Below are 72089 nucleotides of genomic sequence, written 5' to 3' on the forward strand. Positions count from 1 at the left end.
CATCTATAGGGTATTGAGATCTGATTATGTAAATTGTTGTTTACGCTTAGAAATAATTAAATATGTTATTGTATATTAGTCGGTGTAAACCTCAAGTGAAGTTTTGTTGACATCAATAACATGTGTTTAATGGTTCTGTTCGAATTGGCGTAACGACAAATCAGAGAAACACATTGCGTTATTCAAATTAAAGCTAGCAGTTATGAGATGGCTAGTATACTACGTTAAAAAAAACAAACAATTTTCTTCTTCTTCTAGACGACATCTTTTTCTACAAATGTTGTCCACATACTGCAGACATTTTACCTCTTAAAAAACAAACTGCACCTAAATACTGCATGAATTGTTGAAACTTGGTTTAAAACGAGTAAAAAGTATGATTTAAAATTTATTAAAAAATTAAGTTAAACGACAATTATCTTAGATATTTCCTCCAAAATTTGTCATGTGACTCATTTCCTACAAATGAACTTAAAAATCAATGAATCTTGAATCTCAATCAAGTCTTCTCAACAAGTAGTCCACCTGCACTTCCTTAGTCAACGGCATGATCCACTCCCCGTAAACATCCGCAACCAAGCTCGGGTTTATTTTGTACACCGGTTCTGTCGCGTCTTCCCCAAACCCGACCCTCACCACTTGCCCGAAAGTCATGGTTTTAGTTTTCACTCTATTCTTAATTGCATCTTCCACAGCCGGGTACGTTAACAAATTCATTAGCTTTTCTCTGTCCTGCAAATATAATTACTGTATGAAACTGAAATGTAAGTACTTTGGTTGTGCATAAGAGATTAATTCTTACTTGTGCTTTAATGGCAGCTTCATAATCAGCAGGTGAAGCTCGGAATTTGGCTTCGGCTACAAACTTACCATAGTGAATTCTTTTAGAGAGAGCCTGTAAAAAATATATACCTTGCCTTACACTTTTTTGAACATAAACGTAATCTAACTTGTTTAGTAGCTAAATATATTAAAGTGTTTTGAATTATTCCGACCCATTCATTATACGGGTTCATCTGGATCCGCTCAAATTAAACAACGGTCAATTTGGGTCTACTCAAATTAAACAATGGGTCAAAACAGACCATTCTAATAAAACTTGCTAATTTAAAACGGGTCAGCACCACCCACGACCAAAGTTTGTCGCCACCACCAACTCCTCATTTTAGAGAATGGATTTCTATAGTGTAGGTATGCTGACAATCCGCCTCGCTTGCGGTATGCGCATATAATGTATATATGTGTGGGCCATCGGGGGGCAAAAGTGAAAGTGCACTAATTTTAACGTTATTTTACTAATTTCGTGAAAATATCGTTAAAAGCTAAGGACGGTTAATCATGCATCATGTGGTGGCGTTGATAGCTGAAAGACAAAAGGGTAATGCGCTAATCGGTCTTTGCCCCGATTGCAGAGTGTTATGTGTCTTGTTTCCAAGGCTTGATGCAAAACTACTATCGAGCTGGGGGTCTCACTGGAAGCAGTCTCTCTATTTCTACGGGGTAGAGGCAAGACTGTCTACATCTTACCCTCCTCAGACCCTACCTTTGCTTTGCTGTTGGTGGGATTTACTGAGTATGATGATGAGGTATGCTGACAATAATATATAATTGACCCACTTACGAAGAAAAAGATAATTCTTAGTTCTTACGGCATCCTTTAAACGTGTACCTGCAAGCAGTTGGAGTCACATGTGGCTGCTGATCCGCAATTACCATCATTTCCTTCTTTGACTAGCCTAGGGAGAAGGTCTTTAAAGTATATATCCCATACTTTGTTGTTAATATTAATATCATTAGCACAAGAATGCAACACCTACATATCATGATATAAAGAAAACTGATTTAAGTACATATCTAAACATAAATAAACAGTAAACCGATTACGTAACCCTCGTTACCTGAGGGTACTGCAAAGGTGGTAACAACGGGTCAGGTAAGTCATTTGGGAAGAATGGATGCTCATCAGGACTCATGTATCTTCCAACCTGTTAAAAAACGGCAGTTATGTTTATACAATGACTTGATATAATGATAATCTATATGTAATGACAATGTCAGTTTGTGGTTTGAATTACCTGAGCATAGACCTTTTCGGTTTCTTTGACCATAAACTCGACCAAAGAACCCTGGAAGCCATCCATGAAGAAAGCATTAGGGTCATATGCGTCCTCGTTGTAACAATATTGTGCTCTTTCCAAAAGACTAAATATAATGCTATCTTCCTGTCGAATTAAAGAACTTCTAATACCATCAAGAGTATAGACCTCGCTCTCATCCACCCTAGTCTCGCTCTTTGACCTACAAGAAAAGATGTTAATTTTTTATAAAATGATGCGACGCATGCGCAGCATTGGGAAAAGACTTTGGGCTAATTTAAACTTGTTTGACTCGTTCTCTTTTTCTTTAGCTAATATGTTAACTTTGACCCGTTCGGAACAAAACAAAAACCCAAATCAACATTAAACGAGGCAAATCTGTCTCTACTTGTGGGGAATGCCAAATGGCACGCCTTGATCGTCGCATTTAGACACACACGATATAGGCCTAAGACTGTCTGTAGGGGGTTGGCGCCCATGTCCACATCAACACCAGGGGCGCCAAACACCATGCCAAGTTGGCGTTAAGGGGGGCCTTGAAAAAGAGAGAGAAAAATAGTTGTGTTTTTAGTTAAACCATTACAAAGTTTTTGACGGAAAAGTTAGTGAGAGCCCCATGCCTACCTACTTGGCACTCACTTTTTCACTTTTTTAACTTTCAAGGGGGCCTTGAAAAAGAGATAGAAAAGTAGTTGTGTTTTTACTTAAACCATTACACAGTTTTGACGGAAAATTTAGTGAGAGCCGCATGCCTACCTACTTGGCCCTCACTTTTTCACTTTTTTTTTTTTTTTGAACGGCTAACGAATCCTTAAAATGAGCTACTGGCGAAATTCACCACATCGGGATACACTTTTTTCACTTTTAAGGGGCCTTGAAAAAGAGAGAAAAATAGTTGTGTTTTCAGTTAAATCATTACACAGTTTTGACGGGAAAGTTAATGAGATCCCCATACCTACCTATGTGGCACTCACTTTTTCACTTTTTAATAAAGACACAACACATAAGTATAATGGGATGGAAGATAATCCACTTTTCATGCAAACATATTTAGTTTCTTTCTTTTTTTTTCTATTCCGAATAGCAAACTAATCTACTCCTTAATTCTACTTACAAACCCATATTGAAAAGTCAAAGTTTGACTTTGATGGTCAGAATTTATCCATTATCCACTCGAAAATTGATGGTCAGAAAAGTCTTTTAAATACGATTTACCCATCCAAATAGTGTACTATCATCATGTGAACATTTCAGGATTAAACTGAAAATAACCCTCAAATATTTATGTCAATTTGAAAAATACACTACTTATAAAACCCCAAAATCAAATCAAGAATTAATTCCTATAAAAAAGATTGATGAATAACTACCCGAATGAAGTAGCAGATGCCTGAACAGATTGAAGACCGGTCTTCAAAAACCCTAAATTGGGGGTCTGCAGGTTCCAATTCTTCCACATTGGAGGCCGAAATGTAGCGAATGGTTTGGGGAAATGGGCTTTGGAGATGAAGGGAGAAAAGGGGGATCTTAGTAGGGTAGCTTCCATTGAAATTGAACAACAAACAAGTGAATCACGTACAGAGAAGACAATCAACAGATCTTTAAGGATTTTCAGCTGTGGGTGGGATCACGGAATCTTGGTGGGGTTATGTAGAAACTAACGGTCGGGTTTGGAAACACCGGACTCAAATTCTTTTTTTTTTTCAGAAAATTTGGATCACCGACGGACCACTCGAATATCATCGTGTCACGAGTGAAACCACCCAATCATATCCATCTCCACTATACAACAATTCAAGAGGAAATCCAGTAAACCCAGAAAAGCCCCCTTAGAAGAATCGAACCCAGGACCTATTTAGAGCGTTCATTTGTGGTTTGATAATGTCCTCAACACCACAATGCCCCCAACACCACTTTTGTGGGTTTTATAGGGACATGAAAAGGGATGAGCACTTCTAGTATAATGTCCGATGAGAAAAAAAATTGGAAAATAATGATAGAATGAGTGCATTAATGGGCGTTAGCCATTACATAAATTTTTTAAGGGAATTATGATGTTGATGCGGCAGAAAATGCCTATTATGGGGCATTAACCGTTACGAATGGCCTAAGGCTGGATGGTGTGGTATAAAGCCCCTAGAGGCTTTATAATGCCAAGTCAGCGACACCTCATATGGGGAGGCTTTAAAGCATCTTCATTTAACATCTTTGCAATAGTTTAAAGCTCTCATCATCATTACTTAATGATTTTTTTAATTAAATTTAAATAACATGAATAAAATACAAGAACATAATTTAAATAAAAAAGTACAGTGTCACTTAAAAAAATAAAAATACAAACCTAGAAAAATACACACCTAAATCTTCACTAGCCATCGTCTCTCTGTCCACGATCAAACCATATGTGCTTGGTCAGATCAGTTCGAAGATTAAGGTGTGTGTCACTGTCACGTATTTTCGCTCAGACAACTTCTTTCTGAGCGTAGGTTAGTAGTAGGTTCGTCGGTTGGTTACCTTCATCATAACTCTCGGCACAAAAGGCTATGTCTGGTTCCTCCAATATCATGTTATGCAAGATGATGCACGTATACATGATGTTTCTCATTTTACGTTTTTCAAGTATCCTCGACGGTTGGACAATGATAAACCATCTCTTTATTAATACACCGAAAGCCCACTCGACATCTTTTCTTGTCGTCTCATGTTTTTTCTTGTAATGCAATTGTTTCTCGTCGTCTGGACGCGAAAAAGTTTTCACCAACGTAGCCCACTCCGGATAAATACCGTTGACAAGATAATACTTATACTGATACTCCACATCATTTGCATAGAATGAAGTATTTGGTGCAACATCATCTATGACATCGTCGAAAAGACCCGACGAATGTAAAACAACGATATCATTATTTGCACCGGCCATGCAAAAGAACGCATGCCAAATCCATAAATCTTGAGACGCAACCGCTTGTAGTATTAGGTATGGACCATCGTGGCCACCACGATGGTGTTATCCTTTCCAAACGGTTGGACATGCCGCCCACTCCCAATGTGTGCAATCAAGACTTCCCAACATCCTGGGAAACCCGTGTATTTGTTGATGGGCCTCGTATAAAAGTGGAACGTCAGTAGCGATCGGCATCCTCAGATATTTTCTCGAGTTTAACCGTCATGATCCAATATTCCAACTTTGAATACCCCCACTTTTTCCCAGGTTTGGATCATTACTGTGACAACCCGTATTTCGAACCTACTTTTGTGTAACGTTACGTGATTATGTGAACTCTATTTGAATAACATGTTATACGTGCCTTGTGTGAAATTGTGAATGTTTGTTTATATGCTTGCGTGACCCACTCGACTACACAAGCCCATTCGGGCCACACACATCCGACTCGAGACCATGGGGCAGCCCAAGGGAGGGTTCGGCCCATCCCCTAATCGCATAAACTTTGAGATGTGGTAACTATCTCACACTTTTACAAAACATCCTCACACACATAAACCCTAGAACACACTCTCTCTCGACTCGGAACCAAGGCAGCCGAACACCCCCTTTCCAACGAAGCTTTTGGGATTCGGATCACTCTTTTCTCATCTCGGTTAGTAGTATGTTTACCGATTACGTGTTTTATATGAATACTTATGTGATGATATTATTGATCGGGTCACATGATCGGTTAGGGTTTATACTAGTGACTCGAATCATATATTGTATAATATTATGAATGCATGATAACCGGATCGGAGGCTATTGTTATTGTTATTGTTATTGTTTTTGTTGTAAAGTGGTCCGATTATATGCTTGTTAACCGACGGTGATGATTTTGTTTTGCAAATATGAATTTGGTTGCATGATAATTATAACTTGGCTAATCACATGAATCCGACCATATGTTCTGCATGTTGGTAAATGGTTGTTCTTGAATATGATATGAACGTATATGAACATGTTTGAAGATGCTATGAAACTGTGAATGTTGTTGATTTGATCTGATTGTGAAACTGCCAAATCTGTTTGCTAACATTACGAAATTGATAAACTGGAATTATGGAAAGCTGTTACAAATTGCTTGTCTCGACCAGGGTTGCGAGTCGAGAACCCTTAGTCTCGACTCGAGACCACAACACTCGTACACAAACAGCACAACTCGAGACCAGCGTTACGAGTCCGGTTGCGACTCGAGACCGTGAAGTCTCGTCCAGACCATGACAACTCGAGACCTCCCTTGTTGCGACTCGAGACCTCGAAACCAGTACAACTCGAGACCGCTTAGTCTCGACTCGGGATCGTTAGTCTCGACTCGAGACCGTGAACACTTGCACATTATTATTGGACTTGCACTGTCACGAGCCCAATTGATTTGGGCCGGATACTTGGACTTGTTTACGTGACTGCTATTGGACTGCTATGAATACTTGTGTATGCCATGATTACATTTTCCACAATACGTGTAGAACCTATGTGCTATATTCGAATACGAACCTGACTTGTATGATAACCATGCTAGGACGTGGTTGATCACCCTATAGCTTACTCGAACTTTCTGTGTATCTGCCGAGCAAACCAAGGTGAGTTCACACAACCAAGGCATGGGTTCCCGGGTGGGAATGGGATTGGATGACTTATTGTATATACTCGGATGATAGAACCTAACGACAAGATACGACTAGACTAGTAACACTTATTGAACTGATCTTCGCACACCTGCCAAGGGTTGGCCGCGATATTATGACTGACTTCGCAAACCTGCCTTAGGAAGGCCGCGAACTAAATTTACTAATCTTCGCACACCTGCCTGGGGGGCCGCGATACGAATAAACCTAGTCTAGAATACTTGGGAGGAACATCCCCTAATATCTTCGCATACCTGCCTGGGAGGCCGCGATGGAAACTGATACGATATATGACATAACGAACGAACATACTACTACTCACACTATACTATTACTGAACTGTTAACTGTGAACTCGCTCAACTAGTTGTTGACTCTCTGCTGCATGCCTTGCAGGACCTTAGGTACTTATGGAGCTTGCACAAGGAGGAGCACGTCGTTGTGGGCATGGAACGTGAATGCTTATTAAACGTTTATGACAATACACACTTAATACTTATGTTTGGATTTTTACATTTATGCTTCCGCTACACTTGATTATGTTGGTTTTGATAAACACCTTTCGTATTGATGGATAACTATTACTACTTATTTACATGTTCAATATGATTGGTGGCTTGATCCTGGTCATGTTACGCCTCCAAGCGGTGGTACTCCGCGGGTGGATTTTGGGGGTGTGACATATTGGTATCAGAGCCAGGTTATAGAGAACTTGGTTTTAATATGGGAAAACATTTTATTAAAACCAGACTATAACCAGAACAGTGCTCTCAACGATCCACAACGACGCTTCGCTCCACGTGCAAGACTCGACATCCTAGGTAACATGGTTTATGTTTATTGCCTACATGCTAGAACTATATAGAACTTTGCTCGTAGTATGCCTGGATACACATGACACTATTGCATGAGAATACCTATGTGCTTACACTCTTCTGTCATCGCACTTTACGCGAACCTCTCTCTTACCGATGTTATCTTCGCTATGAAGATCATGTCTGGACGAATTAACATGACTCAAGCCCAGTTGACGGCTCTCATTAACGAACAAGTTGCTGCGGCATTTGCAGCCGCACAAGCAGGAGGTCAGCACGCACCGCAACCAGGTTGCACTTTCAAGAACTTCATGGACTGTCGTCCAAGTACGTTTAGTGGCACGGAAGGAGCAGTGGGACTACTCCATTGGTTTGAGAAGCTCGAGTCAGTGTTCGAGATGTGTGAATGCCCTGAGGCTCGCAGGGTCAAGTACGCCACTAGTACGTTGGAAGGAATCGCGCTAACCTGGTGGAACGCGCAAGTTCAGATTCTAGGGTTGGCAGCTGCTAACGCCACACCTTGGAACGATTTTAAGGAACTCATCAAACGAGAATACTGCACGCGTGATGACATCCACAAGTTGGAGGATGAGTTTTACCACCTGAAAATGACGGGGTCAGAAATTGAAGCCTACACGAAACGGTCGAACGAACTGGCCATCTTGTGTCCAACCATGGTGGACCCTCCAATCAAGCGTATCGAATTGTACCTCAAGGGTCTAGCCTCAGAGATTCAGAGCCATGTTACATCGGCAAACCTCGACAACATCCAAGACATTCAGCGTCTTACGGATCAGGCGGTGGAACAGAACAAGCTGCCCAAACGCATCAGTGCTACCACTACTGCTGTCACTACTTCTGCTACTCCCAGTGACAACAAGAGAAAATGGGAGGGGAATTCCAGCAAGGGATCAGTCTCTGTTCAGTCTCAAGCACAGCAGCGCAAGACAAATGACTACCAGAGTCCGAATCCGCAATCATCAGGCAGTCAGGGACAGGGTGGATATCGGGGAAATCACCCATGGTGTAGTAGGTGTAACAAACACCACAGTGGAAGATGTCGCAGGGAACGTTATCAAAGATGCCTCAAGATGGGTCATGAGGCCAAGGATTGTAGAAGTGCGCGACCAGCAAATCAGAACCAGCAACTCCCACCGCCAGCTCCACAGAACCAGCAGCAGCAGCCACAGCGTGGAAACCGGGGATGTTTCCAGTGTGGTGCTGAAGGCCACTACAAACATGATTGCCCTCAATTGAACCAGAACCAAAATCGCAACAACAATAACCAGGGCAACGGAAACAACAACAACGGGGGAAACAACAACAACGGCAACGAAGCTAGGGGTCGTGCTTTCGTGCTGGGTCAGGGTGACGCAAGGAATGATCCCAATGTGGTTATGGGTAAGTTTCTTCTCGACGATATTTATGTTACTGTCTTATTTGATTCGGGTGCGGATACAAGTTATATATCGTTAAAAGTGAGTAAATTGTTAAAACGTACACCCACACTTCTAAACGCCAAACATGTAGTAGAGTTAGCTAATGGTAAGAGTCTAGAAGCCACGCATGTAGTCAGGGGTTGTAATATTGTCTTAGCCGGTCAAGCGTTCTCCATCGACCTTATTCCCATAGTCTTGGGAAGCTTCGATATCGTTATAGGGATGGATTGGTTATCCCAACATCAGGCAGAGATCTTATGCAGCGAGAAGATCGTACGTATTCCTCGTTCTGGTCAAGAACCCCTTGAAGTTCAAGGCGACAAGAGTGGTGCTGTGGTTGGCATCATCTCTTTCCTAAAGGCTCAGAAGTGTTTGCGAAAGGGTCACACTGCCATTCTGGCACTTGTTACTGACACATCAGCGAAAGAAAAGAAGTTGGAGGATATTCCAGTTGTACGCGATTTTCCTCAGGTGTTCCCTGAAGATTTACCTGGCTTACCGCCTCATCGTCAGGTCGAATTTCAGATCGAGCTCGCACCAGGAGCAGCACCTATAGCTCGAGCACCGTATCGTTTAGCTCCAACTGAACTGGAAGAACTGTCGAAGCAGCTACAAGAGCTCTTGGAAAAGGGCTTTATTCGTCCAAGCTCATCGCCTTGGGGAGCTCCAGTGTTATTCGTGAAAAAGAAGGACGGTACCTTCAGGATGTGCATAGACTACCGAGAACTCAACAAGGTGACGGTGAAGAACCGTTATCCTCTTCCCCGCATAGACGACTTATTCGACCAGTTGCAAGGGTCGTGCTACTACTCCAAGATAGACTTAAGGTCGGGTTACCATCAGTTGAGAGTCCGAGAGGAGGACGTCTCCAAAACCGCATTCAGAACTCGCTACAGTCACTACGAGTTTCTTGTCATGCCATTCGGGTTAACAAACGCGCCTGCCGTATTTATGGACCTTATGAACAGGGTGTGCAAACCCTACTTAGACAAATTTGTGATAGTGTTTATTGACGACATTCTGATCTACTCCAAGAGTCAGGAGGAACACGAGCAACACTTACGTCTTATCTTGGAACTCCTTCGAAAGGAACAACTGTACGCTAAGTTCTCGAAATGTGACTTCTGGCTTCGTGAAGTCCATTTCCTAGGCCACGTAGTAAACAAGGATGGGATTCGTGTTGATCCATCCAAGGTGGATTCGATCAGGAACTGGCCTGCACCGCGTACACCAACGGAAATACGCCAATTCTTGGGTTTGGCGGGATACTACAGACGGTTCATCAAGGATTTCTCAAAGATTGCTCAGCCGCTTACACTACTGACACAGAAGGGTGTCACCTACCGTTGGGGTAATACTCAGGAAACTGCTTTTCAGCACTTAAAGGATAGACTTTGCAGTGCACCTATCCTCTCATTGCCAGAGGGCACAGACGACTTCGTGGTTTACTGTGATGCATCCATTCAGGGTCTTGGATGTGTATTGATGCAACGGGATAAAGTTATTGCCTACGCTTCGCGGCAACTCAAGGTTCATGAACGGAACTACACGACGCACGATTTAGAGCTGGGAGCTGTTGTTTTCGCGCTTAAGATATGGCGACACTACCTGTACGGTACCAAGTGCACTATTTACACCGACCACAGGAGTCTCGAGCATATCCTTAAGCAAAAGGATTTGAACATGCGTCAACGTCGATGGGTTGAACTACTTAATGATTACGAATGCGCTATCAAGTACCATCCAGGCAAAGCCAATGTTGTGGCTGACGCTCTCAGTCGAAAAGATACTGCACCTAGGCGTGTACGAGCCTTACAGCTCACCATTCAGTCTAGTCTTCCTGCACAGATACGAGATGCTCAGGTAGAAACATTGAAACCAGAAAACGTCAAGGCTGAAGCCCTACGTGGCTCGAGGCAACGATTAGAACAGAAGGAAGACGGTGCCTACTACGTAACGGGGCGTATTTGGGTCCCACTTTATGGCGGTTTACGAGAGCTTGTGATGGATGAAGCACACAAGTCTCGCTACTCTATACATCCAGGTTTGGATAAGATGTACCACGACATCAGAACTACGTATTGGTGGCCTGGCATGAAGGCCCACATTGCCACTTATGTCGGCAAATGCTTGACCTGTGCAAGAGTCAAGGCAGAATATCAGAAACCAGCAGGCTTACTTCAGCAACCAAAGATACCACAGTGGAAATGGGAGGAAATTTCCATGGATTTTGTTACAGGCCTGCCTAGATCTCAGCGTGGGAACGATACTATTTGGGTGATCGTGGATCGACTCACCAAGTCTGCTCACTTCTTGGCAATCAAAGAAACGGACAAGTTTTCCACACTTGCAGACATATACTTGAAAGAAGTAGTCTCAAGGCATGGGGTGCCCACCTCTATCATTTCGGATCGCGATGCACGATTCACTTCAGAGCTATGGCAAGCAATGCACAAAGCTTTTGGCTCACAGCTAGACATGAGCACAGCATATCACCCTCAGACGGATGGACAGTCTGAATGCACGATTCAAACTCTAGAAGACATGCTTCGGGCATGTGTTATCGATTTCGGCAACGGCTGGGAAAAGCATCTCCCTTTAGTGGAGTTTTCGTACAATAACAGCTATCACACCAGCATCCAAGCCGCTCCATTCGAGGCATTGTACGGGCGTAAATGCCGGTCACCTCTCTGTTGGGCAGAGGTGGGGGATAGTCAGATCACGGGTCCAGAACTTCTAGTGGACACCACGGAAAAGATTGCACAGATAAGGCAACGCATGGCGGCAGCACGCGACCGTCAGAAAAGCTACGCGGATAAGCGTAGGAAGCCATTGGAATTTCAGGTCAGGGACCGGGTATTACTTAAAGTCTCACCCTGGAAGGGTGTGGTTCGTTTTGGCAAACGAGGCAAGCTCAATCCACGGTATGTCGGACCATTCGAAATCATTGAGAAAATAGGCAAAGTAGCCTACAGACTAAACCTACCAGCAGAACTCGGGGCAGTTCACAACGTTTTTCACGTGTCGAATCTGAAGAAATGCTTGTCAGACGAGACCCTCGTAATTCCTTTGAAAGAACTCACTATCGACGAACAGCTGCACTTCGTCGAGGAACCAGTTGAAATCACGGACCGGGATGTTAAGGTCCTCAAAAACAAGAGAATCCCTCTTGTTCGAGTTCGTTGGAACTCCCGACGTGGCCCAGAGTACACCTGGGAACGCGAAGACCAGATGACAGAAAAGTATCCCCAGTTATTCGGAACCAATGCAACCACTACTGAGGCTGAAGCTACTACTGCGGAATTTCGGGACGAAATTCCAGATCAACGGGGGGAGGATGTGACACCCAAGGAAAACCAGTGAACGATACAACTTACCTATACAACTTACCTAGCTTCCTCAGTGAGTGCGTACCAAATTTCGGGACGAAATTTCTTTTAAGTGGGGGATAATGTGACAACCCGTATTTCGAACCTACTTTTGTGTAACGTTACGTGATTATGTGAACTCTATTTGAATAACATGTTATACGTGCCTTGTGTGAAATTGTGAATGTTTATTTATATGCTTGCGTGACCCACTCGACTACACAAGCCCATTCGGGCCACACACATCCGACTCGAGACCATGGGGCAGCCCAAGGGAGGGTTCGGCCCATCCCCTAATCGCATAAACTTTGAGATGTGGTAACTATCTCACACTTTTACAAAACATCCTCACACACACAAACCCTAGAACACACTCTCTCTCTCGACTCGGAACCAAGGCAGCCGAACACCCCCTTTCCAACGAAGCTTTTGGGATTCGGATCACTCTTTTCTCATCTCGGTTAGTAGTATGTTTACCGATTACGTGTTTTATATGAATACTTATGTGATGATATTATTGATCGGGTCACATGATCGGTTAGGGTTTATACTAGTGACTCGAATCATATATTGTATAATATTATGAATGCATGATAACCGGATCGGAGGCTATTGTTATTGTTATTGTTATTGTTTTTGTTGTAAAGTGGTCCGATTATATGCTTGCTAACCGACGGTGATGATTTTGTTTTGCAAATATGAATTTGGTTGCATGATAATTATAACTTGGTTAATCACATGAATCCGACCATATGTTCTGCATGTTGGTAAATGGTTGTTCTTGAATATGATATGAACGTATATGAACATGTTTGAAGATGCTATGAAACTGTGAATGTTGTTGATTTGATCTGATTGTGAAACTGCCAAATCTGTTTGCTAACATTACGGAATTGATAAACTGGAATTATGGAAAGCTGTTACAAATTGCTTGTCTCGACCAGGGTTGCGAGTCGAGAACCCTTAGTCTCGACTCGAGACCACAACACTCGTACACAAACAGCACAACTCGAGACCAGCGTTACGAGTCCGGTTGCGACTCGAGACCGTGAAGTCTCGACCAGACCATGACAACTCGAGACCTCCCTTGTTGCGACTCGAGACCTCGAAACCAGTACAACTCGAGACCGCTTAGTCTCGACTCGGGATCGTTAGTCTCGACTCGAGACCGTGAACACTTGCACATTATTATTGGACTTGCACTGTCACGAGCCCAATTGATTTGGGCCGGATACTTGGACTTGTTTACGTGACTGCTATTGGACTGCTATGAATACTTGTGTATGCCATGATTACATTTGCCACAATACGTGTAGAACCTATGTGCTATATTCGAATACGAACCTGACTTGTATGATAACCATGCTAGGACGTGGTTGATCACCCTATAGCTTACTCGAACTTTCTGTGTATCTGCCGAGCAAACCAAGGTGAGTTCACACAGCCAAGGCATGGGTTCCCGGGTGGGAATGGGATTGGATGACTTATTGTATATACTCGGATGATAGAACCTGACGACAAGATACGACTAGACTAGTAACACTTATTGAACTGATCTTCGCACACCTGCCAAGGGTTGGCCGCGATATTATGACTGACTTCGCAAACCTGCCTTAGGAAGGCCGCGAACTAAATTTACTAATCTTCGCACACCTGCCTGGGGGGCCGCGATACGAATAAACCTAGTCTAGAATACTTGGGAGGAACATCCCCTAATATCTTCGCATACCTGCCTGGGAGGCCGCGATGGAAACTGATACGATATATGACATAACGAACGAACATACTACTACTCACACTATACTATTACTGAACTGTTAACTGTGAACTCGCTCAACTAGTTGTTGACTCTCTGCTGCATGCCTTGCAGGACCTTAGGTACTTATGGATCTTGCACAAGGAGGAGCAGGTCGTTGTGGGCATGGAACGTGAATGCTTATTAAACGTTTATGACAATACACACTTAATACTTATGTTTGGGTTTTTACATTTATGCTTCCGCTACACTTGATTATGTTGGTTTTGATAAACACCTTTCGTATTGATGGATAACTATTACTACTTATTTACATGTTCAATATGATTGGTGGCTTGATCCTGGTCATGTCACGCCTCCAAGCGGTGGTACTCCGCGGGTGGATTTTGGGGGTGTGACAATTACACTCAATAAAGGGATGTTCACGAGTTAAACCAAACCGATCAGACCTTTACTCGTGCTCGGTTCGTTTACAAACCGAACCGAACCGAGAGTTTTTTCAACCGAGTCGAAGTCGAGCGAGCATGTCACACCCCAAACGATGGCGAAAACATCGGAGTGAGACGAACGAGATTGCTCATTGCAACATAACACTAAAAGCGATAATAATTTAAGCAAACTGATTTCATTTCATAACAACTTGTCACATTACAATACTTGGAAATTTCAAATACAACATAAGTTCAAATACAACAACGAAACAAAATACAACATAGTACAAGATTTGATACAACAACATAATCTAATTAACTTTAGATATGTATCTAAAGCATCGTTGCTACGCCCATTATAATATCATCATCATCCTGCAATATGTTAAAAATACATGGTTAAATACAAAGGTATTGGCGAGTATACAAGTTTTGATACATAGCATAAGTAATAAAGTTTAAACAAATCCACATAGCAAACTAGTTATCAAGATTAACATTAAACTGGCATGTGAATAACGAGTCAACCCAAGGTTTAACGCAAATAATTACAGACTTAACATGACCTTACGTTCACGGGCGGTGCGTTACTCCTTTAGCGCTATACATGTTAAGGATAGGCTCGTTCGAAGTTAATGACAAGTTTATTGTCACACCCCAACCGATGGCGGAATCATCGGGGCATGGCACTGAGCGAAACAGATTGTCCAGAAGTTTCCATAACAATTATCATTACTATTCAATTTATATAATACGTCCCATACCGTACCTCAAATAGCAAACAAATTATTACAGATAAGATCCAGGCAAATATTCTGTTCCGACAACTCAGATTGAAATATAAATATTGTTTATCTATGTCTAGAGACTCAAGCTGCAAGGTCTACAGACAACTATGCTCTAGACTTTTATTCTAACTTCGCCTTCCTAGCAGATAAGCATCTTAAACACCTGTCACATACGTTAAAATAAAGTCAATACATAAAATGTAAAGGTGAGCATACAAGTTTGATAATAGCATAATAGAGTTCGAAATAGTTTACGCATAACCAGGACGTACACAGGGGAAAACGAAGCATGTTAATTATTGACATGGGTCTATCAATACCAATGACTGCGGGTTGACTGCCCGAGGCAGTTCGCAATACACGATTACCACCGTAATCCATGCAAGTAATTGTCCTTAACAACCCCCGTGTGAATGGGTGCCGAGTCCAAACTATAGTACTATCGTCGTTAAGGCAGGTAGACAGTATTCCACGTGTAAACATAACAACAAACATTCATTTAGTCACGTAATACATGTGATAACGGTTAGCGTTTAAAGTAATTGAGTAGTGTGTTCGAGTGTGATTTAGAATAAGTAACGTATGTAACACCCAAAAGTGCTAAAAGCAAAAAGGGATCGAGTATACTCACAGTGATTGATGGATTGAAGGAAGCACTTGAGAGTAGGGTTAGCCTGAATAGTTGGATAGCATAACGATAAGCAACGCGTAAAACGGAAAACAAGTGTCGGAGGGTCAGACAACTGGTCGATCGGACGGTAGTCCGATCGGACGGCTGACCGTTCGGTTGGCAGTCCGTTCGGACAGCTGTCCGGTCGGTCGATAGGCCGATCGGATGGCTGTTCGAGTGGATTGTTTCTTCCTTTGAGGAGGATGTGTTTGTGTATGCTGGTTTGACCTTTGAAGTTTTCGTTGTAGTATTTGAAAATATTGAAGTATCTTTACCTTTCAGGTCGGTCGATCGGACGGTCGTTCGATCGGCCGGCAGCCCGATCGGTTAATACTTCAAGGGAGAACATGTTCTCAGCAAAAGGTCACTCGATCGGACAGTAGTTCGATCGGGTGGCAATCCTAGTGCATTGAACATGTTGAAAATCGATTAAGTGTTGAAGTATAGTATCTCATGATCCGAAGAGTAATCCGATCGGATGGTAGTCCGATCGAACAGCTGTTCGTTCAATACTAGTTCTTCAAAAATTGATTAAGTGTGGGGCCATGTGTTAGCCGATCGGCTGGCCAGTCGATCGACTGATTGTCTGATCCGCTGGCTGTCTGTTCGGACAGCAGTCCGATCGGTCAGCATCCTGACCTGGTCGGCCTGTTCATCTAACACTTGGCTGTTCTGATTTATTTGTCGTTATATCGAGGTGTTTTGACAACGAGTCAAACCATAGAACCCTCGTTCTTACTTGCTTCTCCTGATCAGATAGGAACCACCCAAATCCGGCCGGTGAACTATTCGGAACGGAGTTTAACGTTTAACCCGAAATCGGTTAACCTCGTGGATAGAATCCCGAACTTGAGCCATGCAACCACCGGAGTGATTTGTAAGTCGGCACAAATCCGTTTCTATCGGTTTTGAAGGCATTGAGTGTAAAAGAGTTGAAAGAAAGTTGGGAAAACCATCTTTTAATCCTTTTCACCGTGTAAATGTTTAGATCTATGAAAGATCCTTGTTTTTTTATGTGGAAATCGGCTAGATCCAAGTGATTCTTGGTGGATTGAAGCCAAAACATGAAGTTCTTCAAGAACACCATGGTGACATCATCCTAGAACACTTGAATCTTGAGGATTTCACTGTTAGAAATCAAGATTTGCAAGGTAGAAAGGTGTAGGAGTGCGTGTAGATCAAGAAAGTACAAGATTTAGGACGAAATCTTACCGGAATTAAGAGGAATCTGAGAAAAAGAGGGGAGCACGAGCTGGTCGGACAGAGGTTTCCAAAAGTAGAAAGTTTGAGAGTGACAAGGGGTATTTATAGGATGCCATAAGAAGAAAGTGTTGGCCGATCGGCCAGGCAGCTCGATCGGACAGCCTGTTCGATCGGACAGCAATCCGATCGGCTGGCTGTTCGATCGGCTGGTAGCCTGATCGTTCAGCTGCACGATTCGAGCGTTCGATGCGACGATTTTTGATATTTCGATTTCGATTGAGGACGATGCGAGTATGATAGAGTTTCGATAGAGTTTCCTATTCAAATTACTTATAATCCCAACCACTATATCTAACATACAATCATCTATATCTCGCGCTATCTCTTCTCCACCAATTATCATGATTCGATTTCGATTGAGTTCGATTGGGTTTCGATTTCGAGTCGAGTTTCGATTGATTACCACACATAACATAAAGTAGACATGCACAAGTAACACATAAGGCACACACACACGTATAACAATACTACCAAAGTTGCACAATTCGAGTTTCGAGTTCGATGATGGTTAGATTAGTTTGATTACTGATTAATTGACTTTATCGCATTCTTACTTCCTATTATTCACAGTCGTAAAGCGGTTCGCATCGATAAATAAACTTCGATTAATTCGATTGTAATTAATTACTCCACATAATACAACTAACGTAAAACATAAATAGACTAACTACAGTCAAAGAAGTCAGCAGGGATTGAGCAAGGAAAGACAGATCGCAATTAGTGATCTTTTCTTCCTTTGACTTCAATCTTGACTTTGACTTTGACTTTCTAAAAACACGGGGTGTTACATTTATCACAAAACGAACAAACCCAGATTAAAGTATCAAGTATAACGTATGCATGCATGTATTGGATTGTGTGACTTTTGATAAAGTCTAAGTGTAACTGTGTAGGTTTGATAATGAACATATTGCACCCAAAGTATAAAACGGGAAAAGGGGTTTGAGTATACTCATTGTCCGTGCACTTGTCCCGACACTGATTTTCTGTGGTTTTACGGGTCCTAGTTTGCAAGACAGAATCAATGATAAGGAACACGGAAAGCAGAATAACGGGAAAACCGAAATACGAATTGTTCGGACGAGAGGCAGTCTGGAACGAACGGGGCTGACTGGTGAACTGAGTCTCGTTTGAACGTTTTAACTATCAAACAGTTATGTTCGTGATTTCTGTTTAGGTTTATTAGTTATTATATCAGTATATTAATAGTCCAGAATAATCAGAAGGTTCATAGGAGTCATGCATGGAGGTTTTAACCTCATTATAGTTCACCAAAGCACAAATCAGTTAACTGACCGGTTGGTCATGAATACGGAAAGGACAAACAGGATGTAAAAATAAACCAAACAACCAAACAATGTACCACCCAGGTGTGCCAACACGACATACAAAGAATTAACTAAGTGTCGGAGGCTGGACGGGGTTCACTTGTTCTAGGTCTAGGAGATTGTTTGGGTGTTTGATGTTCGTGAAGTGTGTTATATTTTAGATGTATATTTTAAGCCCTTTTTACACTTTTAGCCAAGTTTTAAATTTATAAAACACGATATTCACTAACACTAAACACACATATGGGCAAGTGCACCCATCGTGGACGTAGTATAGTGTTGGTAAGATACCGAGGTCGTCCAAGGACACAAGAGCTTTTAGTACCGGTTTATCCTCAACGTCTAACCAAATCAAAATGTTAGAAAAGATTTTTAAACTAAGAAAATAAAAACTAACTAAATGCTGAAAAATAAAATAAAAATAAAAACAGATAGACAAGATGAATCACTTGGATCCGACTCGTGTATTAGTATAACCTTTGATTATTTTCGCACTTTTGCACTTGTTTAAGAGATTATCTTAGTTATTATAGTAGGCCCCTCTTTTGAAGGCGACGTTACCCTCAACCCAGTAGTTTGAGTCAGCAAGGATACAATCCTAAAGGGTCGGATTATTGAAAGATAATGAATTAAGTTATTAATGCAAATTATGGTAGGCCCCTCTTTTGGAGGTGACGTTACCCTCGACTAAGTAGTCTGAGTCAGCAGGGATACAGTCCTAAATAGCCGGGTTATAGTATTAATAGTAGTTAACTTATGAGGGGGTCAAAGAGTTTGGATCCCCGCCATCCAATACATATGGGTATTGAAGGAGATCCTACTAAATTTGACCCAGGTCCCTTGCAGGACCTCTAAACGCTGAACAAGGGCAAGACCCTTACCAAACCGTTCCCTTAACCCCCGACCAGGTAGCCAACATACCTCCATATAGACCGTGGAGATATGAATGGTGAAAATCTTTTATTTTATATAGACAGTAAAATAATGCCAAGACACCACGGACAAACGATAAGGAAAGATCACCTTCAACATAAGCAACTAGTTATTAAAGTCATTAATACAAAACCAAATAAAAAGTGAAAAAGATTAAAAATAAAAAGTATTATACTAAACACTTGTCTTCACAAAGTGATGTAAGAGACTTAGGCAAACATGGCCTTGATTGTCAAGAACTCTTACGATCAATCTTGGATCCCGAGACGACTCACACACTCTATGATGGACAATGGATGATGGTGGTGGATGATGGTGTTGTGATGGTGGTGGGTGGTGGATGAAGTGTGAGAGAGGTGGTGTGCCAAGGGATGGGTTGCAATGAAACCAAGCACTCCTATTTATAGGCTGAACAGAAGGCTGGGCACGGCCCCGTGTCCGCTCCCGTGCCTGTCTGACACTCTCTCTCTCTCTTTATTATTTGTAATTCGCAATTACAATTAATGCGCCTGTTGTACTTTCGCCACGCCCACGTGTTCACTGGGCACGGCCCCGTGGTGGGCAATAGAAGCTTCTATAGGTTTGTCTTTTCTGCTGCTTCTTGGGCACGGCCCCGTGCTGGCTGAGCACGGGGCGTGTTCAGCCTTCTGCCTTCTCTATTTTGCTTGGGAGGATGCTGTTGAGGGGTCGGGCAATCCACTTATGTTCCTTTTCTTGTATTTATGTTAGATTTAGCTGTCTTTTTGCTTCTTTTGTGAATTTGAGCTCATTTAATCCAGAAAATACAAAAGGAAGACAAAAACACTCTTTTTCCAACATTAGTGCTTAAAAAGGGTTAGTTTTATGCCTTATTTGATGTAATTTATATGTTGCATTTTACACACATCAAATACCCCCACACTTGAATTTTTGCTTGTCCTCAAGCAAAACTCTTTAATACGTGGCTTACACTCCCAAATGGAATGGGTAGAAGAGAAGATTTTGGCTTGTCATAGAGTGTCGGGAATCCAAGATCTTTTTGGTTTTATTTTTATTTATTTACAATCCTATTCGTTATGGTTTATTTAGAACGTTTCATAGGATAAATTACTTATTTGGGCATAGCATGCCTTTTTAAAATTCCATTTATATACAAGTTCACATACCTCACGGGAGAAATCACTCACACTCGGCCGAATGTGTATTTTTAGTGAATCACTCGACAGCGGCGTGGAACTTATCCCTACCATAGGCTTGCCAAGCAATCAATCCTCCTCCTTTTTAACTTGTTAACTTTGTAAATATCAAGAGGACTTTTTTGGGTAAAGGCTTGGGCTAAAGGTGGGTAGTTGGGTTAGTGGTTAGTAGAAAATGGCGAAAAGCGTAAAAAGCGTCAGTTTTCGTAAAACATTTTGTTTTAGTGACTTTTTATTCTTAATGAAGTATTTCTTCAAACAAGCTTTTGTTTCAAGAGCTTTGTTTGTTTATTTCTAACTTCATCATTTTTTATTATTATTATTTTTTTTTTAGTCACACGAAAACCGAGCTTGTTACTAAAATAAAGGGTAAAAATAAAAAGGGTTTTGGTGGGTAAAAGGGTTTTAAGGTAAAGAAATGAAAGGTTTAGGCTCAAAGGGGTTAACTAGGGGGAGTTTTTTTTGGGTAGGTGAAAAAAATGAAAATAATGGTTTTGAAATAAAAAGGGTTAGTCCTAATGCCTCCATCATTTACTTACTTGGGTTTAAGTTGGTAAGGACCGGGAATGAATCGTCGTGGCAAGTTCTAGAGTCGTAAGAACCAAGCGGCTATTCACACAAGAAACGAAAAGTGAGCATTTAATCTAAAGATGTGTATTTGTATGCTCAATAAAGGCTCAAAACTCACTTTTTGTGGGAATGGGTTTTTCTATGTGATCAAGTATATATAATCGAATTTTAACTAAGCTTGTCATGCTGTTTCATAATTTTCTTATGTTAGTTCTTTTTATCACGACGCTATCGGTTGTAAACTTGCAAAAATATAACCTTATTAATCTTAGAATTCCCAACTTAAACTTTAGACAAGTAAAATTTTTTTTTTTTTTTTTGGGTGATTAGCGGTTCCAATAGAGTTTTGTGTAAGGCTTGTTATTAGGACTTGCAAAATTTCAAGGTTTTAGCATCCCCCCACACTTAAATTACACATTGTCCTCAATGTGTCCCAAAAATAAATTTTTAGGTTGATTGAATGTGTAAAATGGTGTTTAAAAGCAAAAAATTAATGTTACTGGCAGTCTGGACACGGCTCCGTGGGGACCGGACACGGCCCCGTGGTCAGGTGCCAGTAACGATAATTAAGAAAAAGAAACAGAAGCCTGGACACGGGGGCGTGTCTGGTGAACACGGCCCGTGTCCAGTTACCTGAACTGGGCATTTTTCTGCAGGGGGTTCAGCACGGGGTCGTGTTGGCTGGGCACGGCCCGTGTTGAACCTACTGTAACGGAGAAATTGTTGACGTGTGGCCTTGTTCTTGTGCATGGGTCCATGTTTCTCATTTCCCTTATCATCCTTTACCACCATGAGTGTTTTATTTCTGCAAATTAAAACTAAAAGATTAAACTAAGCTAAGGATAGTTCCGCGGAGTGCCTCCGTGGTGTGCCACGTTTATAAGGGTCCTTGGCTAGACCCAAAGTGAGGTTATATATTTTCTGAGTGGGATGTTTTGCATCCCATGTTGCACCGTCGGAGAGCGGCATCTAAACTCGAATCAATAACCTTCATGTAGTTGACCGGGTCATCGTCCTCTATTTTCCTCCCAACCCCGAACTTTACTTCATCATCTCCGTACTTTAAGGTGAGCGTTCCGTCATTCATGTCTACCACGGCTTGTGCGGTGGCTAGAAATGGTCTCCCTAGTATGAGGGGGACTTTGGTGTCTTCTTCCATATCAAGTATAACAAAGTCGGTCGGGTAGACAAATTTGTTTACCTTTACTAGGACATTTTCGATGACACCTTGTGGGAATTTGACGGATCGATCAGCAAGTTGTATGCTCATTTTTGTAGGACTCGTTGTTCCTAGGCCGAGTCTTTTGAACATTGATGAGGGCATGAGGTTAATGCTAGCCCCAAGGTCGGCTAGTGCATTACGAACGGGGGAGTCCCCGATCGAGCAAGGAATTGTGAAGCTTCCGGGATCGATTTTCTTTTAGGGGAGTTTCTTGAGTACAAGGGCAGAGCATTCTTCGCCTAAGTTAACTAATTGCAACGTTTCAATTTTCTTTTTATGAGTGAGGAAGTCCCTCATGAACTTAGAATATTTAGGCATTTGGGTTAGGACATCAATAAAAGGAATGTTGACATGCAATTGTTTTAGTAGACTTTCGAATTTTACGAATTGCTCATTGGTCTTTTGACGAATTAACCTACCGGGGTACGGAACTCGAGGAGCTTTTATAGGCTCTGATGATGGAGGGGAGTCCTTTTCTTGCAGAGGTGGTGGTGTAGTCTCCTCGGTTGGCGGTGGCGCTTCCGCAGGCCCCACGGTACGGTTTCGTAACGTGATGAGATGAACTTGCGCTTTTGGGTTTGTTTCGGTATTGCTTGGTAATGCGCCTAGTGGTCTCTCGGAAAAATTTTGGGCTAGTTGACTTAATTGTTTTTCTATGTTTTGAATACTAGCTTGTTGATTTCTAAAATTTGATTCTAATTGTAGAAACCTTTCCGAGTTTTTCTTTTCAGTGTCGGAGATGAGGCGAGATACAATATCTTCAAGCCTTTCTCATCCACCTTGTTGTTGAGTGAAATTTTGTGACTCATTTCTTGGTTGTTGAAAGTTTGTTCGTTGGTTTTGTTGGTTACTACTATTGCCGGGTTCTCTCCAACCAAGGTTAGGATGATTCTGCCATCCTTGGTTGTAAATGCCTGTTGGAGGACCCGACGGTCTAGGTCTATTGTCAATGTAGCTTACCGACTCTTGTTGATCGTCCGTTTCTTTCATACAACTCCAATTTTCATGTGGCCCGCCACACCCTTCACAAGCTATAACCGAGACCATTTTTGTCATTTCCAATTTTTTTTATTTTTGAAGAAAGGGCCTCGATTTGGGCTTGTAAGGAAGTGTTTTCATCAACCTTATGGGCGCCCGGGGCAATAGATTTATTGCCTCGGGGAGTGTGCCACTGGAAATTGGTTTGAGCAATTTCCTCAACTTGGTTATATATTTCATGTGGACGGCGATTACCTAAAAGTCCCCCGGAGCTAGAGTCAAGTGTCTGCCTTGTGTGTGGCAACAACCCATTATAGAAAGTGGATACTTGTTGCCATATCGCAAGGCCGTGATGTGGACACTTTCGCAATAGCTCCTTGAACCTTTCCCAAGTTTCATATAAGGATTTCCCGTCCTCTTGTGAGTATGTACTAATTTCAGTCATTAATTTAGCCGTTTTAGCGGGAGGGAAATACTTATATAGAAATTTTTGGGCTAGTTCATCCCAGGTGTTTACCGATCCAGCTGGGAGGGCGTTAAGCCAAGCTTTTGCTCGGTCTTTTAGTGAGAAAGGAAACATTCGAAGGCGGATGGCGTCATTTGATGCTCCATTGATCCGAAAGGTATCACATATTTCTAAGAAATTAGTAATATGTAGATGGGGATCCTCGTCCGCAAGCCCATGGAAGGTTGCGGAGTTTTGGAGCATTTGTATCAAATGCGGCCAAAGTTCGAAGTTATTGGCTTCAACATTCGGTGCATTGATAGCGGCGCCGAGGTTACCTACGGTGGGTCGTAGATAATCCATGAGAGTACGTTGATCCGCCATTGGGGGTGGATTTCCCGAAACTTTCTCTTGGTTTTTGGCTTTTAGTATTTTTCTGAGAAAGCGTTCGGGTTCTTCTAGAGGTTCTTTTATGCCCTTATTAGAACTGGATCTCATACACTACGTAGGGGTGGCGTCTGGTTCCAAGTCCTGCAATAAAAACAAAAAAGAATGCTGGTCAGAAGGTTCACCACGGCCCTGTGCTCAGTGAACACGGCCCGTGGTCGGAGTTACAGTGATTGTTTTCCAGATCCCAGTTACTGGAGAGTTGGACACGGCCCCGTGTTGCACCGACACGGCCCCGTGGTCAGCCTTCTGTAACTTGGAAAACTAAAAACTGCCAGTAACAACGCTGGGCACGGCCCGTGTCCGACCAGGCACGGCCCGTGCTGAGCTCTGCAGAAGCTGAAAATCTAAGAAAATCCTAAAAAAATTAAAAAGAAAAATAAAAATATGATTAGGCCGTTGATTCCTAACTTTCTTAAAATCCTTGTGTCCCCGGCAGCGGCGCCAAAAACTTGATGTGCGTGAAGTGTGTTATATTTTAGATGTATATTTTAAGCCCTTTTTACACTTTTAGCCAAGTTTTAAATTTATAAAACACGATATTCACTAACACTAAACACACATATGGGCAAGTGCACCCATCGTGGACGTAGTATAGTGTTGGTAAGATACCGAGGTCGTCCAAGGACACAAGAGCTTTTAGTACCGGTTTATCCTCAACGTCTAACCAAATCAAAATGTTAGAAAAGATTTTTAAACTAAGAAAATAAAAACTAACTAAATGCTGAAAAATAAAATAAAAATAAAAACAGATAGACAAGATGAATCACTTGGATCCGACTCGTGTATTAGTATAACCTTTGATTATTTTCGCACTTTTGCACTTGTTTAAGAGATTATCTTAGTTATTATAGTAGGCCCCTCTTTTGAAGGCGACGTTACCCTCAACCCAGTAGTTTGAGTCAGCAAGGATACAATCCTAAAGGGTCGGATTATTGAAAGATAATGAATTAAGTTATTAATGCAAATTATGGTAGGCCCCTCTTTTGGAGGTGACGTTACCCTCGACTAAGTAGTCTGAGTCAGCAGGGATACAGTCCTAAATAGCCGGGTTATAGTATTAATAGTAGTTAACTTATGAGGGGGTCAAAGAGTTTGGATCCCCGCCATCCAATACATTTGGGTATTGAAGGAGATCCTACTAAATTTGACCCAGGTCCCTTGCAGGACCTCTAAACGTTGAACAAGGGCAAGACCCTTACCAAACCGTTCCCTTAACCCCTGACCAGGTAGCCAACATACCTCCATATAGACCGTGGAGATATGAATGGTGAAAATCTTTTATTTTATATAGACAGTAAAATAATGCCAAGACACCACGGACAAACGATAAGGAAAGATCACCTTCAACATAAGCAACTAGTTATTAAAGTCATTAATACAAAACCAAATAAAAAGTGCAAAAGATTAAAAATAAAAAGTATTATACTAAACACTTGTCTTCACCAAGTGATGTAAGAGACTTAGGCAAACATGGCCTTGATTGTCAAGAACTCTTACGATCAATCTTGGATCCCGAGACGACTCACACACTCTATGATGGACAATGGATGATGGTGGTGGATGATGGTGTTGTGATGGTGGTGGGTGGTGGATGAAGTGTGAGAGAGGTGGTGTGCCAAGGGATGGGTTGCAATGAAACCAAGCACTCCTATTTATAGGCTGAACAGAAGGCTGGGCACGGCCCCGTGTCCGCTCCCGTGCCTGTCTGACACTCTCTCTCTCTCTCTCTTTATTATTTGTAATTCGCAATTACAATTAATGCGCCTGCTGTACTTTCGCCACGCCCACGTGTTCACTGGGCACGGCCCCGTGGTGGGCAATAGAAGCTTCTATAGGTTTGTCTTTTCTGCTGCTTCTTGGGCACGGCCCCGTGCTGGCTGAGCACGGGGCGTGTTCAGCCTTCTGCCTTCTCTATTTTGCTTGGGAGGATGCTGTTGAGGGGTCGGGCAATCCACTTATGTTCCTTTTCTTGTATTTATGTTAGATTTAGCTGTCTTTTTCCTTCTTTTGTGAATTTGAGCTCATTTAATCCTGAAAATACAAAAGGAAGACCAAAAACACTCTTTTTCCAACATTAGTACTTAAAAAGGGTTAGTTTTATGCCTTATTTGATGTAATTTATATGTTACATTTTACACACATCAGTGTTCGTTTCACGAGTTAAGTGAGGTGGTGGATCTAGATTGGAAACCAAAGTTCCCACGGAACACACATTGACAGAATTAGCTATATTGAAAATAGAGATCTGGAAAATCATTCAACACTTAGAATCATCAGAACTTGGAGAAATAGGCACATTTGGACGACTGGAAGTCCCTCTCGTCCGAGAGGGTTACCCTCTCGGACGACTGGGCCTGCACTTTCGGACGAACTGGACTGTCTCTAGGTAAAATCAGTTTGGTTTTGTTTGAACTGATTACCTACTCGGCTGGAATTGGTTCAAACTCGAATCCACAGCTTTGGACTTAGCTTGTGAGCTCAAAGAACCTCAGATCCACCTGAGTTTGAAGTCTGAATGTTTGTTTAAAATGATTTTGTAATATTTACTTCACCTTCAACTTGATCCTCAACTGATTTTGAGAGTTCGTACCAGGTGCCATAGCAGATCTGGAATACCAAGTGAAGGTCCGTGAAGAATCTTGTAAAAAGTTTGATAAAACAGAAGAAAATTAGAAGAATAAGGATGAAATCAGTTGTTTACAAGCTCAGTACTCACTTAGAAGTGACTGAGAGAGGCTCCAAGTGAGATGCCCGAAGTTGGTTTGAGAGAGAATTCGGAAGTTGAAGTTTTGGGATGAAGGGAATGGACTTATATTTATAGGCTGATGTGCACTTTGGGACGAGTGGGCTCTCGGACGACTGGGCCAGGCCCATTCGCATGAGAGTGCCAGGCCCGTAACCCAACTTCCAATTTTGCTTGGTTTTGACGGTTTTAAGCGTATAAGTGCAATGCATAAGTGTTGTGTATAAATAAAGGGACGTATAAATGTATTTTGCATATGTAATAAGTATGAATAAGTATGAATTTGCACGTAAATGGGATCAAGTATTTATGTATCATGAATAATTAACAAGTATTTACGAATAATGAATAACGCAAGTATATAAAAGATAGAATTGTCACTATGATTCAAGTCTCGGGTTACAATGTTTGGAATATAAATTAACTGAGACTTTTTAAGATAATATTATTAATTAAATCTATAATATATTATCCAAGAGTTTGATAAATAGTGAATCACTAAAGGAAAATAATATACCCTTTTTCACAAATAGTCAACAATTTTAAGTTTGACTTATCATTAACAAACTTTCTTGCTAGACTTTGGGGTCTGCTACAATACAATGTATAGCTTACATGTACCGTACAGCCCATCAATGCACAAAGAACACTTTTTCTCATTGATTTTTGGTAAAGTTCTTAACAGATGCTCATCATTTGTAGTTGTGGATAATATTCAACAAATTATCACAGCAGAACTAAATGGCTATGAATATGACACATCCTCCATAAAGTGCTGATCTTTTTGCCAGTTTCTTTTAAGTCCACGTGTAACCCTCATATTGGCTGAATCATCTGACGTGTAAAAGATTATCCACTGGCCCATACTCAGAATATGGAAAAAGGTGAATCCTACTTGTATAGGATAGGGTTGAAATGAACCTTGTGGTGCACATTCATCCTGTTTATTACTTATATAGAACTTAAATCTTGCATTGATCCAATCCAACCATTTCTAGTTTCAAGAATCAAGAACAATGGAGGCTTGTTGTCTTTCTTCAAATTCCTTCACTAAATCACTAGAAGTTGGCATCCCTTCCATCAAATCAAGAATCTTTTTGCAGCCCAAGAGATCATCTTCCAACTTTCACATCAGGAAAGCTACCACATGTAAGTATTCTTATCTAATTATTATAAGAATGATATGTTTTTAGCGAAAAGTTATGAGATATTGATAGTCGAATAATAACGTTTGATGTTAATGTTTATAAATATGGTGGTTGCTGATGGCCTCTTGGCCTAGTAGCGTTAGGTGTTTATTTATCCCCACCAAAGTGATGCTGGTTAAGTCCTACAAAGTGGGCTATAGGTGAATTTTAGGAGTAGATTTTAAGGGTATGTGTTCGACTTTTAAAAAAATAAATATGGTGGTTGAAATTATATTTATGGTTGATTTGCCTATCGTAGGTTGTCAATCTCAGTCAAATTCACCATCACGATCATCCAGAGACGAGGAAAACATGTTTCTAGATGCTGATTGGCGGTCATTCAGAGCAAGACTGGTGGCCGGAGAAAAAGCGTTTAGCTCACAAGAATCTTCTCCAGCCACCGATCCCAACAACATGGTGAACCAGACACCATCTGTTTCAATAAGTGACAAATGGGCTCATGCAATACATGAGCCCGAAAAAGGTTGCTTACTAATAGCAACTGAGAAACTAGATGGGGTCCACATATTTGAAAGGACAGTGGTCCTTATATTATCAATGGGCCCGGTGGGCCCAACAGGCATAATACTCAATCGGCCTTCACTTATGTCAATCAAGGAAACGAGATCAACCGCACTAGATGTGTCGGGGACATTTGCCGACCGACCATTGTTCTTTGGCGGGCCCCTCGAGGAAGGGTTGTTTTTGGTGAGAGGGGGTGAAGGGGTTAGAAATAGTGGGGTGTTTGATGAAGTAATGAATGGATTATATTATGGGACTAAAGAGAGTGTTGGGTGTGGAGTTGAGATGGTGAAGAGAAATGTGGTTGGTGTGGATGAGTTTAGATTCTTTGATGGGTATTGTGGGTGGGAGAAAGAGCAGTTGAGAGATGAGATAAGGGCTGGGTATTGGTCTGTTGCTGCTTGTAGCCCAGATGTAGTTGGGCTGGCAACTGCTGGAAGTGTTGGGCTTTGGGAAGAGGTTCTTGGGCTTATGGGCCAGAATAAAGTTTGGTGATTTCTAGCCCAAGGCAACTCTTAAACTTTGGGTCTTTGTAAATTATTATGTTGCAAAATGAATGTATTGATGCATTATATCGTGCTAATTCCTGACTGAATGAAATACTAAACCTCATTTTACATGTTTCTATTATTTTTCCATCCAATGTATTCTACATTTGTACTATAAATTGTTTAAATCGGGTGACATATGTTTATCATGTAACCCGTATTTTGATAATTTTGCGTCTAAATAGGAAGATGATAAGAAATAAATGTTTTGTATGTAAAGGATATCCGATGTAAAATACTTGGAGAATAAAAGCTGAAAATATACGTATCTAACATTTAGAATGGCAAGCTTAGGAGTGGTCATCTACTATATCCAAACACCTAACAAGGATTGTTTAGTGTGTAACTTTGTATCAAAACTTGCATTTAGCTCTGAGATCAGACTTTAAAAAAAATAAAATGAAGTCTCAAGCTAATCATAGATAATTCCTTTGGAGAAATAATTTTTTTCCAATTTTGCCCCTCCTTCGTTAAAAGTCCCATCCCCCTCTTTTTTGTGGTTTTGAGTGACTTTTCTATAAAAGTTTATCTTCTCCGCTAACATCACAAGCGATATCACTCGACGTCCAATATATTCATCCTTGGTAATAAATCGTACCCTACCCCCCATCAACCTATTTGAGAACCCTCCCTTTCACAACTAGTTTCCCTTTTCTTTTTAAAATGTCCTTTTTGGTTATCTTATATTTGAGTGAGTTTTCTGTAAAAGTTTATCTTCTCCGCTAACATCACAAGCGATATCACTCGACGTCTAATATATTCATCCTTGGTAATAAATCGTACCCCCCATCAACCTATTTGAGACCCCTCCCTTTCACAACTAGTTTCCCTTTTTCTTTTTAAAATGTCCTTTTTGGTTATCTTATATATCAATTTTTTAAATAATCCAAATTTGCCAAACACTACAACCTTTAAAGCTGATAATGTGAGTCTTATACACCGCATCAAGATTGTTTTCCGAATGCTTAACTTTATCCAAGCTTTGATCAAAATATTTGTCGAATTGTACACCGATTCTAGCGTGTTTTAACTTATGATTGCCATCCATGTTTTAGTACCAAAAACTTGATGTACACAAAATTACAGTCTAAAAGTAGTTTCTAATCAATCAAAGGCCCAGTACCATCAGGTGACTGAATTGAAGATTTAAAGCTGCTGCTTTGCATACTCATCTCTTCACCATGTTGCTTCCTTTGTTGTGACTTCACAAATTCTTCAATTTTTTGCTTCAGTTCTGTGTCTGGAATCAGCATATCTGGTGTAAGATGAGAACGATTGAACGGGTCCGTCTGCGATTTAACAAAATCGTTATATAAATGTAATTGTCGATGACAGAATGTTGTGTACAAAAGAGTGGAAAAGGTTGAAGATTTACAGCGTCGCTTAATAGATGCCTCTGAATCACTGGTCGGTCCACTATGATTCTTGAAGATGGTAAGATAACTGGATCTTTCATTAGCGTGTACTGCAGTATCAACATTCATATTGTCCGTGAAATAGAGATTGTTGCATTAAACATGTAAAATAACTCGAAGGGGTCTGCCGGGTTGGACTGGACCGCATCACACAACACCACACACACACACACTCCCCTATATAAATATATATAAACACACACAAATCCAGCAAATTACCTGGATAGGATCAAGGAATTCATCTGGAATGTCTCCCAGAATAGCTTCAGCATCCATGGCTTCAGATGCTGCAGCTTTAGCCTTTCTACCAAGATCATCAAAAGCCTGTATAATTCTGGGATCTTCACCTATTCTTCTAAGAACATTTGCAGCTTCTGTGAATAACTGCAAATGATCCATAATTATCGCATACAGATTACAGACATCTCAAAAATCTTCTTTATAAAAAAGAGTGTGGGCCCATTGTTCCACGACTATGATAAATATCTTAAAGACACACCTGGTCGTTATAGGACCGTCCATCCTTCGTGATGGCAGATGGGAAAATGTTCTCGTGATCCCCCCTTGCCAGATGAACATATATGTTCACAATCTTCAAGATAGGTAATATATAATTAGACATTGTAGAAAGGTATGTTTTGTATAAAACTAACATGTAAAAAAGAGATGAAAAAACATAATATATCAAAATTATATTGATACATACCTGCTTTAGCAACTCTTTTGGGCGAAACTCGTATTTTTCAGGATCCTTCAAGCTTAACGATTTCCTTTGGGGGCCCACAAGTTGTAAGAGGAAGTAATTCAACATGCTGGCGACTCTTTCAACCTGCAAAAAAGAAGCAATCGTTATAGAAAACAAGAATATAATTAATACCGTTACAGACGGGAAACGAAAAGATACCATCTCGGGTAGCAAGAAAGGAGCTGTAATTTGCTCAGTAGAGAAAGCGAGCATGCTCACATCTTCCATGGCCAACTTCATGTCAATCCTAATAATCTATATACAAAACAACCAAATTTCCTTAATATGTATTCTTAAAATAAAACGTATATGTATTTCAATGTGTAGGTGTGAAAAACGAACATTTTCTTGAGAGTGGAAAAGTCTAGTCCTCTCCTGCCTCTCTTGTGCAGGTCTTTGTTCCCATTCGACCGTGTTAGACATCTCAGCTTCCAGTTCTTTGAGTTCAAGAATCTTGTTGAGACTTTCGTCAAGAAGAAAGATACTGTCGTTTATTAAGAAGTTCAAAAAGTTGAGGTAAACACCCTTTTCCTCTTCTTTGGCAATCTGGGACCAAAAAAAGTTCAACGATTTAAGTAAACTGTTAAAAAGTTGTTATAAGCACATATAAGTAGCAACCCGTAATTAAATTACCTGTTTCCAAGCATTTTGGTGTACAGGAACCTGCCAAAGATACTCTAGAAGTTCGGCAATATTATGTCGGATGTTAAATTTGTCATAGAACTGGGTGTGTGAGCCCGTGAATTCGATGTCAATGTAAAGTTTTAGAAGATTTCTCACAAGATACTGGACAGAAAGTTGGTGCCCCTCAAAAAGTGTACTTGTGGCAGATGATGTGTCACTGCAGACACGAAGATGTATAAAACCGTAAGTACCCAAATTCGATCTTCATATTCAAAGCAAAAGATGATAGAATATAAAGTACCTCCTACGAGGCATCCAGCAGTTGAGTACTTCAACCATTTTTGCTCTTAAATAGGGATTCCTAATGTACTCTGGACTTGCCATGAACATGATAATGAAGTTCATAAAATCATCCTACCAAATAAAGAAAGATTAATTAAACTATAAACAAATTGCAGTATTGTGCTCAAGAAGGGACGGTAAAAATGAAAATATTTTTTACCAGCTTTACACCATCTAAAGCTCGTGGTATCCGAGAAGCAAAAATAAGCAATTCCATAGCATCTTCCACAAAGTGTTCAGGCATACATGCAAATTCCATTGGGCAAGATTGTGGTAGAGGCATTTTGAAACCACCTATACGACCTACCAACCAAACCACCATTAACTGATAGAAAGATAGTGCCTGCTGAAGAAGTCCGCCATCCTAAGATACAGCAACAAAGTGTCGATACATTATATTTGTTTGAAAGGAATTCAGCCCATATAAACATATGAAAAGACTGTTTTACCCTCAATATCTGAGCTTCGTAACATAGTTTTTCTTGTGTAAATGATTCGATTTCCTTCTCCAGTCGAGCAATGTCCTGGGCCAGTCGAGGTAAAGGTGATTGCTCTTGCATGGTTTTTAAGGTTGCCAGATTATCCTCGCATCTTGAAATGTCCTACAGATTAGTAGTATATAAACACATACATCAACCAAGGAATTCTGGGAATACGTAGGTAGTAATTTCGACCCATTAAATATAAACCGGCAACGGGTCAAATCAAAAATTTAACTACAAGGGGAAAAGGTTGAAATTCCCCCACATTCTGTTTTTAACACAAACAACCTCCTAAATCATTTGTGCCATCTATAGGCGTAAGAAAAATAAAGAGATACAGGCTATATAGTGTTACCTGCACAAGATGCTTGAAGTCTGAAAAGGCTTTCAACAGCCCTAAATTAAGAACCCGTGCAGTCATAAAGAAGCATTCACAAATAAATGAGTAACTTGACGATTCTCCACTGCTAGAAGTGCTTGGATTATTTTTATTCAGCCATTCAGTAACTTCCTCCGAAGATGCATGAAGGGCGGTTAATTCTCTGTGTCAAGTTCAGACTTACAGTTAAAATAATATTGATGATACAAAACATAATTTGCAGTCAATAAAGTATCTTACTTGAATTCCAAACGAGATCCATAAAATACATATTTAGGATCAATTTTGTCTTTCTTTGTTGAATTTGCGTCCAAGAAAGGCTCACACAGTCGAAGCATAACAGCACTAAGGTTCACAAACATGCCCGAACTAGCAGAAGATAGCGGATCAACCTATCACCAGTTGCAAATTATTCAACGAATATAAAAAATATAATAACAAAGCCCTCAGAAATATGCAATGTCACTCTTATCTTCTTATAAGACAATCACCTGTATATGAGCCCTTGATGCATTTTTGTTAATCACTTCTGCAATATACTGCAGCACATTCTCTCGTGTGCTCGTGTTCTTAAGAAGTGACCTAAGAACCTCTGCCAAACCATCATACAAGTTATTCATAACAGTTTTAATCGTCGTGAACGAAGACAAAAGATCCGCAGGCCGTCGCGTCAACGATTCCGAAAAACACTGTTCACTGCACAATCAAAACAAACCAATTTACACAAACCAAATCCAAACACTCGATACAAAAAACGCCAAATTCACCAACTCACCCAACATCAGGCTGCCCCTTGAAAACACTCTGATCAGGAAGCGCACTAACATGAAAAAACGGCCCCAAGATACTCGTCATCTCAATCACCCTCCCATTCAAATACGCCCCTTTCGGAATCCACCACGGATGATTCACCAACGCCCTAGCACCAACCGGAAAACTTATCAAATACATCAACGCCCTCAACGGCTGCTGAAAGTTCCCAAGCGCAGAACACTTGAGCACAATCCCTCTCAAATCCTCATACAACTGCTTCAATATCGGCTCCACCGACTCGTAATCCGTATCTTTAAACAGCTCATCTATAAAACCAGGACAAGCACCAACACTACCACCACCAAAAGTATCAATTGAGCTACTAACCTCACCGAAAACCAACGGCAACAATGGGGAAACATTAGACCTAGTTCTATCATTATCCGGAAACATATCGGGATTACTTAAATGAATTCTACAATAGGAAACTGATAACTTCTTCGCTTGATTGACAACTGTTTCCATCTGTGCCCTAACTAACTTATCTTTCATATTAACAATTTTCTTTTGTTCTTCACAGGCACGACGATAAATTCCGATTAGGTATTGAAAGGGAGGTTCTGCGGATGCGGAATTACCTGAGAGGCGATCAACGAGGACTCGTTCGATCAAATCTCGTGAGAGTTTGAGGTCGCCGCCTTCGGATAATATCTCGGCTGCCGTGATCTGCAAGTAAACGATCCGTGAGTCGTTGGTCATGGAATCGGTTAGGGAAACGAGGAAGATTTTGCGGAGGATTATGTCTTCGATTTCTTCTGGTGATCGTTGGGGTTTGGGGGTGGTGGTTGTCGCCATTGTTGTTAAAGTTGAAGAATAAGATGAATGAGGAGTTTTGATGTGTCAACAACAAACCTCTCTAAAAACTTGTGGAGTGTCTAGACAAAGTGTAGATCGTTGGAAGAGTAATTCAAGTTTTGGATTGGGATGGGTAGATTATTTAATGATATTCTTTTTATCTTTATATGTCCTTTAAGTTTTTAGAAATTTGCGCACGGTGTTCTTTAGCCATGAAAGTTATATCTGACGTTCTTTATGTTGCTGATCCGGAATTTTTTTTTTCATGCGTTTCTTTTGATAGATTCTTACAAGTTTTTACTAATTTTTTCCAAATCATACAAGGTTTTTACTAATTTTTTCTACCCAAAAACCATCTGGATCTGCCCATGTTTATGTTACTATTTTCTTTCGAGTGGTTTCTTTTAGCTATAACTCGGTTAAATTTTAATGTTGAGTTTGACCTTATGTCTGTCACATCAGGGCATTTTTTTTTTCTTTTTTACTATTTTTTCGTTAAAAAAACTTAATAAATTTCAAAACAAAAATCTTATTAAATTAAAAACGTAAAAAAGTAGAAAAGAAACCAAAAATTTGATCAACCACTAATTAGTTTCGATGAAAAAAAAGCACTTCAAATACAAACTCATCATTCAAATTAACCGAGTTATGGATAAAGGAAACCGCTCGAAAGAAAATAGTAACATAAAGGACATCCAGTGTAATTTCCATAGCTAAAGGACAAACTGAAATCCATTATGTGTTTATTAATGGGAAACAATTTGAAATGGAATTTAATGGCCTTTGAAAATCCATTGTGTGTTTATTAATGGAAAATAATGAAAAGTAATTAACTTATTATTAATTATTAATGAAATTTAGGATTTTTAGGGATTTAAGAGCAGGATCAATGTGTAATAAGCCTGGTATAGAGTTGAAACTACTTGTTGTAGATTTTGTTAAGCATGTTAGTGAATTTTGATATGCTACAAGCGTTTGACACTTCTTTCAAGTTGTGTTACATTTAGTTTGTTTTGCTACATGTTATGCTACTTGTGAAATTCAATATGATTCATCCACACGATATTCATTCGTATGATATGCTTCTTTTTTGTTTAGCTAAATCGTTAGTGCGCTATCATACTATTTTGAAAACTTTAGGGAAAACAATGTTTGATATAGGATATGGAACCGGTACCAAATTTTTCGTACTGATTTTTTCGGTATCCAATTGGTACCCATTTTTTGACGTTTTCTATACTGGTATTAATATTTTACCGAATTTTACCGGTATTATACCGTACATTCTTAGTGCTGATACCAGTACCCATATTTGGCAAATTGTGTATCAATATTTTCGGTACCTGGACCGAGCACATCGTCATGAGTTTTGAAGCTGAGGTTTTACCATAACCATAAGCTTTTTTTTTTGTGTTGTGTAGTTTCCTCACAAACGATGAGGATTTTACGTTGATGATTGAAGTTGTTTTGAAAATGGAGAGGCAGAATGTTGTTAACTCCGGCGAGCGGTGGTATGTGGAGTACAAGCTGCCGCTAGGAGAAGCGGCGGCCACTTTCAACCTAGAAAAAAGCGTATGCAGCCATGGTTTCTTCATGACCGCCCCAAATCACTGGGATCCTCTCTCTAAAACCTTCCAACGTCCTCTACACCTCTTCCATTCTCACCAACCACCCCTCACCGTCCAAATTTCTCAACCGCCAGAAGCCGATCATCTGCTTCTCCGTGTCTTCCACTCCGGTGGTGTGGATCTCTCTCCTGCACATGAGCAATCCTTAACGGTCCGTATGTTTATTTATTTCAGTGAAACAGAAATAGAAATAGAAATAAATATAGGAGGATTTGTTGCAGGAGCAAGTGAGGAGGATGCTGCGTCTGTCAGATGCAGAGGAGAAGAAAGTGAGGGCCTTTCAAGATGTTTATGGTGAAGCTAAGTCATCAGGTTTTGGGAGAGTTTTTAGGTCTCCAACCTTGTTTGAGGATATGCTCAAGTGCATTCTCGTCTGCAATTGCCAGTTACTTACATCTCTCTCTCCCTTGATTCCTATGCAGTTAATATCGGTGATATATCTGTTATATTGGTCCCCTAGTAAAATATCGGTATCAAATATTGGTTAGAATATCGGTACCGATATTATCGGCGATATTGACAGATATATCACAAAAATTATTGACTGATATCATCGAATTATTAGTGTTCAATTATTATATATATAAATTCTGCATTATATTAAAATTTAGGATATCTCGCCGAGATAACCTATATCTCAAATATCGGTCCTTGACCGATATCCGATATTTTACAGCATTAAGTGCATAGCTTGATTCATCTATATAAATGTAAATTGGCAATGATGATTAACTGGTATGCATGGTTTTAAAAAACGGTTGAGGCGTGCGCCTCGAGGCACGCCTCAAGGCGAAACGGCCAAAAAACGATTCTGAGGCGCGCCTCAGGGGGTTTATACTGTATGTGCGCCTCAAGAGGGGCTGAGGCGCTAAAAAGGCTGCGCCTCAGGTGCGCCTCAGGGGTTTTTTATATTTGTTTTAGATATTTTTGAGTTTTTGTGTCAATTTCAAGCAATTTATGTCTTTTTTATGTGTGTTTTTGATTATTTTGATGAATTTGATGATGAATTTAGTTAGTATTACTATTTTTATAAGATATATAATATTTCTATTTATTTTTTAATTCCGCCTCGAGGCTTGCAACTCGTGAGGCGAAGGGAAAACGCCTCGAAACTCGTATCTGTTTTTTTTAAACTTTGCTGGTATGTGATATTTGATTGCTATATCTGCTGTTGAGAACCAAGTTTAATAACACAAACAAAGAAACCTGATTCTTCCCCTTCTTCCCCTCAAATTTGTAACTTTTCAAGCCAATGTCTTAAGAAAATGAGTTGATGCATGTTGCATTCGATCCTAGGAATGAATGCTTTTTGACGGATTGACGAGTTTACTATTGCTCTGTTTACATCATCAACTTATGCCAAAGTTATTGATGATCATCACTTGTGTCAGCAGAGTGAGGGGCTAGAAGTCGAACATCAAGACAACGTAAATTTTGCAGACTGAGATAACAACATTAGAAGTTGAGGGACTAATTCGTCTGTTTCACATTTGTTATTGAATATATATAGTAGTAAAATCCAAGTTATGAGGATAAAGCAAATACTGAAAGAAAAATAAGTGCATGCATACTAATTACTAAACCAAATCTGTTAAGACTTATTAATATAATATTGTTATGAAAATGCCATCTTTTATTCCATTTTACCAATTAACCTAAAACAATTCGACTATAACACAACACAAGCGAAGTCGACTAATTCATTTATAACTTTTATCTTGCTTCAATATGCCTATTGCTTAATTAAGACGTCCATGACTGACATGATTTCTGGCCGGTTTAATGATTAATCGTATTTTTCTTTTTAAAGTTGCATGTCAGTGACCTTTTCTTTCTCCTCATTTTAGGTGGTCTAGGACATTAAGCATGGCTAGAGCTCTTTGTGAACTGCAACTGGAGCTGCAGATTACTAATATTGCTCCAAAAACTCCTGCAGGGAAAGAATCGAGCAAACGCAAGATTAAATCAAGAAATCTTGGAAAAAGGTGCGGTGAAGAAGATGTTAAATCAACATGTGAAGCAGATGGAACCTTAAAGGTGGATGAATTAAATAGTGAAAAGACAGAATTGCCCTTCCACAGTGCCATGGGGAACTTTCCTGGCCCAGAAGAATTAGCAGGCCTTGATGTAGATTTTCTGGGAAAGAGGTGCAATCTTGGTTATAGAGCGAGTCGCATATTGGGCCTTGCTCAAAGCGTTGTTGAAGGTAGGATTAACCTTAAGAAACTTGAACAAGATTGCGGTGGGGAAGCATCTTTATCCAATTACATGAAGATAAATGAGCAATTGGGAGAAATTAATGGTTTTGGGCCTTTTACGCGCGCCAATGTGCTCATGTGTTTGGGATTCTATCATGTAGTCCCATCCGATTCTGAAACATTAAGGCATTTGAATCAGGTTTCTCTTTACATTTATATAACCTATGTTGAGCTTTTTCTGTCTTTTCTCAAGGTGGTTGGGCAACGGGTTAAAATAAAGCATTTGGAAACTTTTAACCCCTTTGACCCGTGCTCTTAGCTAACTTTTATGAGTTAAAACACATTTGCCTGACTCCCATTTAAGATGAATCACAATTCGACTACAACGACCGCTATAGCGCGCTATGTAGCGAGGCGACCAAGTGTCGCTATCTGGGTCATAGCGACCAATAGCGTGAATAGCGATAGTTAGGTTTTTTTTTGTGATGTAAATAGCAATTAGATATAGCTATAAAATAGCTGGATTTATAGGTTTTTGTTAAATATACATGTAAAATAGCATATATACCAAGGTATTTTGATATAATATACATATAAAAATTTTCAAAATTCTTTTTCTAGTGTATCGCTATTTATAAAATAGCAGTCGCTATTTGTCGCCATTCGCTGTGTAGCATATAGGTCCCTTTGTCGCTATTCGCTATTAACAACTATGGCCCATTCATAAGTACATGGATTAAGTGGCCATATCTATTGTCTTTTCTCACATCGTTTCAGGTTCATGGAAAGAAGTCAACGATTAAAAACATCCAACAAGATATTGAAATGATCTATGGGAAGTATGCACCCTATCAGTTCTTGGTGTACTGGTGCGTATGCTTCTTGTGTCATTTTCTTTTTTTATTTCTCATTTGTGTATGTGGATTTAGTTTTTTTTTTATTTTATTGAATCATGTTTTGAATTAGGTCAGAAATATGGTCCTTTTATGAAGAAAGGTTTGGGAAGCTGAGTGAACTGCCTAACACTCACTATAAACTCATAACTGCTGCAAATATGAGATGCAAAAATGGTATATCGAAGACGCTTAGTATTATGATATATGAGTCAATTTGTGTTATGTGTTATCTCAAATGGGTCAGTAATAAAAATTGTTAAAAAAAAAAGAACAAGACAATAACCTGGGTGTGTATATTTTTTATATTTGATTTTAATTTCTCTATAATAATGTAACAAAATGTTTTCTTAAATCATTTTTGAGCCATTAGGCATTTATAGTTTTTTTTAGAAATCCTTTACAAAATGTTTATAGGTCACTTCATCACAACTATTCATTTTTGGCACCTTTCTTTTAACACTAGGCACCTTTGCTAATTTATTACTATACACACCATGGGGTCATATACAAAAAACATCGAGTTTTTGGCATAGCTGTAAGATCCAAAAATCGCGGATTTTAAAGTTTTATTTCGGTTTTTGAAACTAGTTTTTTTTCGTATGATTATACTAACATATTAAGATGTATATTTGCAGACAAAGCACTCAAGCGGCTAAAAAAGGAACAATGAGTCTTGGAATGGACTTCTAGTTTTATAATTATTGTAACCAACTATAATGTCTTTAAACGATGTTGTATGTTTTCGTCGCCACAACACTTGTACCCTACCATAACCTTTAACCCGTATGACTTTCCTTTAGCTTTATCATACCCCGCTCTCTTAGAAAACATAATCCTCACCCGTGAACTTAAAGTCATAAAACATCACTTTGATATGTTGTATAAATTTTGTATCAATTAACCATACTCTGTTTCCCCACACCAAAACCTTCATCATACACATACAAATATATTGACTGCTTTTCTTTATTTTTCAAAGCCATTTTAGTAGTGAGAGCAAGATGGATTCTTCACTTGTACTATTATAAATCAAAGGGTATTAAAAATATATTGAATGCTTTTCTTTATTCTTCTCGTGTTACCTTTAACTTTTTTGTTACTTCAATGAATATATTGGTGCATTCATAGTCTTCGTACACGAGTGTTGGTTTTTTAAAGTTATAATGTAAATGTGTCATTGGACATACACACACCATTAGCAAAGTTCAGAAACACATATTGTCTCTTCAATACATTTTATCGTAGAATAGCAACCAAGTTTTAGAAGTGTTCCAATTAGGTCACTCAAGTTTCAAAAGTGTTCCAATCAGGTCACTCAACATTCATTTTTTATTAAAATTAAGGGTTTTTTCATCCAAATCATAGGTAACCGTGGTGATGTGGATTTTTGTTTCTTTTTTCTCTTTTATTTGATGCTAATGCCGAGCGATAACGTGGATTTTAACTTGTTTTTTTAATTTTTAATGTAACTAAAGTGTTTTTATTTTTAATAAATATAATTTCTTATATTAAAATAATCCGACCCTAGCATCTTATGCTCCATTTTTCTCTTGACACATGGAAAAAAAGACATGGCTCGATTTGAATGTTAAGCTATCTAATTAGGAAAAAAACGATACGAGTGACCTAATTAGAACACTTTTGAAACTTGATTACTATTCTGTAACATATTTCCTCAGAATTTTTGCCTATAAAATACACTAACTTTTTTTCTTCAATGGGTGCGTCAGCCCACGCACACATACACATGGGTCCGTCCCTACCTTTTAGTAGTTCCAAGTGCCCCGCCCCTGGGATCAAGGTCCTGGGGCGGGCAGCCCCTAGCTGGAAAATTCAATAAATTAAGGCTTAATTTCAAGATGGAAAATTAGGCATTTTGAAGGCAATTTAGTATTTTAAATTAGTACTGCCTGGATGCAGTTACCAGCGGTTTTCATCCTTATTTTCGAAATCAACTTTGGTCACACAATCACAGGTTCAAAAATTCACACCAATTCACATACTAAGTTCTTGTTTTCAATCTGAGTTGCCCGATTGGATTTTTCGGGTGAACCACCGATTTAATTTAATCTGAATGTTATTACACGCCTATCAGATCATCGTTGCAATCTTATTTTCCCCAACACGTTGAATATAGTTTATATATTCAAAGGCAAACATACAACACATCTATAAGATGGAAGTCGCATATAACCAAACACTCCATTAAGTAGTTGTGATGACCTTCCATCTCACTTGTATTCCATTTTTGTTAGCCAATAACAAGAATATGAAACTCTAAAGAGGATAAGAAAAAAATATCAACACTTTGCAGAGTAAAAACAGGACAAAGAGATGATAGATATGAAAACATGTATGTGAATCTCCCGTATTGTATGCAAGTATGACTCAAATATGCATCTACTTTGAAGTCATGTTTAATACGATAAAACATATAGTGCAGTGTTATTTTTTTAAATAACGCGACGCTTTGTGCAACATATATTATAAGGGTGGTTCTTGATGGGAACGACGGTGGTTTGATTGGTGGTGTGGGATGTAAACAATAGTGGTTTAAGCAATGGTGTGAGTGTGGGTGTGGCTAGAGGACCATTATGGAAAGTGGTCGGCCATGTGAGGCAGGGTGGCAATGGTAGTTTTATAAAAATAACAAGTTATGCAATAATATACGGTTGTCAATTAAATGCAAGTCAAATATCTCTAATCATTTTATCCTAAAAACTAGAACAAAATGTTATACAGATCAACAGTCGCCGGCTCACAAGAACAAGAACAAGAACAAGAGGAAGACTAACCCGGCTAACTCTTAACAAACTCACATTGGCGCACCTTTATCGTCCTTTTTAATATAGGGCGTGACACAATGACGCAAGCCATACGATCTTAAAGACTCACACCATGTGGCATATTTGATGGCTTTTTGGCGTGATCACCTTTTGAAACGAGTGACATGATACCTCTGTTAAGGGATTCCCGAGGCAATAAAACTTTGAATACGGCATAATGATGATTTAAGCTTTTCTCCCCTTGTAATCTGTGAACACTTCCTAGTGCACCAGCGGTTGGATTTGGGTAAGCATAGAAGATACGCTTAATTCTTTGGTGAACAAGCGCCATTGCACACCTGCCATGGAAAAAAAACCACAAACTTGACATGAGTTTCAGAAGAAAAAAATAAGTAAAACTTAGTATTTATGCGGTCAACAATTTGCCTATATTAATTGTTGTTGTTATGCTTCTCATAACATTTGTTATATGTATACTACAAGGGTGTCGGGATGTGCACTTTCAAACCAATTATTTCAACATTAAGAATCAAATGATTTTACAAAACTACCACTTTACCCAGGATTCCTTAACTTGATTATTATGAGGATGCTATAAAATAAGAAAACATAAAATGAGAAAATGGGCAGCACAAATGGCAATTAAAGAGCTTACATTGCACATGGTTCCCAAACAAGATAAATGTCATAACCAGTACATAGATATGGTCTGGATAACTCAGGATGGCAGCCATTTGTGTGAGAGTTTAGCTCCTCGAGATCGTTTACCTAAAAACAGCATAACCACACTTCATCAATCATCATCATCCATTAGAAACATTATGATTAGGGGTGTAAACAAGTCCAGAGGCTCGAGAGCTACTCGTTATCGGCTCGGTTAAAAGCTCGAACAAGCCGAGCTTTAACTAGCCCGAGCTCGAGCCTGAAATACAAAGCTCGTTTTGGCTCACGAGCCTAAACAGAAATTAATATTTTTATATATAATATAATAATAATGATGATAACATTGGCAAGCCGAGCTCGAGCCAAGCTTTGGCTCGTTTAAGCAATATTGAAGCGAGCTCGAGCCGAGCTTTTAGTTCGTTTGAGGTGGTTCTCAAAATAGCTCAAGCCGAGTCGAGCCGAGCTCAAGCTTTGGGTTTTACACGGGAGCCAAGCTCGAGCTCAAATAAGTAGGCTCCAACCGAGCCGAGCTCGAGCTTCGTAAAAACATGACGACCCGAGCTCGAGCCTAGTCAAGCTCGGGCTCGGCCCGGCTCGTTTACACCCTTAGTCAAAGTTCTTATTCTTATATGATGGTGTAAATGGATATCATAAATTATGATATCCATTTACACCATCATCCATTTGAGATTTTATACCACAGTTACTAAAAATGCTGAAAATAACCTCAAGTCCTCAACGAGACCATTTCAACCCATGTACGTGAAACCATTCAATTTGGCTTATACTTCATACTTAACGGGTCAAATAATTAAATTTAACTAAAGAAGGAGAGGAGAATCAAGGAGCTTACATCCATGGATATGGTTTTTTGTTTCTTTGGAGAAGGAGATGTTAAAGCAGGCTCCACATGATCGATTTCAGCAAGATCATGTTGACCGCCAGGAAAAAGATTTCTATCTCTGGCTGCGGAATCTTCAATTGCTACAATGGCAGCATGCCTTAAAGGATGCCAGCTGTCACATGACTTCTGATTGGACCATCCCCAAGGATTTAAACAAGAAACCCCGTCAAACGACAATTTGGGTTCTTCTGTAGCTGAAGAATTTAAAAGCATATTGTCATGATTTTTAGTGACTTCATGATTTATGGGACAGCTGCAAGAATAGACCTGATCGCATGTGCGCGCAATCACTTCGTTGGTTGAAGGATCAACAATAACAGCAGCGTTCACCATCTGCACAACTTTCACCGTTAATGCAAAACTTCAAAACTATCAGCTTTATGAAATAAATAACCCAAAGTAAAATATCTAAAGGATAAATAATAGACAGTAGAAATCCAAATTTACCTGCCATTTGCTTTTTGCCAAATCAAGTGCTAGCTTCATGAACTTACAAACCAACTGTGATTCCTCCTGCGAAAACCCAGTAATGCCACTGATGTTGCTGCAGATTTAACCGAAGATTTAAATGAAATCAGGACAGATTATGTGATTCAAGTTATATATCCGTTTGTTTTAAAATGTAAAATAAGAAGGATTTCGAAAAAACACATTGCTGACTCGATTTTAGATATTCAACTTCAGTGTTAAAGTTCTTATTCTTGTATTTAATATATATATATATATAGGGTGGGGGTCCTGAGAGAACCACAAGTTATTTAAGAACTTGAGAGAACCACTATCAACCAAGTAAATTTTTCAAAAAAAAAAAAATCAGTTTTTTTTATTATAAGGTTATTAATGTAAAAATTAAAAAAAAAAAACCAAAAAATTATATGTAGGTTGACGATATACATATATGTAGCGGATTAGGTTCAAGAGTGAACACTAGTGTAGTTTGCGAACTGAGCAAACTAATCCTGGCCATACATGTGTGTAGATCAATGGCCAGGATTTAATGATGAAATACATTAGTGTATTTTACGATTTGATGATTAAATCCTAGCCATCTACGTGTGTAAATCAATGGCCAAGATTTGTTCACTCAGTTCGCAAATACATTAGTGTTCACTCTAGAACCCTACCCTATATGTAGCATGCAAATGAACACATATGTAGATATATATATATATATATATGTAGTTTACGATGTACGTGTATGTAACCCGTCGATCTACATATATTTTTTTTCAAGTTTCTTTTATTTAGGTAAAGATTAGTAACATATAAATAAAAGTAAGAAAAAAAATAAAAAATTTGTTTGGTAGATAGTGGTTCTCTCTGTTCGCAAATCTCCTTTGCTTCTCATTTGATCCTAATCCTATGTGTGTGTGTGTGTGCAGAGCCCTCTAACTTCGCACAAGTTTACCTTAATCTAGCATAGTAGCATACGAATGATTTGTTTAGATCTAATTAAGTAATTAGTGCTGTAACTTGTGAGTGATGAAAAGGGAACACGAAATAGATAAACATAGTTGAGTTTAGATGCAGTACTAGGTTGGTGGATGAAAAGACGTTGGCCATAATTTACATTGTTCTACCCATTCTTCTTTCGATAGTGGCGCATATCTGCATACCTAACATTAACATAAACAAAATGTCAAAAGTTGGCCATCCGACTATAACAAAATACATCTCTTAACGAACCAATAGTATACAGCTGGACAAATTAATAAAAAAAACTTACTTTCGTAATGAAAGTATCCAACTGATGAGAATCTATTAGCCCAACCACCTCTTGAGGTATGATGTCCACTTGGCTATTATTTTCACCAGCTAAACATAAGATCACTGATAACTGAGTGGATCCTGTTAAGGTCCAGAAAACTCTTAAGTATGAGACAAAGCATATATAAAAAAAAATATAATATGTGTGTGTGTGTGCGGGCGGGCGATCCAAAGGCTTGGTAATAGAAGTGATATTTTATCTAAACTGCAATTAACTGAGTTACATTTTTTTCACATTTCGCAGTCGCCAATCAATTGTAATATGAGCAAAATATGCTTTATATAGCACTTATATGTATTAAATATCATATAAGCTATGGTTAAGTTCCATAATTCCATGCTATCAAAGAAGATATTTTATGCAATGAGCAACTATACGAAAGAACCTATTAGCTCAAACAAAAGATCTATGATAAGCGCTATATTTCATACCGCAACTATACTTTATTCCAACTGATAAGAATCTATTTGCTCAAATGAAAAGATCTGACATTTAACAAACCTTCATCAAGATGTTGCTTTCGCACCCGTTTGACATGGCGTAGGTTTTCTAATGGCAAAATCTGATTTAACTTCCTGAACATTAGACAGTTTAAATCAATCCCAAAAGATTGGTTAACAATCAATGATGAAAGGTAAGAACATAGAAGTGGAAATATAAATTGTTATGCACATACCTGATAAGAGTGTTGGCGTGCTTAGGATCAATTACAGCAGCATAAACGTTGACTGCACAATATTGATTTCAGAATAAAGAGACAATGAAATTGTGAATGTATAAAAAATGTTGAAGGAGTTACCTGTGGGTTGTTGGTGAGGAGGAAAGGGCGGTTTGTCTGGAATGTGAACGATCTCCCAGGACTCCTGGTCTTCACAATTGTTCATGTTTACTTACTAAAAAAAAAAGAAAATTGAGTTACAAATCATATATGATTAAACAGAAAACATAGTGTTGCTCAAAACAGGGTTGTGAACAATCCTTGAACAAACTGCCACAAATAATAGATTCATCAAATAGTTGTAACAAGCAACCACTTTTGAGCGTTCATTCAGATGCAGTGGCGGTACTTACCGGTGTTTTACCCGTAAATACCGGTACCGTACCGGTGTATTCGGTACCAATACCGGTACCACTTTTCCCCATTTTTCGGTACCGGTACTTTCGGTACCGAACGGGTACCGTGCTCATCCCTAGCAACATGAAATTTCATGGAGTTCTTTATTCCTGTCTTCTTTGTCTCATGTTTGAATCATGAAGAAGACCCTAAGTAAGGGAGATTTAGAATAATCTAATACAGGACATGACACTTGGTATATATATGTGCAACAAAAAGTTATAGGTGACACTATGGCGGATCAAAAAGTTTGAGTATCAACATCCACATGGCTTTAAGAAACTCGAACTAAGGAAACTCTTGAATGTAGAGCATTTGATACAGAACCAAGTAACAAAGCTAGAGACTTTGTAACATGCAAATGACAGATAACTTAAAGCATACCCACAAAGTTTCTTTTAAGGGTGCTTACTAGTTACTACTACTACTAATGCTTTCATTGGGGATTTTTATCAAACACTTGGTGAACAAAAACAATTGCTTACCAACATCCCAAATTTGCAAACCAATTCACAGAATAGATATATGCTAACGCATGTAAACCGAAATTAGTACAGGAATCGCGAAGAAAACGTAAATAAACTGCCGTGGAACGTACCCGCAGAAAAAATCGCAGCTCGATTGGAAGAAGATCAAAGATTTGAGATAAGTTTTGGAGAGAGAACAGCAATCGCTGAATCGTGACTGAATCACAACTAAGATTTGAGCTTGGTGACTGAACCGTCAAACGGGACTTTGGACTTTTGGAGATAAGTGGCTGGATTGATTTCAAAATTCAGGGTTTGGACTTTGGAATTTTGAGAGGCACGTGCATAACATATTCAAGTAATGGATCGCTCCGGATGGATCATGGATTTATCCATATAATTAATTGGATAAATGGATAGATTCATTAAATTAATTAATGGATTAGTGGATATTTTTTTATGATCCAATAAGTTGTTTAAATGGATCGGATTGAATTGGATATGGATCAATATTCAATCCATTGTCAAGCCTAGTATAGTAATAAATGGAAAACGAAGCACATAAGTCCTACACCTGTTGACTGATAAAGAATTAATAAGGGTATGCGGTATGGTTGAGTAGGGTTGTGCAAAAAGCTTGCGGCTCGGAACTCGTTCGGAAAAAGCTCGCTCGATATGGCTCGGTTTGAAAGTGAGCCGAGCCGGCTCGGTTAGAAAGTGAGCCAAGCTCGGCTCGGCTCGTGACGAGCCAAATTAGCTTGGTTTGGCTCACTTGGTAGGTCGGCTCGGCTTAGCTCGAATTATTTTACTTATAATATATTTTATTTTTATATACATATAATATATTACAAAAAGTGATTATTATTTACATGTATTTAGGCTTGTAGTATGATATCTATGACATATTTAAAGATTAATTGTCGTGCTAATGAACAAATATTGTATTTACTTGAAATATAAAACTTATTTTGCGTTGTTGAACGTGATTTTGGCTTGTAATGTATTAGGTTGAACTTATTTTGAATATGTTCTTTTGAAGTATTGAATAATATTTTAGAATAATGAATTTTGAGAGCTATGTATTAATTTTTAATCTTTAAAATCGAGCCAAACCAAGCCGAGCCGAGCTAGCTCGATTTATAATCGAGCCGAGCCGAGCTAGCCGAGCCTGAGCTTGCCCTAGCTCGGCTCGGCTCATGAACAACCTTATGGTTGAGGATCATCCTTGGAGGATGACCCTCCACGTAAGTGCCACGTAGGATGTGTGTGAGGATGGGGCAAAGGGGATGAAATTAAAGAAACGGGGGATGGGCCTAAAATATATATATATATATATATGAGTTGTATGTATATGTGTGTGTGAGGAGAGAATGCATCAATTTTTGTCCTGTAGTGGTCGTCTTCAAAGTTCGGCTAGAGCACTGCTCGCCAATGTTAAATGGTAGATATATTATATAAAAAATAATATAAATGAGCCTTGTATGTAAAGCTCGAGCTCGGGTTCAATAGCTCAACGAGTCATAATTCAAGTTTGGGCTCGGGCCCGTTAAGGCTCAGCTCGTTTGAGCTTTTTACCGACCCAATCTCGAGTAGCTCTCATTATTAGTTCTCTTTTTTCTCGTTATCGGTCCTTGATTTTGTCACTTAATAACATGTCTATTTTTTTTTCTTGTTAATTATTAGATACCAAAGTACCCTTTCTTGTTACAAAACTTTACACATGTAACTTTTGTTTTGTATGAACGTCATAGTGGTCATGAAGTTTACCTTGGATGTCAACGTCAGGCCGCATATCAAAATCGGAAAATCAAACAATGCGATATGGTGCGTTCTAGGTCTTCAAAACTTGGTCATGGGATTGCCTAAAGGGAAATAGAAACATTCGTGGGTTTTGGATGACGTTGGTCGCATATCGCAATCTATATGATGGGGGAGGTCGGAGATGATGCCGGAAGGTCAATGACAGGGTCGTGTAGTGTTAAAAAGGGCTTTAAATCTAGATGCTGTTTTAGAAAGAGGTTATATATAATATTATTTTACTTTTCATAATAAGGGCATTTTGGTCATGTTATAAAATTTTAACAGACGAAGATGTACATATAACCACATTCCACAAACACTAAAAAATAAAAAAAAACTACTCGACAAAAAGGGTTGTGTGTCCAATGTGTGGGACGAAATCATAAGTTACTGCTAGGAACGAGGAAATCAAAGGTTGATTTTATTGAAAAACTATGATAGTCGGCCATGGCCATATTCGAGAAGAGCTAGTCTCCAATACAAAAACACTGATAATCAAACCAATACAAAAAAACACTAATAATCAAAATAAATAAGACATGGGAAACTAGAATATGAAATGGAATATTTAAAGAGTAAATTATAATTTTGGCCCCTTTGGTTATATTACTTTTACCTTTTTAGCCCAAAAAGGAATCTTTTATCATCTGGACCCCCAACGTTTTTTTTTTCTAACCATTTTGGCCCACATCACTAACTCCATCAATTTACTTAGTTAAAACCTAGTCATGTACCCCTCACATGAAGGGCATTTTTGTCAAATCATATTAAATGCAACTTCATCTTAAATTAGATTATTCAAGCGGGGGCCCACCTCCACCACTACCCAACCCTCCTCCTCCACACCCTACCACCCACTTTTCACGCGTCCTCCACCCCTTTCCTGCCCCACCCCACCCCATCCCAACCCATCTTCTTCTCTACCAACACCAAACGAATCCCACCATAACCACTACCTCCAAACGACTACAATCATCCATCTCCAAGGCTGTTTTGATTTCAAACCTCCACACCTTCAAATTATCGATTTTGATTATGGGAAAGTTTTAAATCAAAGCTCCATCTCCACTAAACCTCTAATGTCTCGATGTGAAAACTTCAAATTGATTAACCAAAGCTTTAAATCACAGGCAAAGCTTCAATTGATGTCCGTATTTAAACCGGAATCGTGACCACGATCCTAGCCGCTGCTGCCGTCTGTTTTGCTTTAAACCTCCACAACCGTCGTCATTGTCTTCCCTTCATTTTTTCCAAATTCAGGCGATGTGACCCACCATCTGTGAGATTAAATATATTATTATTATAATATTTAATCTTGTAGCCATTATAATCATTTATATTATATAGATCCAAATATATTAATAACCTATTAATAATTAGTTGGTAATTGTTGATGGACCGCATTACCCTTATTAACTAATTAGGTTTCCTCTTGGGTGTATATATAAGGAGATTATTAGAGAGTTAAACACAAGTTAGACAATTACACAAACCCTAATAACATCAATTCGGCTCTCTCTCCTAACCGATTCCTTCCCTAGTTTCGGTTCATCACCATCATCATCTTACACCCTAAGGAGGAACCAGATCATCCTGACAAGTATATCAAACTCAATGGCTGCACCTCTGACTGGATTCTCTGTTGGCATGTCTGCTGTAACAGGTATGTTATTCATGTTTTCCATTATGTTTAAACAGAACTGATCAACATGTGGTATCAGAGCGTATGTTGATAAATCAGTTCTGTTTTTCGTATCCATTATTCTGGGATTAAAAATCTGGAAAACAGAATTTTTGCATATTTATAAATGCCACGGTTGGTTTCGGGTTTTATTGTACCGAAATCAGTGTTTTCAGGAAAGGGGTGATTAATCATGTCACCCGAAACTAATATGGGTAAATTAATGTCCGAAATCTGTTAACAAAAGTCTTAAATTTAAGGTTTCCGGTCCCAGAATTATGTTTTAATTTTCTAGGTTTCATCATTTGTTCTAAGGGAAACTCGAAAATTCCTTAAGTTTTGGAATATGATTTGGATTAGTGGATGTTTTACTGTTTTTTATCTGAATTTTATATATTAAAATTTTCGAAAATTGTTAATAGATAACCGGTTATAATTTTCAAAATCTTTGATAAGTTTAGATCAACAATAAAATAGGAAACATTATCCCACAATCCCTAAAATTTCGAGTTTTCAGTTACTATCACAATAACAGCTGTTAACAATGGACTCGAGATCATCAGATTACGACTCGAGACCATCAGATCTCGAATCGAGACCACAAGGTCTCGACTCGAAATCATAAGGGTCCTCAAATCTTTACAACTCGAGACAAAGGTCTCGACTCGAGACCATAAAGTTTCAACTCAAGACCACTTAGGTTTCGACTAAGGGCTTCAATCTTCACAACTCGAGACCGTGGTTGCGACTCGAGACCTCATTATGAGTCGAGATCTCATAAAATACAGTAGTCGAGACCATGGTTCCGACTCAAAACAACAAGGTTGCGACTCGAGACCTCATAACTGACGCGCTAACAGGTGGTTTGCTATTAAATACTTGGTTTTGTAAACACTTAATTAACTAATCAGAATCATATAATTTTCACAAAACCAAAATAGCTTAACTTGAATGAGCTACTGATGTATCATTTCTGGCCAAAGCTGATTTAATACATCTATTTATTGTTCAAGTATTATAGAAGCTATGTTGAGTATGCATTACAAACGTAAAATGTCTTAATTTCTGGCCAAAGCTGATTTAGTTCATTTATGTCTAGCATACTTGATAAGTGCATAACTAAAGTGATTGTCTCATTTCTGGCCAAAGCTGATTTGTCACGATTACTTTACACACATACTTAAATGATTACACTTTTGGCCAAAGCTGATTTGTCTTCGTTTAAGTAGAATTTTAACTAAGTCTATTATTTTGATATTAGTAATAGACAATATCACAGCTTCATAATTAAAATGATCATTATTTATGCCTGCCTTAGTATAACATGCCCTTAGATCACATTTGGACTTCTTTCTTAGTATCATAAATTGCTCATCTTATTTCCACTATCAGCACCCAATTGCGGGATTCCACCTTTGACTGGTGATAACTTTGCTGAATGGAAGGATGCCCTCATGCTTACACTTGGATTGCTGGATTTTGATTATGCTCTTAGAGAGAATAAGCCAGCGGACCTTACTACTCAAAGTACTGCTGCTGAGCAGATAGTTCATGAAAAATGGACTAGGTGTAACCGCATGTCTCTCATGTTCATGAAGCAGTCCATTCATAATGCAATTAGAGGAGCTATTCCTGATTCTGAGGATGCTAAAACCTACCTGGCTTCTGTGGAGGCTCAATTCAAAGGAACATCAAAAGCACACACTAGCACTCTTATCCTCAAGCTGGTGATGACTAAGTATGATGGGAGGAGCGGCATTCACGAACACATCATGATGATGCATGACATGGCCAATAAGCTGAAAGGGCTAGAGATGGAAATCAGTGATGGTTTTCTTGTTCACTTCATCATCACTTCGCTTCCTTCGTCTTGTGAAGCATTCAAGATCAATTACAACACTCAGAAGGACAAATGGATGATGAGTGAGCTGGTCGCTATGTGCGTACAGGATGAAGAGCGTATGAAGATGGATCGCACTACTAATGTTGCTAACTTCACCACCTCCAGCTCTAAGAAGAGGAAGAACAATCATCACATAAAGGATGCTTCCAAAATCCAAAAGGCAAATCCTAATACAAGTACACCTTCCAGCTCTAAGAGCTCCTTAGGCAAACCCTACTGCAAATTCTGTAAGAAAACAGGACATAAGCAAAAGGAATGCCCTGACTTCAAGGAGTGGCTAGCTAAGAAAGGTAACGATTTTTACATGATACCTGAGTCCTTTAATTTAAATGTTCCTGCTAATTCTTGGTGGTTTGATTCTGGTTCTATGGTTCATGTAACTAACTCTACTCAGGGATTCCTTTCAATCCGGAAGGTGGGAAGAAGCCAAAGAACACTTAAAGTTGGGGATGATCGGGAATTAGAAGTGAAGGCCATAGGAACATTACAATTATTTTTGAAAACTGGTTTATGTATTAAACTTTATGATACCTTATATGTTCCTGAGGTAACTCGGAACCTTGTATCGGGACCAAAGTTGGACATGGACGGTTTTGTCGTTTCCCATGGTCATCGCAAACTCTCTATTCTCTATGATTCCGTTGTTTATGGTGCTGGCATTCTGGATGGGGGTCTCTATAGATTAGAACTAGATGATAATTTTTCCAAATCTTTGTTGTCATATAATATTAATGAATCACTCACAAAGATGAAACAGATTCGAGACTTAGAGACTTCATCTATGTTGTGGCATCAACATTTATGCCACATCTCAAGAGAACGATTAAATCGTCTCGTAAAGGATGAAGTCTTACCTCCTCTCGATTTCACTGATTTTGGAACATGTGTCAAATGTCTTAAAGGTAAAATGACATTAGCGAATAAGAAAGGTGCCACTAGGAGCTCTAATCTATTAGAACTCATTCATACTGACATTAGTGGTCCCTACCAAATCGCTGGCATAACAGGACATACTTTATTTATCACTTTCATTGATGATTATTCTCGTTACATGTACTTGTATCTTATTAAGGAAAAGTCTCTCTTACAACTTTTAAAGATTATAAAGCTAAAGTTGAAAAGCAATTAGATCGTCAGATTAAAGTTGTGAGATCAGATAGAGGCGGTGAATATTATGGAAGACATACTGATGTGGGTCAAGCTCCTGGTCCATTTTATGAGTTTTATAAGGGACAGGGGATTGTGAACCAATACACCATGCCTGGTTCACCTCAGCAGAATGGTGTCGCTGAACGAAGAAATCGTACCCTTATGAACATGGTGCGCATTATGTTAGCCAACACTAATTTACCATTATTCATCTGGACTGAAGCGTTAAAAGCAGCTGTTCATATACTCAATAGAGTTCCTTCTATGTCTGTCCCTAAAACTCCTTATGAACTTTGGACAGGAAGGAAACCGAGTCTTAAATATATGAAAGTATGGGGTTACATTGCTGAAGCAAAACTCTATAATCCTTTCCTAAGGAAACTTGACCCTAAAACAGTTACCTGCTTCTTTATCGGGTATCCTGATCATTCAAAGGGTTATCGTTTCTATTGTCCTTCCCATGTCACCCGTATTGTTGAAACCAAGCGTGCTACGTTCCTGGAGGATTTCAAGGTCAGTGGGAGCAGTACCAACCCTTACGAAGAATTGCAAGAAGTACAAGACGCGGGGGGAGAGACTCATCGCTTACCATTACTCCGTTTACTCCTCTTGTACCCAATGCAACAATTGCACCTGAAGTTACTGCACAAATTCCATCAAACACTCAAAACCAAGACAACCCTGAACCCGATAATCAACTTAGGAGGTCATCTAGGCAAAGAAGGCCTACTAATTGGGATGATTATGTTACCTACCTGACTGAAATGGATGCTGGAAAGCTCAATGATCCTATTTCTTATAATGAAGCCATTAACAGTGATCAGTCTTCTGAATGGAATAAAGCAATGATTGATGAGCTTGAATCCATGAAGAAAAATGACGTTTGGGATTTGGTCGAATTAACCGACGGTGTTAAACCTGTAGGTTGTAAATGGGTGTTCAAAACAAAACTGGATCCGAATGGGAACGTTGAACGCTACAAAGTGAGATTGGTTGCAAAGGGCTACACTCAGAAAGAGGGAATTGATTATCAAGAGACGTTTTCACTTGTCTCTCGTAAAGATTCATTAAGGATCGTTATGGACCTAGTAGCTCATTTTGATTTGGAGCTGCATCAGATGGATGTCAAAACTGCTTTCCTTAACGGGGACTTAGACGAATATGTTTACATGAAACAACCTGATGGCTTTAAACCTGAAGGTCAGGAGCATCTAGTCTGTAAGTTGAAGAAATCCATTTATGGGTTAAAACAAGCATCACGTCAATGGTACCTCAAGTTTGATGAAGTCATGAAGAGACAAGGTTTTATGAAGAATCAAGTGGATCAATGCACCTACCTCAAAATGAGTGGGAGTAACTTTACTATACTTGTCCTTTACGTGGATGATATTCTATTGGCAAGTAATAGTTTAGACATGTTGCATGAGTCGAAGCGGCTTCTCTCGCATAACTTCGACATGAAGGATCTCGGAGATGCTTCTTACATCATTGGCATCGAAATTCACTGAGATAGACACAAAGGGATCTTAGTATTGTCTCAAAAGACTTACATAGATCGTGTCCTTACACGTTACAACATGCAACAGTGCAAACCCTCAGTCGCTCCAGTAGTTAAGGGAGATGTTTTCGGTTCATTCCAATGTCCGACAACAGAGGTTGAAAAGGAGCAAATGAGCCAGATACCTTACGTGTCAGTCGGGAGCCTGATGTATGCTCAAGTCTGTACTCGCCCAGATATCACTTATATTGCTGGAATGCTAGGCCGTTATCAGACTAATCCTGGCCTAGATCACTGGAAAGCAGCTAAGAGGGTCCTTAGATATCTGCAAGGGACGAAAGACTATAAACTGACTTATAGAAGAAGTTCACTTAGAAGTGGTAGGTTATTCTGATTATGACTTTGCCAAATGCAAAGATGACAAGAAATCCACTTCGGGCTACATCTTTATGTTAGCAGGCGGACCTATCTCATGGAAGAGTCATAAACAACAGTTAACTACAACTTCCACAATGATGGCAGAATACATTGTTGTTTGCAGCGCAACCTGTCATGGAATGTTGCTTAGAAATCTAATCACTGGACTCAAAATCGTTAATTCCATTTCTAGACCATTGAAGCTTTACTGTGATAACTCAGCTGCCGTTAGTTTCTCGAACAGTAACAGTTCGACTGGAGCTGGTTTATATCTCGATACAAAATATTTGTTCGTACGTGAACGAGTTGAGGAAAATAATCTTTGTATTGAGTATATTAGTATTAAAGATATTGTGACACCTGGGGAAAATCCGCAACAATCTTGAGTTCTCACTTCACTCCTCTGTGTTTATTTGTCAAATTTCGGGACGAAATTTCTTTCAAGTTGGGGATGATGTGACAACCCGAACTTTCAAGGTTAGCTTTATTTAATCTCGTGGCGCTTGAATTGTATTGCTATCATTCATGTCCTTCTATACGTCGCCTTTGAGTCTACGTTCTCTGAGTGTGATTAAACTTGTCTGATTCCACTTAATTCCTATGAGTAAATGATTGTGTGTTGTTGCATTTTAATGAAAACGTTTAAATTATATATATATATATATATATATATATATATATATATATTCGGTCACATATAATAATTATGTGTTAAGGTTATATGTTAGATAGGTAAATATTACATACTTGTGAAGGAGGGCCGCACTTGTAACATGTACCATTGGGCCGCCATATTCATACATAAACAACTCGGCTCAACTCCTTAAACTGTTTCGTTAGGTTTGATACCCTTCGGCCCAACCCGTTGACCTTAAACGGAACCCCCTAACCTACTCATACATCTCGGCCCAGTTTGTCTTGTAGCCCAAAACCTGGCCTGGTGGGTAGCGTATATGTTTATTAGTGGTGCATGGTCATCAGATTATGAAGCAACCCTCAAATACGTTAACCCTAAACAACCCTCACCCCTTTCCCTCAATCGCGATGGCAGGACCCATTCCCCCCCCCCCCCGAGAATCTTTTCAGCTTCACCTTGTGTTCGGTTAGTTCTTGTATGCTATTATTGATTTAACTTCTTGTTACACATGCCAATATGTCGCTATAATGGATGATATGATGAAGTGCTATTACTTTCTAGTTGATAAGCATGATTTGTATGATATTAGAAGTTTACTAAATACCTTATTAAACTCCATGTTAGATCTAATCAATAGGGTGCATGATAGTAAGAATGTTGATTTACGTTAATGTGTATACGAATCCATATTTTGATTTGATATTATTAGACTTGGTAGTAAAGCTGGTTGTTGATGAACTGATGGACCTATGCGCATGTTTAGAAGATGATTTGGTCTACTGGAAGGCTACTTATATTAATAATTACTCGATTGGATTTATTCAATTAATTGATTTGGTCCAATCAGATTTAGTTGCACATGCACATGCAATGATGTTGGCCATATTGAATAAAATTGTTCGGAAATAAGCAACAACATTAAATTGTTTGGTCAGTATCACATGGGTTTGGTCTAATCAAATGATAACTCTTTCAAGTTAATGGCTCATTACAAGACAAAAGTTTAAAGGTCCAATAAAATTTTGAAAGTGATCAGTCTGTGTCGGCCATTAATTTGATCCAATTAATTCATATTCAATTTTGGGTAAACACAATGGGCCACACGCACAGTTATATCAGATTGGTACATTGGGCCGGATATGGGGTTGTATCGCACAACACCCAAACTCATGGGTTGAATAGTTTTTAGATCATAAACGAGGCATTGGGCCATCAATACACATCGAGCCACACATTTACTTGGTCTATATTCTAGATTAGAATAGAATACAAGAATCATTATAAAGTGAGTAACAAAAGATTGTTATGTTGAGCGGGTGAATTATGAGTTGCAATTCATTAAACAGTGTGTCTCATGTTAATTAGGCTGCGACTTTGTACTGTGTGACAACCCTCACCAAACCAGGTATCTGTACGAATTAATTAATATTTAATTAATGCTTAATTACCGTGCTTTCTTACAGTTGTGGTTAAACTGCTACATGATTTTCGATACATACATGTACATGCATCATACTTTATTTGCTGTCACTCCATTATTTACATAGAACTATAGTGACAAACTTGATGCACAATAGCACAGTAGCACGATGAACGGATAACCCAGTAAACGTGTTGACATAGCCAGCACCAGACAGACACTGTCTCTAAGGCCAGTATGAGCCAGGAATAGATCACTACACTAGTAGGGAGTGTAGGGAAATGAGGATTATAGAACTACGTCACTAGGCATTAGTTATAGTGACCGGATGTGCCTAAAACATGTTTTAAACATAAAATTCTGCACTTTAATACAAAATTCAGCATTTAAGCCAACTAGTAAAGTGCAAAAACATGGAAAAATAATACTAGACACTTTCCAAAGTGTCGGGAATTCATTGTGTCACTAAAAATAACATTAAGGACACTTTAAATGCTTATTAAGCACTTTAACGGATCAGTATCCAACCGAACAACCGGACTTTACCCGGAACATAAAAATATTGTCAATGACACTATTTTTCCTTTTCTGAGCCAGTTAGAGTCCCCGAATACCCTAACACCCGCTATAATACATAACACACTAGTAACTTACTTAAACCCCTAACTAATCTAACTAAACATTAACCATATAGTTCAAACCAAACCAAACCCCCCCCCCCTCTCTTGATCGATCGGTCCCCTCAGGGGACACACCCTTACAAAATATGATTATTTTATTTGTTTGTCTAATATCTACTAAACATAATATCTAATGGTTAATTAGGATGGTTGGTCTATAAGTAAACCCACAAGGTCCATCATTCACTTCATAAACCACACTTCAAAAGTTGCATATCTCTCTCTCCACTCATCATTCTCGGCCGAGAACTCCCACACACCCACACCCACTTTCAAGTTTCAATCTTGTTATTTCACATACACATCAAGGTGCTAGAGTTCACATAAGGAGACCCGGTGCTTACGGAATCATAAGGACCTCTCTACAACGCTATTATCCACCTTGTTTTCGCTTGATTTCTTCCCTAGCCTTGAGCTAGTTGTAAGTGATTCTAAACACCCTCTTGATCTTGTCTAAAGTGGTTAATAAGAAGTTTAACGGATAAAAATCATAAACACTTAAGATCAAAACTAAAAGTCTAGTAAGAATGAAGAACAAGATGGTTAAAGAGTGAATAATGGTGTAAAACTCATGAATCTTGTTTAGTAATGGTTATTCTATGTAGTTGATTGCTAGTAGTGGAACGGATCGTCATCTAACCATGCTAGATCATGTTCATGAAACATTAACTAGCATTATGTTAAGTAGGAAAGTTACTAGATGACGAACCCTTTCATACATAAACATGAACTTGTGTAAAAATAGTTTTTCTTGTAAAATAGAGTTCTTAGCTAGTAGATCTAAAGATCTACAAGTGGTATTTTCGAAGAACCAAGTGTAAGATGCAAATCATGTTTTAAACCTGGATCTTACATAAACTACAAGCTTTTTAGTGAAAAAGTAAGTGTGTAAACACTTATGTAACAAAAGATTTAACAAAGAAATATTTTCGTAATCCTTGGACTAGAAGTTATAAACTTGCATTTTCTTTAAAAATAAGATTTCTGAGAAACCGATTTCATTTTTAAGGATAGAAAGGTCTACTAAAAATGATGGAAGATTACTACATACTTTTACACAACTTACACGTTCATGTGTTTGCGATTTATACTTGTTTTGACTAGTTTAGTGTTTGAATATTGTTTGTTGATGTTGGGAAAATTGTTGATTGAGTTGTTAAAAGAAAATTATACGCTTGTAAGCGTGGCCATCTCCAGTTACAGAGGAAACCCTGGCGAAATTTTTCCAGAAATATAACACTTGGAAAATATTTTTACAACAAGTGTTATGAATGTATTTTTAACTTATTTTCCCATATAAAAATTCGCCATGATTTTTATTACAAAATCTCCAAGTGTCGGAGGTGGGATTTTTATAAACAAAACTTGTTAAATATATATTTACAATATATATTTTTCATAGTAACACTTGTGTGAATTTTATGATTATTTTGTGAACTACATAAATATTATTTTTAGGGTAAAAGTAATATTACTGAAATACACTGAACAGTAACGACTCCAAAATAATACTAACGCTCTCACAATAAATATTTAAGTCACACCGGTATTATTATTACCACACAAACTCTAAAAATGTAACTTATGTATTTTTGGAAAAATACTCGTAAGTGTGTATTTTGATAAAGGTATTATTTTGGAAATTATAGGAAGTAAGATATAATATTTTTGGGAAAAATATGTATATTTTGAAGATAGAATATTTTAGACAAATAAATTAAAATATATTTTATTAAGTAAGACTTAATAATATATTTTGGAATTACAAAATGCGCATGTATTAAAACCCCCATCCTTGGGAAGGAATATAAGTAATACATAATTACGAAGTGTAAATACGAAATAGTTGCCTAACTATTTCCCAAAAACGTTGAACCTTAAGCCAAAGCACGGCCGTCTGTCTAATAGAAGTTAGTACGTGTAGGTCGTCGCACAGCAGGTTGATTGGGAGATTACTAGTTTGAGACGCACTTCGGTGAGTTCATGTCCCCCTTTTTCTCTTAACTGTTTTCAGTTTTTAAACTGCGGGGGTGAAATACATGTTACTATGATTAAGAATACTTTTTACATGGTATGGTTAGCGTAAGGAGGGTTACTACTTAGATCATGTGATTGGGTAGGCGGGAACTAGAGGCCATTAATCCTCAGTGTAGGACCGAGGGTCTTTAGCGGTAGATCTATCTAGGTGTAGCAAGCCCAGCCCCAGGCCCAACAGTACGGACCTCGGGGTGACTTGGTACCCGACGCAAAAATCTGCTAGGTTTGAGTCTTCCTACTGCACTTCACACATATCAATGGCCTTGCAAACCATTGGTGATCTCTTATTTCCTTATTTGCTATATACCAGGGATTTTCATATTACAAAGGTTTTACATACTCACTACACATGAACTCGCTCAACATTTTTGTTGATTTTTCCAACTTACATGTATTTCAGGAAACTAAGGATCTGGCACGGTATGCTACGTTTTCACGCTGCGTAAGAGTTATGAGGTCATCCAAGTTTAGGGGTTGTGGCTTTTACCTGGACGAGTCACAGTTCTTAAACTACGTTTATTTCATGTTTGTGGTTGTGTCTTCTGAACAAGATTTTATTTAGATATATTGTATTATCGTTGCATGTGTCGACATTTTAAAACTATGTTGTGGTACTTTTATTTTAAAACATGAATCAATGGATGATCTGCATGGTTTTACTTTCATATAGCTTTGTTGTGATTAAGCTATGGTATTAAGAAGTCACACCAAATTAACCCACGCTTCCGCAAAGCCAGGGTGTGACAGCTTGGTATCAGAGCTTTGATCATAGCGAACTAGGATTCCTTCTCGAGTCTAGACTATGATCACTAGGGCTCTCACGAAAACATTTTTACATTGCATCCACTAAGTCCAGATCCTGAGAACAAAATATTATTTTTTTACAAACAAAAGTTGAGCACATCTTATTCGTCAGTTATGGCTCAGTCTAAGAGGCTGAGGGAGTGGTCTAGTGGGACTAGGAGGCTCAGTCTGGGAGGCTGAGGGAGTGATCTAGTGGGACTAGGGAGTCAGTCTGGGAGGCTGGGAGATTAATCTAGTGGGACTAGGAAGTTCAGTCTGAGAGACTGGGAGGGTAGTCTGAGAGACTAGGAGATTCAGTCTGAGAGGCTGGGAGGTTAGACTAGTGGGACTAGGAAGAAATGCTTGCTTATTTATTGGTGACTAACTTGTTTATTTGACTATGTGATTGATTATTTGTGCACATGTGTGTTTGTGTTACAGACGTCATGCCTTCATCTGGTACTGGAGAGTCAGACACTACGCACCCCATGGTCATAGTATCAGACGACATAGCTTCATCAGAGCACGAGGTGTATACTTCAGATACTACCAGCACGGACGACGATGACTTCCAGCCCTTTGCGTTGCCGGATGTCGTAGTAGAGCCCGCTGATGGCCATCTCGCTGGGGATTTGCCACTCGCGTGGATCCCTGCTCCTGTACCTCTTGCAGCTTATCCCATTGTTGAGATGCCCCTCGACGTAGTTGCTGACGACGACGTCGACTTGTTTGATGAGGACCCACTCGAGGATGACTTTGAGGGCGAGGCCCATATTGCTGCTGGTGATATTCTACTTCTTGTTGATGCCCCTGCAGAGGAGGCACCCGTTCATTCACCTGTCCCAGACTCATTTGAGTCTGTGGCATCTACACCTTCACACGCGCAGGGAGTGCAGCACCATTCGCATGACACAGACCCTAATATGGCATCGTCCGCTGCACCTGCCCCTAGCTTTGAGTTCGATCATGATATTGATGACGATTCGGATCCTGTTTTTCCACCTGGCTTTGATCCCGATCATGACATTGAGTTTATTCATTTAGATCAGCCCATGGAGGATCCTGTAGCCCCTGTTGATCCCTTGTTTGTTGATCCAGCTAACTTTGACATGGAGTTTGATGATCCGGAGCCTGCTGTGGCCCCTGAGCCAGTTGTTGCTCCTGACCCCGCGTTTGAGCAAGATCCTGAGCATGCCGATGCACCTGCTGTTACTCCTTTGGTTGATGATTTACCTGTTGATGATCATCTTGTTGTTGTTCCACAGTTGGTGGATGATCATGTTGCTATTGATGCTCATGTTGATGCTCCTCATGTTGCTGACATTCTTGCTGACCCTGTTGTCGCACCACACCCCGATCCCATGATGTTCGACCGTGCACCTTTCGCGACCCACATCGATCCACGATATGCTCACATCCACAACGGGTGGATAGACGATGATGATGATTTCCCACCTTTCGTGGTACCTGTTACACCACCTGTAGCCCCTGTTTTAGCCCCTGTCTCAGTTCCTGTTGATGTTCCCTTGATTCCCACACATACTACAGATGTTCACCGCACCGACCTACCTGTTACATTTCTTCAGGACATACCTCCACCACGTCCTGGGGAGGGTTCATCTCGTCAGCCATTTGGTCATGTACCTTTCGTGTTAGGAGGAGATCAGTTTGTACCCCAGATTCCTCATCCTACTTTTGTTCCCCCTGTTACCCCATCTGCTGTACCATCCTTCGCTCCATCTAGTGAGCCGTTCCTCTGGACTTCGCCACCCATTATGCCGCCATCTGATCCTTATCATCCTTACCACGTGAGTTATTTTACAGAGGATATTCTCAGATCTTTCATGATACAGCAGGAGGCGCTGACCCGTCGCGTGCAGGAGCTCGAGAGAGCTCAGCGACTCCCGTGCCAGTGCCAGACTCCACCTGAAGTATCACACCCCCTCGTCCGTTATCTCCTGATTCTGTTGCTCGTTTTTGGACTCCGGAGCAGCAGATAGCATATCTGTTGCGATCTCATCGCGCTATGGAGGAGGATTGTGTAACACCTCGAATTTTTGTGTCCAATGATGTGTTAACACGTGTCATTTGTTTACACGTGGCATCTATAATAAATAAAGGACTAATTTTGACAAACCTTGAAAGTATATAAATTCGAGGGTTATAAAATGTCAACAAGGGTAAATATACTGTATAGTATCCCTAAATAATGCTTAAACCTCCAAACGAATAAATTATAGATCGTACAAAAACAAAACGCGGAAGAAAGTGAGAGAGTACAAACTACAGGGGTTAACTGTGTCAACATGTTTAATAATACCTCTGAGTGACCCTTTAACGTTCCAAAGACTTTGTAACGGTATTATACCCTCACTAAAATAATATATATGAATTTCGCGAAGTTTCGATATGAAACGAGAAAGTTACGATCGAATTCGTAGAAGAAGGGTTAAAAGCGTCAACAGTGAAAGTTAAGGCTTTCCAATATAATTAATAAATAAACCGGGGACTTAATAATGCGGGTAAAAAACACGAGGCCCCTATCGGTAAATAACCGAGGGCCAAACCGCAAAGTTACCCCTTCAAAACCGAAAGGTCAGGTAAATCATTACGAAAGATTTCGTTATTAATTACCGGATTCTGATAATCATGACAAAAGATTTTAAAAATCTGAAAAACAGACTTCTCGCGACCCGCGTGAAGGTTAGGCTTAAGTGTAAGCGGGCCGCGAGCCTCCTAAATAACACGCCTAATATTTAAACTTTAGGCGACCCGCGTTAAAGTGCATGGGAACTCCCATGCGGGTCGCGTAAAGTGCCCAGATGCAGAATTGTTGTAACTACTTGGCCTTTGGACCATTTGAACGATCAAACCTCAATCAATGAGGCATGGGCACCCTACAATTGACCCATATCACTCAGGGGACACCTACCCATCACCATGATCAGTAGTAGCATGTTGTGTAATGATCTTAGGCCTTGTTCTTGGCTATAAATAGCACCATTGTGCTCACAACATTCATCACACTCAAAACTCACTCAACTGATCATTCCAAGAGCTCTAAAGCATTCCTCTGTGTTCTTAAGTCTTCTCTTAAGCTTCTGTAAGTAATTCAACCTTTGTGGTTCCACACTTGCTTAGTATTTAGCTAAAAACCAAACCGTCGTAACTACGGTTTGACTTTACAATAAATCAGTAATGGTTCAGTCTTATGACGAATCAAAAGTGGTTATGAGTTGGTATTTACGTGGGTAATAAACCTCTAAAATGGTTCCCCCTGATCACCACTCTAACTATGTCAAATGTCGAGTCAAACGTGCGGTTAAAAAGTCAACAGAAAGCTATTTTAGCGATTTATGCATAATCTGTAATGTATATGTTATGAAACCTGTTTTGACAATCATAAAACATGATAATAAGTATATAAACCTGTTTGCGCTCGTTTGAATCGATCATTTACTATATTGAACCGGTTCGGAGCCGAAAGTCGCATAAGTTTGACTTTTGCTTTGACTTCAGTTCTGACCCGTTTTAGTGAGGTATAAATATACCTTAGGACTCTCTTAGGACCAGGTCACATGTAGGTATACGCCTCTGTGGTCGGTTCATGAGTTATCCGAGTCTTTTACGTATTTCCGTCATTCGCCTAAAAGTTGACCGTAACGGCCTTTTAAAAATTTAAAATGAGTATTTCGGACACGTGAACGGACCAAAACCTTGCTTGTTAAATTATAAGCATGTCCTTAAAGTTTCACGTCAATCCGAGGCCTAGAATGAGAGTTATGCTAAAAGGCGCACTTTTAAGAAAGTTTTGTAATTAACGGCGCAATTAGCATAACGCTCATCTAACCCAAGTTTTCGTCACCAAAACTTTTACCCACTGTGGTAAAATAATATTTTGGGAATTTTAAAGATTTTTAATAATTTTTACCTTGCTCATAACCTGCGGTTATGGCTACGGTTCGGTAAATACCGAATATGCCCTTTTTGGCCAAAACGGGAGTTCTACAAGGTCTTTTGACCCGATTCCAGTTGCCACTGATTTTAAATAATAAATAAAGTATTTTAAGCTTTAAAAGTTGTTCGAGAAACTCAGATTTCCTGTAGAACTCGAAAAGCCCTTTTAAAGTCTTTAAAATGACCGAAAAGCCCCTACGGGGCATAATATAAACTTAAACTCGTTACGGGCATTACGGAAGGTATCCTACTGATACCAAAATACTTTTAAGGCATATTGACTTAGGAAATAAGCGTAGGACACTTATGGTTAACCGTTTCGCCTATTTGCGCACACGGTACGGCTCATGGAACTAGTTTTCGTGCAATAGCCGATATGGGTCAAATTATATTATTTGAACCCCAAAATCCAGAGTATGAACTATAAACCCATATAAAACAAGTCTCTGAACTTGTTGGGTCCAAATCATACTCCATTCTCGGTTTTCGCCTCTTCGTGCGAATTAACCATATCTATATATCGGAATCAACCGGTTTAAGCTACGGCTAATATAAGGACCGTTAGGATTCTAAGAGGTTAATTAAAACCTTCGTTCCAGATTAAGAGCCCCAGTAAAAGCTGTCGGTGACTTGATCTAAATTAAGGATTTATACTTGCAAAGGTAAATACTTTAACTTATTTCCCCTATATGGGCTTGGGTTACGGTATATTAATACCGCTTGATTGAGCATTATATAATTCCATCGCTTAGGTGGTTAATTGATTAAATATGATCGGCTCATTTAAACAGTTTTGTTGCTTATAAGCCTTTGGGGGGTTTAATGACCGTTGTCCCGGATATCCTTGGCATCATTTTACGAAATGGCCACGACCATCGACATCCCGGTGTAGGCGTACACCCGGTATAAAGTGTCGACATTAAAATTAAAAGACGTAGCCGTTGGTTTTTATACTACGGTTTTACGCAACGTGGTGTGTCTATAAATCTTTAACCCGGCACGACCCGGGCTACTGAACGCATAAAAGAACATGTAAAACGTTCACAAGATCATTATGAATTTTCCCAAGTTATAAAAGAGTTTGTGCCTTGTGCATTCAAATCAATTTTAATAAACATTTTCAAATGTGTCAGTTGAATGTATTTACCAGTGTAAACTGACGTATTTTCCCCAAAAAGATTAAGTGCAGGTACCTAAACGTAATTGGCTGGTATTAGCTCCCTAGCGTCGGGATAAGTTTCGCAAGCTTGATTGCAGTATCTGATGGAACAATACATTATATCTATTTACGATCCACTGAGGATATATCCAACCCCTGTAATACATTTTGATATTACGATCAGAGGTTGAAATTTATACATTTATCTTATGCTTCCGCTGTGCATTATATAATTGTGTGGTTTGACTATATTGTTGCCAACATCGTCACGGTAATCCCCCACCGGGCCCACCGGTGAGACACGTGGAAATCGGGGTGTGACAGGTTGGTATCAGAGCCAACATTGAGCGAATTAAACACTATCCTATTGTGTTTAATCTCAATGACACAATTGCACATACTTGAGTCTAGACAAGAACTTAGGACAAATTCGGATTATTACTCCTTTTTGTCTTTATTTTCGATTTGATTTTTAATAAGTTTTGGAGCAGGAAAATGCCACCTGTTATATTCCGAGGAAGAGGAAGGGGAAGAAGAGGCCGAGGAGAAATCGTGACATATCACGATAGCGAAGCTGGACCATCTGGTACAAGACATCCTTCGATGACAAGAAGCGAAGAGCCACAACGACGAAGAGATCTTTACGCACCCGCGAGGCATTCCACTTCGCACAGCTCGACGCCATCCTACCGGCACTCCTTTGGGCCAGACTCAGAGAATAATCCCAACAACCCACAACCTTCCTTCATACCTCTACAACGTTCGGTATCGCACCGAAATTACGACGACCCTACTCCATACTACAGAGGTCAGTTCAATCCGGCTGACTACATACAGGAACCTTCAGGATTTGTTCCACTAGGGCCACAAGACCATTTTTCTGAAGATCCCATGGAGGAAGATGAGGATCCTACTGAACCAGCTCGTGGTACGCCCACGCATCCGATAGAAGTTTCTGATGGGTCATCCTTCCATGGAACGCCCTATCAAGGACCTGACAGTTTCCAAGCGATGTTTGACCGACATGAATGGTACTACACACCATCTCGACAGACATCTCAACAACCGAGACATCCACAGGATCCCTCTGAGGATTCACGCTTTGAGGCAGTTACGCCACCACCTCCGCCACCGGCGCAACCAGTGATACCTGATCCGCCGAGGCGTAGGAGGACAAATGCTCGTATGTCTACACGAGGAGGAGGGGGTATCCACTTCAGCACTCCTCGACATTCTAGTAGTAGCCACTATCCACCGCTACAAGAAGAAGGACCTTCAAGTCCTATACAGGAGGCGAACTCCGCACCAGCTGCACGAAATTCGCCACCATTTGGGTATGACCAACCCATACCAGCTTACACGGGTCCAACGGCTTACAACCCGTTCGAACCATCACAAGCACAATACAACTACGGCTATGAGCGCGACCCATATGTGGTGTCGGCAAGATATAATGCGCGCTACCCTGACGGAGCACATGGAAACATGGGACCACCGGACTACTCAGCTCATGGGTATCCAATACCTCCCAGACCTCCAGTTCCGCATCAAGCGTCGCAACCACGTTTTTCTCCTCCTGAACAGGAAGAAATACTCCATCGACTAGATCGTGTGGAGAGAGAGTTCGAGGAAGAGAAGAAAAGCCACCGAGGATTTCTCAAGGGCTTGGCGAACCTACTAAAGGGCAAAAAGAAGAAACGTGACCATTAGCCCTTAATAGTTGTACGAATGTAATTGCTAATTTAAAATAAGTCCCTATGTGGACAACTTATCATATTTCAGTCCCTACGTGGACTTATCTTTAGTCCTTGCATGGACATCTATCTTGTATTAGTCCCTGCGTGGACTTGTCACTTATTTTAAAACCTCTCTGGAGGTGTGTACTATTTGAAAGACCCGTTTAGGGCAATATGTAATTGTATTTGAGATTATGGAATGTATGTTACGAGTTTTGTTTTAATAAGTATAAAAATAAATCAAAACCATTCCTTTTATATTGATCTGCCTAAATAAAGAATCTTACAAGGTAAAACCTAGCTTGGGGTCTTTTGAGATCTAGTCAAGATGGTACGACCTAACTGAAAAGATTCTGGTTCCCTGTTAACCTCTGTACGCATGTTAACATTCATGGCAGATGTGATTCGTTATAATCACGCACGTCATTCTTATACAATAATCCTTTAAGGATTTCAAAACCCAACTAAATGATTTATAAATCGCGGGTTAAATCACCAATAAAGGTGACCAAAATTATAAAGACATCCATTAGTGATGCATTGCCTACGGGCCAACATATTAAAACATCCATTAGTGATGTAGTGCCTACGGGCCAATATTATTAAAACATCCATTAGTGATGTAGTGCCTACGGGCCAATATTATTAAAACATCCCTTAGTGATGCAGTGCCTACGGGCCAGAATTATTAAAACATCCGTTAGTGATGTAGTGCCTACGGGCCAATATTATTAAAACATCCATTAGTGATGTAGTGCCTACGGGCCAACCATATTAAGACATCCATTAGAGGTGTAGTGCCTATGGGCCATAATAATTGTCTTATAAAGACAAAAGGCAGTGGTAGTCTATGACTCTCTGTCAGAAAGAGATAAAAGAACTACGGTTCAACTCTCTATGCCTTTGATTCTCTGAAATCTCGGCTAACATTATAAAACATCATCATGATTAGGCCTTATGCCGCCAACACTATTTATATAGTTAAAATAGGATATATTCAAATCCTAATATTTTAAAAAAGTTAACCAAATATGGTCTCTGTACCATGGTTGACAAATTGTCATAAAAGACAATTATATAATAATCACCTAAATAAATTTTGTTATCTTCTGTAACAGATTCAAGTTACAATGGCGGATCCCAATGGAGAGAACAGCCACACGAATGAAGATGACTATGACAATGCGTCAGTACATTTGACAGGCGCACAACTGAAGGCTCTGATTGACAATGCTGTTCAGGCAGCTATTGATCGTCAAAATACTGAGTCCCAAGGCAGAACCGTGTCAAAGCCACCCTCTAAACCAAAGACACACTCCAAACCACCCTCTGAACCCAAGAAAGATGACAACAAGCACTCGTCTACTGAGCACAGCGTTCATCGCGATAGAGAATATACTGATGCGTCAAGTGCTAAGGGTTGCACCTACAAATATTTTGTATCATGTAAGCCCCGTGAATTTACAGGGGAGAAAGGTGCGGTTGACTGTATCACCTGGCTAGACGAGATGGACACGATAGTGGACATCAGCGGGTGCGCTGAGAGGGACGTGGTTAAGTTTGTGTCCCAGTCATTCAAGGGCGAGGCCCTGGCGTGGTGGAGAGCTCTGGTGCAGGCTTCAGGTAAGTCTGCCTTATACAAAATGTCATGGGGGGAGTTTATTGCCCTCATAAAAGAAAACTACTGCCCTCAGCACGAGGTTGAGAAGATTGAGGCGGATTTTGTCTCACTAGTGATGACAAACCTGGATTGTCAAGCATATCTGACAAGTTTTAACACTATGTCACGTCTGGTGCCATATCTTGTGACACCAGAACCTAGAAGGATTGCCCGTTTCATTGGGGGCTTAGAGCCGGCGATCAAGGCCAGTGTGAAGGCCTCTAGGCCGACGACCTTCAGGTCAGTTACTGACCTCTCCTTGTCTCTTACACTTGATGCTGTCCGTCTGAGGGCACAAAGGAGCAAGGAGGCTGAAAAGCGGAAACGTGAGGATGATACCTCACGAAAGTCTGGGAAAAAGCACCGTGGAAACGGTGAGGGCAAGAGAGGGTCGGAGGCAAAGAAGGAGGGGCAAGCTGATGGAAGACCTCACTGCAAGGTCTGCAAGAAACCTCACTCCGGGAAGTGTAGGTTTGCGTCTGGTTCACAGTCGCAACAAAAGACTCCACCCTGTGGGCTATGCAAGTCCAAGGATCATAAGACAGTGGAGTGCAAAAAGATAAAGGATGCAACCTGCTATAATTGTAATGAAAAGGGGCATATAAAGAGTAATTGCCCGAAGTATGCCAAGAAGGCAGAAGAGACGAAGAAATCAAATGCGAGAATTTTCCGCTTGGATGCAAAGGAAGCGGTTAAGGACGACAATGTGCTTACAGGTACTTTTCTCGTAAATAATATATTTGCAAGAGTACTGTTCGATTCTGGCGCTGATAAATCCTTTGTAGACCAGAAATTTTGCCAACTACTAAATATGCCAATCAAAACCCTTGACGTGAAATACGAAGTAGAGTTAGCAGACGGCACGATAGAAACCGTCTCTACTGTTCTAGAAGGATGTGAAATGTCCATTAGGAACCATTCTTTTCCTTTATCTCTACTTCCTTTCAAATTAGCGGGTTTTGACATCGTGCTAGGCATGGACTGGTTATCCCGTAATCAGGCCCAAATCATTTGCGGCAAAAGACAAATAGTTTTAAAAACTCCGAGTGGTGAATCTCTTACCATTCGAGGTCCTACGCAATACAGATTGCCCGAAGACGTATCTATGCTGAAAGCTTCAAGGTGTTTGAACAGAGGCTGTGTAATTTACATGGCTCAGATAATAATTGAAGAACAAAAGCCGAAGATCGAGGATCTTCCTGTCATTTCTGAATACCCCGAGGTTTTTCCTGAAGAACTACCTGGTTTGCCACCAGATAGACAAGTGGAGTTCAGAATAGACATCATTCCTGGAGCGGCTCCGATAGCAAGAGCACCTTACAGATTAGCTCCGATGGAAATGAAAGAACTAAGAACCCAGTTGGATGAACTGCTGGCGAAAGGTTTTATCAGACCTAGTTCATCTCCCTGGGGAGCTCCTGTCCTATTTATAAAGAAGAAGGACGGATCGATGCGGTTGTGCATCGACTATAGAGAACTGAATAAAGTTACCATAAAGAATAGATATCCTTTACCAAGGATCGATGATCTATTCGATCAACTGCAAGGAGCAAGCTACTTCTCCAAGATTGACTTAAGGTCGGGCTATCATCAACTAAGGGTCAGAGATGAAGATGTACATAAGACAGCATTTAGGACTCGCTATGGTCATTACGAGTTCCTTGTGATGCCTTTTGGGCTCACAAATGCACCGGCTGCGTTCATGGATCTCATGAATCGCGTTTGCAAGCCGTATTTAGATAAATTCGTCATAGTCTTCATAGACGATATCCTGATCTATTCTAAAAGCCAAGCTGACCACGAGAAGCACCTCCGTTGCATTCTCGAATTACTACAGCATGAGGAACTCTACGCCAAATTCTCGAAATGTGAATTCTGGCTACGAGAAGTTCAGTTTTTAGGACACGTTGTGAGTGAGCGTGGTATCCAAGTGGATCCCGCTAAGGTAGAGGCAGTCATAAACTGGCAAGAGCCAAAGTCGCCTACCGAAATCCGTAGCTTCCTAGGTTTAGCAGGATACTACCGGAGATTTATTGAAAATTTTTCAAGGATTGCTGCGCCCTTGACTTCTTTGACCAAGAAGAAAGAAAAGTACATTTGGGGCCCAAAGCAGCAAGAGTCCTTTGAAATACTGAAGCAGAAGCTAAGCAACGCACCTGTGTTAACCTTACCTGAGGGTACAGATGAATTCGTAGTTTACTGCGATGCATCAC

The 72089-nt window shown here is 39.7% G+C and overlaps 5 protein-coding genes across 6 annotated transcripts; 2 read left to right on the plus strand and 3 right to left on the minus strand.

Moving 5' to 3' along the window:
• Positions 1-357: 357 nt before the first annotated feature.
• LOC110912348 (chorismate mutase 1, chloroplastic) lies at positions 358-3932 on the minus strand. The gene is made up of 6 exons (XM_022157045.2): positions 3467-3932; positions 2076-2298; positions 1899-1985; positions 1670-1813; positions 803-895; positions 358-732 (listed from the first exon to the last, which is right to left on the minus strand). Exons 1-6 carry the CDS (start codon positions 3640-3642, stop codon positions 496-498), a joined length of 960 nt encoding a protein of 319 aa, XP_022012737.1. The 5' UTR covers positions 3643-3932; the 3' UTR covers positions 358-495.
• Positions 3933-28045: 24113 nt separating this feature from the next.
• LOC110912350 (UPF0301 protein CHU_1773) lies at positions 28046-29427 on the plus strand. Its single transcript, XM_022157047.2, has 2 exons — positions 28046-28232; positions 28530-29427. Exons 1-2 carry the CDS (start codon positions 28100-28102, stop codon positions 29285-29287), a joined length of 891 nt encoding a protein of 296 aa, XP_022012739.1. The 5' UTR covers positions 28046-28099; the 3' UTR covers positions 29288-29427.
• Positions 29428-30290: 863 nt separating this feature from the next.
• LOC110912351 (probable ubiquitin conjugation factor E4) lies at positions 30291-35048 on the minus strand. The gene is made up of 15 exons (XM_022157048.2): positions 34103-35048; positions 33819-34023; positions 33568-33719; positions 33304-33490; positions 32916-33068; positions 32627-32830; positions 32426-32538; positions 32134-32341; positions 31843-32046; positions 31660-31755; positions 31462-31584; positions 31255-31347; positions 30975-31139; positions 30716-30805; positions 30291-30629 (listed from the first exon to the last, which is right to left on the minus strand). Exons 1-15 carry the CDS (start codon positions 34933-34935, stop codon positions 30441-30443), a joined length of 3015 nt encoding a protein of 1004 aa, XP_022012740.1. The 5' UTR covers positions 34936-35048; the 3' UTR covers positions 30291-30440.
• A 1211-nt stretch (positions 35049-36259) lies between these two features.
• Positions 36260-40487, plus strand: LOC110912352. Of its 2 annotated transcripts, XM_022157050.2 has the most exons (6): positions 36264-36714; positions 36785-36948; positions 38411-38960; positions 39539-39630; positions 39728-39831; positions 40293-40487. In XM_022157050.2, exons 1-6 carry the CDS (start codon positions 36388-36390, stop codon positions 40325-40327), a joined length of 1272 nt encoding a protein of 423 aa, XP_022012742.1. In that variant the 5' UTR covers positions 36264-36387; the 3' UTR covers positions 40328-40487. The 2 variants fall into 2 exon arrangements, with proteins under 2 accessions (XP_022012743.1, XP_022012742.1); XM_022157051.2 differs by lacking the exon at positions 40293-40487 and having other exon boundaries at positions 36260-36714; positions 39733-39831.
• Positions 40488-42271: 1784 nt separating this feature from the next.
• On the minus strand, positions 42272-47690 carry LOC110912353 (tRNA-specific adenosine deaminase TAD3). Its single transcript, XM_022157052.2, has 10 exons — positions 47491-47690; positions 46578-46671; positions 46455-46506; positions 46280-46353; positions 45737-45858; positions 45544-45626; positions 44458-44554; positions 43960-44343; positions 43099-43211; positions 42272-42781 (listed from the first exon to the last, which is right to left on the minus strand). Exons 2-10 carry the CDS (start codon positions 46660-46662, stop codon positions 42541-42543), a joined length of 1251 nt encoding a protein of 416 aa, XP_022012744.1. The 5' UTR covers positions 46663-46671; positions 47491-47690; the 3' UTR covers positions 42272-42540.
• Between the last annotated feature and the right edge of the window lie 24399 nt (positions 47691-72089).

This window comes from Helianthus annuus, chromosome 15 (assembly GCF_002127325.2).
Source record: "Helianthus annuus cultivar XRQ/B chromosome 15, HanXRQr2.0-SUNRISE, whole genome shotgun sequence".
NCBI classification, from domain to species: Eukaryota; Viridiplantae; Streptophyta; class Magnoliopsida; order Asterales; family Asteraceae; genus Helianthus; species Helianthus annuus.

Excerpts from the sequence above, each read along its gene's own strand:
- LOC110912348 (XM_022157045.2), bottom strand. The coding sequence starts at position 3,642 with ATGGAAGCTACCCTACTAAGATCCCCCTTTTCTCCCTTCATCTCCAAA. Across the intron at positions 1,986-2,075 it reads CCGAAAAGGTCTATGCTCAG|GTTGGAAGATACATGAGTCC; the intron begins GTAATTCAAACC and ends GTTTTTTAACAG. Across the intron at positions 1,814-1,898 it reads CACCTTTGCAGTACCCTCAG|GTGTTGCATTCTTGTGCTAA; the intron begins GTAACGAGGGTT and ends CATGATATGTAG.
- LOC110912350 (XM_022157047.2), top strand. The coding sequence starts at position 28,100 with ATGGAGGCTTGTTGTCTTTCTTCAAATTCCTTCACTAAATCACTAGAA. Across the intron at positions 28,233-28,529 it reads CATCAGGAAAGCTACCACAT|GTTGTCAATCTCAGTCAAAT; the intron begins GTAAGTATTCTT and ends TGCCTATCGTAG.
- LOC110912351 (XM_022157048.2), bottom strand. The coding sequence starts at position 34,935 with ATGGCGACAACCACCACCCCCAAACCCCAACGATCACCAGAAGAAATC. Across the intron at positions 32,342-32,425 it reads TGCTGGATGCCTCGTAGGAG|TGACACATCATCTGCCACAA; the intron begins GTACTTTATATT and ends TCGTGTCTGCAG. Across the intron at positions 31,348-31,461 it reads CAAAAGAGTTGCTAAAGCAG|ATTGTGAACATATATGTTCA; the intron begins GTATGTATCAAT and ends CCTATCTTGAAG.
- LOC110912352 (XM_022157050.2), top strand. The coding sequence starts at position 36,388 with ATGATTGAAGTTGTTTTGAAAATGGAGAGGCAGAATGTTGTTAACTCC. Across the intron at positions 36,949-38,410 it reads ATTCTCGTCTGCAATTGCCA|GTGGTCTAGGACATTAAGCA; the intron begins GTTACTTACATC and ends TCCTCATTTTAG. Across the intron at positions 39,832-40,292 it reads AAATATGAGATGCAAAAATG|ACAAAGCACTCAAGCGGCTA; the intron begins GTATATCGAAGA and ends GTATATTTGCAG.
- LOC110912353 (XM_022157052.2), bottom strand. The coding sequence starts at position 46,662 with ATGAACAATTGTGAAGACCAGGAGTCCTGGGAGATCGTTCACATTCCA. Across the intron at positions 45,859-46,279 it reads AAAGCAACATCTTGATGAAG|GATCCACTCAGTTATCAGTG; the intron begins GTTTGTTAAATG and ends GGACCTTAACAG. Across the intron at positions 42,782-43,098 it reads GTTTGGGAACCATGTGCAAT|GTGTGCAATGGCGCTTGTTC; the intron begins GTAAGCTCTTTA and ends TTTCCATGGCAG.